This window comes from Sceloporus occidentalis, unplaced genomic scaffold (assembly GCF_023333645.1).
Source record: "Sceloporus occidentalis isolate IW3139 unplaced genomic scaffold, rSceOcc1.0.p SCAF_4, whole genome shotgun sequence".
Classification (NCBI taxonomy): domain Eukaryota; kingdom Metazoa; phylum Chordata; class Lepidosauria; order Squamata; family Phrynosomatidae; genus Sceloporus; species Sceloporus occidentalis.
The window spans coordinates 21,469,621-21,541,709 of record NW_028316984.1 but is presented as its reverse complement, the minus strand read 5'-3'; the positions used below and the strand labels follow the sequence as shown (position 1 = coordinate 21,541,709).

Here is a 72,089-nt window from a genome sequence, read left to right as displayed (position 1 = left end):
ATAGCTGGAGAATATGGGACTTCCAGCCATTCCTGCTTTTCATTTATCTATTATTTTGTGAGAATCCAACAGCCTGGTGTGGCCCACAGTAGATCCTAGGATTGCAAAACTTGACTTTTTGAGCACTCACAGTTGCCTATCCTTTGCTCTAATATCTGAGTTCCCAGTTTTTTCACTCCTCATAGCATGCAGGGGGTCAAGAATGGAATCTCAGCCTTAACTTAATTGTCTTGATTTCAGCTGTAAGTTTAAATCAAACTTTAGCTTCTGCAAGATAATATTATTTGCAGCTGAAACCTATTTGAGATCTAGCAAAGCGTCTCCACAGCATACAACTGGCAGTCCTTGTGCATTTTTTTACTCTGAAGCAACACACAGTTCCACATATGCTTCCAATTATTGTTCCCCATATATATATATATATCTATATATATCTATATATATATATATATATATATATTTTTTTCCCCAGTACCTATTCATAGGAGGCTTTTCTTTTTAGACAAGCAGCGAGGCACACAAAGAATTTTTAAAAAGCACATTTCAGAATGGAACCAACATGACTATACATCACACCACCTGTCTATGTGGAACTGTCTACATGGGATCTGAATAAAAACCTCTGCAGTTTTACAATTAGCATCAGACGCGGCATACTGCCAGGCAAATAAGTCGGTAGGGAAAAGGAGGAGGAGGAGAAGAACATTAAATAGAAGCTATGTAATTAAGGAGAAAGGCTCTCATTCCCATCAGAGTGTCAATACAGGAGGCAAAAGAGGCTTAGAAATGTTGCTTTCTAGTGACCACGAGGGATATAAGCTTGGCTATTCCAGTCACACTATGAAGCCCATTATTGGCAGCTGTAAAAAGAGACTGACAGGGAGACAAGAATAGCATTTTCGTAATGATTTCTTACGGAAGAAGACAAACACGGTGTTCCAGAGGCAGCAGGGACTGGAGTCATGATTCTGTATTTCTCAAACCACTCTTTCAAATTCTCCTGGCTGAATTTAATATTTATTAATACAATGCACCCTTCCCATCCACCAGGGTTCAGTTCCCAGGGCCCTCTGTCGACAGGAAAAAACGTGGGAGCTCAAACCCATATTGATCAATGGTTGGCAAAGTGCAAGCCAGCACTGGCTCAGCTGCATGTATGCACCACCATTGACTAATATGGGGCAGGGCGATCCGCTGGTGCTCCAGTCCATGGATGATTAGCATGCTGATACAGTGGGCCCACTGTAATCTGTTAATATTTCAGAAATGAGCTCCCAAGGATGGCAGACATCAGGGTTGGTCCTGCCATCAGGAAGAGTGAAGGACTGCCTCAGCTAATGGGGAATCAGCACGTGTCCCCCACCCCTCCCTTCTCACTCCCCTTGCTTTTCCCTTGTTGCAGAGGGCACAGTTGTGTTAGACACATGTCCTGTCCCAGGACCCCTGCTCTAGCTTGGTCCCTGGAGGTGTGACGAAGGACATTGTCCCTGCACCAGTGTAAAATTTAGCTGCCCATCCAATTCTTTTTGGTACAAGGGAGGCATAACTTCCAACATTTTACAGATGAAAACTGGGACAGGGGTGGCCAAGCAAGATCAGATGTGATCAATATAGCAAAGGTTATTAATAAGGAAGAACACATAAGCTAGGAGAGGCTGCAGCAGTTTGCTTTGCCCAGAGCCTACTGGGAACGACAAGACTCCATCTATCCTCTCCTCTCCTCCACTGCTTAGTCAGACCCTAAGATTTCATTTTCAGTAGAGAATGAACCTTTCCTTTCTTAAGATTTCTTAATTTCAGGTATCATAACTTAGGAGGCTTTTGTGATCACTGTAACTACTGAATATGCTCACTACCACAACTATTAGGGTGCTTTGGGGTCCTGTTCATAGCGATGTCCCCCCTCTGGTGCCCTACTGGGGGTGGTGGGTACCTCTGCAAATTTTGAGGTTCCCACAGGCCTGCTCCATGTTGTCCTCTTCTCTGAGGATGGAGTTGTTTTGCCTACGAAAAGATCAGAGAATGAGCTCTACAGGAGGAAGAGATGAGGAGAGATTTTGTAAACATTAGCTCAATGAATTCTTTAGACCCTTTGAAAGGCACCTGGAAAAAATACCCTATCAAATAACAGCCCTTTTCCTTTCAGAGCAAAGTTATTTCAACAGACTGTGTATGTCCTTCCTATGACTTTTAATCAAGCGCTGATAAACTGTTTCTTTGGATGCCTGCAAGTTTCAGAACAAGAATCTGTTAGGTGACAGAATAGCCCCACAAGGCTAAAGGCTCAATATCTCTAGGTTTTCATTGTGCCAAAAAATAATACATAAAATTTAGCCATGGCTGCTCAGGACCCCAGCTGTCAGAGAGTGGAAAAGTGGCCATCCCAGCTGGGGGACTCTTGGAGATGTAGTGCATAAAATAAAATAAAAATCCAAGTTCTACTTTCTACCTATCCACTCTAACATTATTATGTTAGTGTTGGTGATACTACTTAGCTGGACTTTTCCATTGTGAAAAGTGTGAACCTCTTTCTCTGTACTGGCCTTAAATAATCCCTTTAGGATGATGAACAGCATTGAAACTATGAGGCTGCCAGAGGGAATTTCCATAACCAAAGTTGGGCTCCCTTAAAGCCCATGTGCAATGATAACATTTAAATCAGTACGATCTAAAATATATTGTTTTGCCTCTGTCCTATTATACCACCACTCAAAAGGAAGGTTACTCCAGGATATTTAAAAAAGAGAAATCCTATACAGTCAGCCCTCTATGTCCATGGCTTGTTAATCCACAGATTCAAGCATCCATGGTTTGAAAATATTCCAAAAAGATACAAATTCCAAAAACCAAATCTTGATTTTGCTATTTTATATAAGGGACACCATTTACTGTGCCACTGTATTTAATGGGACTTGAGCATCCACAAGTTTTGATATTCACAGGGAGTCCTGGAACCAAACCCCAGCAGATACCAAGGCCCACTGTATATACTTACCCATCATCTGTCCTTCATGTGGTTTCTACTTGCCCATTACTGCTCCTGACCATGCTTGCATTTGTCTAATACCTGGTTCTGATTCTCCACATGCTCACCTGGGATCAGGTCTTGATCTTGTTCTTACATCCCAGCATGAGGTCCTGTCCCTACTTGGAACTACCTTGCCTATGGCTCAAATCTCATCTCAAAATGCCTAAACAGATGACTGGATCATGTTACCAAGCAAAAACCAAGAGGACTGACTGCATAACTCCAGGACAATGCAAACCATGCAGAATGTGGGCATCCTCATGGATCCTAGCAAGGCTGATAATGGAGGAAGTGTTACATGATTATGAAGTAACAAGGGGCACATTCTTGATCATTCGAGTCTCCACAGTCTGTCTTAAGAAGCTAATAAAGTTATTGTTGTTGTTACTGTTATTGTTCTTCTTGTTAATATGATACCACTGGTGTTCTACCTTTTGTTTGAGGGATCACAGAGGGGAGAGCAAGTATTACATGCCTCCACACCTCACTCTCCAAGCAGTGAGAGACCGTTTTACACAAACACACACCATGCTCAAATCTCTTGGTAGATTACTTCACAGGCCAGCAGTCACTTTAGTAAATCACAGTGCAGTCACTGCCAATAGCCCCCTTACTGGGTGAAACTGCAACCCACTGAGCAGTTATCATTTTTCTCCTTTTGTCTCCCATGTCCTCCTCATATGCCTTTTGTCAATCGGTGGATCATGTTGGGGGGGTTTGTGAGGAGACAGAGAAACCGACCTTTGCTATCTCTCGGCCTATGAAGTATCACCACTCCCTCTCATGTTTGAATTCAAACAACGAGTAGTGTTTGCTCCTTGCTTAAAGTGCAATAACAGTGTGATCTCAAACATTAGAGCCATGTGTTATATCTTTAAGAGAGGCACACTGATACGCAAGCTTTTACCCTCACACATCTGAAAGGGCCTAGGTGACATCAAGAGAGGTGCACACAAGATTTGCTTTGTACTTTTTGGTGCCACCCTGTATGAAGGACAAATGTTGGCCATGGAAAGATACCAGGGCTGAGGTTTAGCTCAGTGTAAACCAATTACACACAGATTTCAGATAAATCTGGAGAGGAAGGGTTTCGACTTAAGTACCACTATAAGCAGTGATAATCACCAAATATAGCAATGGCCTCCACTGCTCCTTTTGTATAGAAGGGGGCCTGGATTTTTTTTAAAGAAAAGGTTTTTGTTATTTTAAAAGGCACTGATGACTGGAAATCCTAAAAGAGATAAGCTTTTTCTCTTCCTTTCTTTCTTTTTAAATGGAGGGTTCTGAAAAATAACTGCTGATCCATGGTTTTTCCTTTTCTGTGGAGAGAAATTTCACAAAGAACTATCAAAAAATAAATAAAAGTTTTGAGATTTTAAGTACTGAGTAATCATAGTTATTCTGTTAAAGGCCCAATGGGATGTAGTGATTTGAGTGCTGGACTATAACTCGAGACTAGGGTTCAGTCCCCACTCAGCCATAGAAACCTACTGGGGGACCTTGGGCAAGTCACACTCTCTCAGCTTCAGAGGAAGGCAAAGGTAAACCCACTTTGAACACATCTTGCCAAGAAAATCATTATAGGGTCGCTTTATGTCAGAAACAGCAAATCATAGTTAGCATTTTATAATACTACAAGTGAACATTAAGAAAACAAAAATAATGATCATGAAGGATCTACATAAATTCAACCTAGATAATGAAGAAATCAAAATAGTCAAAGAGTTCACATACCTTGGACCAAACATTGATAAGAACAGAGATTGCAGTCAAGAAATAAGAAGATTAGGAATGGGATGGGCAGCCATGAAAGAACTAGACAAGATCCTAAAGTGTAAAGATATAGGACAGAGCACTAAAATCAGAATCGTTCAAGCCATTATATTCTCCATTACTAAGCCAAAGTGCCAGCATTGTCCAAGGACTGCTCTGGTTGTCATGTGGCCAGCATGACACTTAGGCCTGTTACAGACAGCCAAAATAAAGCTGCTTCGAGTCACTTTGGAGGTATGGTGTTTCAATGATGCATGCGTCCTAAGAGTCCAGAAGCCACAACAAAGCCACGCTCCAGTCTGGAGCGTGGCTTTGGTGCGACTTCTGGACTCTTAGGACGCATACATCATTGAAACACCATACCTTCACTGTGACTCGATGCAGCTTTATTTTGGCTGTCTGTAACAGGCCATTGAACGTTATTACCTTCCCACCAAAGTGGTGCCTATTTATCTACTTGCATTTGCGTGCTTTCGAACTGCTAAGCTGGCATACCATACACAAGAGTCAAGTATCATACACAAGAGTCAAGAGAAAAGAATCAGTAGATTTGGGAGATTTGTATTAAAGCCGAGGTTGTTAACTGTGTAGCCTTCTCGGTGTTGCTGAAACGCAGCTCCCACTGCACTATTCAGCAAAGCCAATGTAGAGACAGCCAAAGGGCCACCCAATTCTCACCCCTCTATGAAAGCATCACAGTAAGTTACACTTACTGCATTACTCACAGATTTAGCCACATTTGTTACTGTGCACCTTCAAGTTGTTTCCAGCTCATGGTGACTCTAAGGTAAACCTATTCTCAACAATGTTTGTTCCAAGAAGGTTTGCCATAGTCTTCCTCTAAGAAGCTGAGAGAATGTGACTTGCCCAAGGTCACCCAGTGGGTTTTTGTGGATCAGATCTTTCAGAGTCTCAGTCCAACAATCAAACCATGACACTATGCTCACTTTCTCTTAAGCCACAGGTAAACCTTTATAAAACATTACATTTGCCCTAATCTTTCCCCAGCACTTTAGTTAAAGCTTACTAACTGTTCCCAGCTCTCCAGCAATTTGACCTAAAAACTGAGAAAGAAAAAGAGGTACTTCTTTCAAGGGGAATGTTCCTGAAGACTCAGGTGAAAGTAGAGGAAGATTGATCCACAGGAAAATTCAGAGAGAGGACATATTCTGGGACAATATATATTAACAAATGAATCCATGACTGAAAGAGATTGGAAGGAACACTTAGGAAAACAGAATTTATTCAAAGTGGTTCAGGAGCACACACACACCCAAAAATCCTAGCCCAGGAAAAAGCCATCTCCATGTTAAACTTACATGGCAAAACTCTCATTAAAAAGCAGCAGAACAAAGTAAAAGGAGGAACAAAGATTAATCAGAGCTGAGCAAGAATCTGTGGAAGGCACAGCACTAGAAAGGCAAACCCACTGTAAAATTGTTGGAGGGGGGGGGGGGAAATAAAGGAATCTGAAAACGCAGCTCCCTTCTCTTTTTGTCTCCTCTTCAGGAAAGAAATGAGTTTCAGCACTCAGAAGGCATCAGGGGAAAACTACTTGTATGTGGAAAAGAGAGAGAAAGCTGAAAAGGATGATGGAATCCAGTGAACCCAGCCAAGGAGAACATACAAAGGCAAACTAAGGCCTCAAGGCCCCAGGACAAGTAACAACAGCCACAGCTGCTCATAAAAAAAGAAAAGGGAGTTTTTAAAAATGTAAAACTAAATGAGAAGAGGAGAAAAAGACAGTTCCTCTCTCAGAATACAGTTGCTTTTTTAAAAATACCTCTAATTCATTACACCTAACTTTTTTTGCTGCCTTCTGCTTTCCCTTTCCTATCCCATAATAAACATTTGGAGTAGGTAGATGGCAAGTTAGTGGGGAAATGCTTTACATCCTACATTTCTTTATAGCCCCCAAACAGCATCCCTTTGTCTTGGGTACCAGCTGCCCACTGTCTGAGCAGGAGAGCTGCCCCATCAAGCAGCGGTGGGTTAAGTCCCCCGGCATACCACAAGGCCCCAGTGGTCTTTGGGCACTTAATGTGACCCTAAATGGGTAAAAATCAATTAAAACTATCCACTTTGGCATTTTTCACACTCAGATCCATTTATATAGCTTGGCTATGAGCTCGAACCAGTGTGGTGCAGTTATCTGAGTGTTGGATGTGACTCTGGAGACCAAGGTTTGACTCCCCGCAAAGCCATGTAAACCCACTGGATGAGTTCAGGCATGTCACACTCTCTCATCCTCAGAGAATGGCAATGGCAACCCAGCCTCACAAAGAAATTGCCAAGAAAACCCCACAATAGGGTCGCCTTAGGGTCACCATAACTTGGAAATGACTTGAAGGCACACAGCAATAACAATGGGCTAGTCACTAAGTTGGCACACTCCAGTTCCTCAAATCCAAGCACCTAATTGTATGTTGTGCAAATCAGCAAATTATGCAAGTCAACCACTTTAATCATTGCAATCGTTTTCCAACAGCGTGTTTCAGCTTTGGCACCATTTGAACAGTGATCCCAAATCTGAGAGAGTGATTTTTAGAGTGCTGAATCAGGGACTCAACAGGTGATGTTGAACCAGTCACTACCCCTCAGCAAATCTACCTTGCATATTAATGTAATGGATTAATGGGGAGTGAAAGGAACCATGTTAAAATGACATGCATGTTGCTGATGCAGTAGAAATAACTGATGACAGTAATCATGACAGTTTGCCACGTTTATCAGAGCTTCCAGTGGTATTTTCAAGGGATTGCTGGAAGGTTTTTGTTTTTTGTTTAGTTTGGTTTTCTGTGTTAAGATCAATAAGAATGCCAGAGGAAGCCCCTGAGAGAGACATGACCCTCTGGTTTACAGGGGGAAATGCAGAAGAAAGGAAGGGCAAACAGCAGTAATTGAAGGGCGAGGGTAAAGCCAGGTATGATTTCCTTCAGAAGTACAGACTTTATTGTAACAAGAAAATTGTCTACTTTAATCTTCTTTGTCCTTTTCAAATATTAATTACAATACATACATTAATCCAACCATCTATCATCATCATCATCATCATCTAAGAAGTGTTTGTTAATGAACAATGCTTATAGTTTGTATTTCCATATTCACTCACCCAGTAACAGCTTGTGGCTCTCATGAATTTGCTTTGGGTTTTCATCCGAATTTTAAAGAAGCTATCCAAGTTACTTGGCTATTTGAGGATATCATCCAGTGCCTTGGATAGCTCCTTTAAAGTTCAGGATAAAACCAAGCACATATTCAATGCCCCAGACACCATTTCTCTAATCCAAATTAATCGTGTGTATAATAATGCATAAGCACTAAAACCTCCAGTTTTTTGAGAGGGGGAAAGTATATCCTGGGCCTGAGATAGTTTAGGCAGGCATAAAGATACCAAAGTTGCTCCCCATAACAGAAAGTATGAAGGATCCTTATTCAATAAAATAAATAAACTGGGGGCAGGGGTAATGGTGAGATATAGTGTGAGTCCTGGATGTGGGGGAATATACAGCCCACAGGCCATGCTCCCTGCAAGATGAAAAAAATAGCAATAATTAATGACAAGTAACCCACTTTTAATCAAAATTTTCATACTGTCAGTGGTGTGTTGTTTATTAGAAACCTCCAAAATAGGGTTTATTAGAAACCTCCAAAATGTTCAGTGTAGCTGATCAGTTTAGAATATCCTTAAGTTACCAGGTCTCAAGGTGTTGGCTGAAGTGTTTGCTTCCCTGGGTCTTCAGGCAGGAAGACAAATCTCAGCGTAAGTAGTATTGGAAAAGAAAGATCTTTAATTTTTGGGTGTGAGGAGCTATCAAAACCTGGACACCTACCTCTTTCTCTCACTCCCAGCTGGCACCAGGGCTCACAGGCATGGTGCAAAGGTGTCTGCATGTGTGTTGCACTTGTGCAACATCGATGTACCAAAAAGCCAGGAGCTAGGAGTGAGGACTGAAAAGAGAGATCATAAAATCATAGCGTTCGAAGAGACCATAAGGGCCACCCAGTCCAACCCCGCTGCCATGCAGGAAATCACATTCAAAGTATCCCCGACAGGTGGATATTCAGTCTCTGTTTAGAGACCTCCAGGGAAAGAGATTCCACTACACTCTGAGGGAGTGTGTTTCACTGTCGAACAGCCCTTACTGTCAGGAAGTTCCTCCTAATGTTGAGGTGGAATCTCTTTTCTTGAAGCTTGCATCAGATGGTGGAGCAAAGCAAGAAGTGCTGTGCCAGCATCACAACTCGTGAATTTCTTTCTTATACAAGCTCTGGTAAACGCAGTCTAATACTTGCAGTGAAAGTCTTCGAGAGCTTGCAGTGAGACTTCCAGAAGCTGCAGAAGCAGCACAGGGCCTAAAAATCTCTCCATACATCATATGCACTGCAGGACTTCAATAACAAATGTCACCACAATTATCACATTTCTGAAACTACAGTAAACCCACAGGGAAAGTGTAGTCTTCTCATTGCAATTATACAAGAAGTCATAGATTGGCAGGAGTTACAGGGTACAGGAAGATTACCGCCACCCTTCCCTACAAATGAAGGATTCTCCATGGTCAAGAATGTCAATCATAATTATTAAAAAGAATGGTCAAGAGTATTAGTCATGACTAATAAATGCACCAAGATGGAATATGAGAAAATGGAAAATATATCATTGATTTAAATTGTAGGTCATAGACAGCCTAAGATAGTTCAAACTGGGTGAGAAACATGTCATCTCGCGAATTGACTGGAAGGAAAGCTAGAAGGTGAAAATGTTCCAGAATCCTTAGCCCTTATTTTCCAACCAGTACCTAACATGGTGGCCATTTGTATTCCCAGGAATTCAGATTAGTTATATTTTCCACGCAGAAGTTCTGCACAGTCTCTCTCTTTCTCTCTCTCTCTCTGTGAAAGAGAGAGAAAAAGAAAAGAGAGAGAGAGAGAGTCACCTTTGTGGTGGAGGGTTGTTCTTCCTTCTAGCAGTGGGCTACTTAATGATATACTTTCCAGCTTCTCACACCCATTAATCCAGCTATGCAATTTCTTATTTTATTCTACCAGCAGTTTCAATTTCTTTCCATGGGTTTAGCATTTTCTATCTCTGTAATAAGGAATGTCAGTACGCCCCACTTGCCTTTGGGGCATGTTTATAGAAAACAAATCCCTGGATTCCTTTGGGTTGGTTCAGACAGAATGGTTTGTCCGACCCTTATGTGGTAAGATGGAACTATGCATACATTTCTTGTACTGCCAAAGCTTTTGTTTCTTAAAAGCTGGACGACGTGTGCAATATTGAATAGAAGTGTGGATGAAGATAGTCATGATATGTGATTATGTAAAAATCATGTAGACCTGTACTTGGAATGTCACTTGGGAAATGTTCAGAGAGTACCAATCACCTAATAAAAATTCAAATGGAGAATCAATAGATCAAAAACATGACAGAAAGGTCATTAAAGGGCTGGTAGAATTCAAAGACATAACTGTGTTAATCTGGAAAATCAGTATGCAAAAGAGTCTTGCAGCACCTTTGAGACTAACTGAAAGACAGAAGTTGGTAGTGTGAGTTTTCATAGACTTGAGCCTACTTCCTCAGATGCATTTGAGGAGGCAGGCACTTCTGTCTTTCATTTAGTCTCAAAAGTGCTGCAAGATCCCTTTGCATATTAAAGAGGTGATGGCTAAGGACTGCAGCTTCCATCACCCCCTCACCATTGGCTGCACTGACAAGGGCGGATGGAAGCTGCAGTCCAATTACAGTTAGCCCTTGGCATCTGCTGGCGTTTGGTTCCAGGACACCCAGTAGATACTCAAATCTATGGATGCTCAAAGGCATAGTGAAATGGCATCCCTTATATAAAATGACAAAATCAAGATTTTCTATTTAGAATTTAAATTACTTGGAATATTTTCAAACTGTGGATGCTTGAATCCATGCATAAAAATTCCATGGATAAGGAGGGCCAATTGTACATCCATAGGTTCTCCACCCCTGTTCTACTCAAACCATCCATTTTCTCATATTAAGTTTCCAAATATCTTTACAAGTTATGGTGAAACTCATTTTTTTAAAGTTAAACTGTTGAACTCCTGAGAAAACAGGGCTATGTTAAGACAACACCTTTTTTATAACACTAAGGGGAGGGGGGATCTATGGCACCTTGAACATGAATACTTTATTATAGAACAATGTTGTCCTTTTTTTCTTCCACACACAAATATGGCAGCTACCCCTTTCTAAGTCATAAAACAAATATTTGACTATGTTAAGAAAAATGTAAGAGTAAAATTTTTGTTTAAAATCCACACAAGTAATTAAGCATGAGTGACAGACATTCTGGGTTAATACCCAATAATGCAAATACAGTAGAAGCAAATACTCTTGGGATACCATGAGGTTAAAACACATTCGTCCCAGCTGAAAATTTCACTATGGGTATCCCACTGTGACAAAATTTACCATCTTCACATGACTAAACTCTATGGCTGATAAGTAAAATTATGCTGTTGTTTCTAAAACACAGTCTCGGAGTTTTGCAATTACAAATAGCAGACAAGACTAATTTTTCTCCAAAATCAAGCCAGAAGCAAGTCAAATCCTGCCGCATTAAGGAAGGCGGGGGGGGGGGAGGAAAGAAAGAAACATATATTGCAACACATCGATCGGGTGCATGGGAAAAAATAGAACTGTGTGGGTGGGAGACTGCACTACTCTGTGGAACACTTTGCTATGCTTTTGGCCAAAATGTTGTTGGATAACTGCTGTCTCTCACCCTAAGCTCTATCATCATCATCATCATCATCATCATCATCCAGAGTTTATTGTATTTATTAGTTTAAAAGCTAATTTATTCTATTTACTTCATGCTGCCTTTCACAAAGTGTTCTCAAAAGGCATTGAAGTTATTGATGCAACAGAGCTTAAAAGATTTATGGATGCAAGTCATCATTTTCAGATTAAAGCAGTTACTGTACTTATTTATCACTACTTAACATGTGCTTGTTTCACACCTTTCTTGTAGAGAGCTCAAAGAAGCATAAATGGCTCTCTTCCCCTATTTCGTTGTTGTTGTTGTGTGCCTTTAAATCATTTCCAATCTTTGAACGGGTAGAAAGAACCTCTCATGGGATTTTCTGGGATTGAGAGTGTGTGATTCACTCTCCCAAGGCCACCCAAATGGTTTCCATGATTGGTCTCCAGAGTTGTAGGCTGCATCTGCACTGCAGAAATAATCCAGTTTGAGACCACTTTAACTGCCCTGGCTCAGTGCTCTGGAATTCTGGGCTTTATAGTTTTGTGAGACATTTAGCCTTCTCTGTGAGAGAGCTCTGGTGCCACAATAAACTACAATTCCCCAGGATTCCCTAGCACTGAGCCAAAGCAGTTAAAGTGGTCTCAAACTGGATTATTTCTGCAGTGTGTTTTGGACCACTGTCATCTATGTAAACGTGGATTTCATTCCCTGGAGGCCTTCAACCTTGCTGACATTGGAAAAGTCTGTTGAAGCTTCCAGGAAATGTCATTTCACCACCACCACCACCACCTTCTTTTTTCTCCTTCTTCTGGACAGTTGGCCTGGGGACCTAGGAGGGGTCAAGCGCTGGAAAAACAGGTTCATCCCTGCTCTACAGGTTGCTGGACTCAAACTCCCCCATCAGTGCCATGACTAGGGATCAGAGATGATGGGAGCAGACATCCAGCAGTATCTGGGAGCCCAAACATGCATTTGGAGGAAGGAAGCTCAAATCTGCTCATGATTCCAACTTCTGAGTCTCAAAGGTGCTGCAAGATCCCTTTGCAGACTGATTTTCCAGACTAACAGGGCTAGGTCTTTGAACATCTGGGAGAGTTATAGGTTCGCCTCATCACCCCTGTTGCATTGGGCCAAAGAGGAACATCTCTGCTCTCTCCATAAGGACTTTTCCTCCAACCTAGAAAAGTGAATGGAGTATGTATATGCCTTCATGTTGCCTGTTGACTTATGGCAACCCCATGGATTTCATAGGGTTTTCTTAAAGAAAAATCAGAGGTGGTTTTGCCAGTTCCTTCCTCTGCAATACAGAGCCTGTAGTACCTGGGACTCCTTGGTCTCCCATCCAAGGACTATCCAGGGCTAGTCCTGCTTAGCTTCCAAGATCAAACAGGATTTGGTGCCTTTATTTATGCTTTGCTATAAAAGGACCTTTCTAGAAGCTAGGATGCCTAAGGAGGTTAAGCATTTTTGTGTGAGCAATCCAGTTTTCTTTTTCTTTTTTTAAAGGAGCTGCTCAAGGTTAACATTTATTTATCTATTTGACATTGAAAGCACAGCTCTGCGCTATGGATCAATGCGTTCTTCAAGGAATAATTGTTCTTCCAGTCAAAATCCAATACATAATTAAAAAAAACTGTTTTAAGCCTCACCCCATTCACTCTTCAGCGTGCTTTTTTCTTATTTGTTGTTGTTGTTGTTGTTGTGTGCCTTCAAGTAGTTTCTGACTTAAGTTGACCCGAAGGCGAACTTATCATGGGGCCTATTAATTCTTAATATTTTCCTTGCCCTTCTTCTTTCTACCTGTTCAAAGTGCAGATGATGCCCTCCCTGCAAAAGGAGGGACCAGGCCCCTGAAATGTAGGACAGTTAAAGAAAAATGGAGGACGTGACCGCATAAAACACTCCTAGAAATATATCATCATGCTTCTTGGTCATGCTAAAAAACGGAGGACATTGTGGAATTCCTCCTGGGAGACAAAGAGGAAATGGAGGACAGGTCCGGAAAGAGGAGGACGCCCCTAGTCCCCTTGCTTTGGTATTCCCTTGAGTGTAGATCCAGATCTGCTGTTGCTGTGCCAAGTCCTTTCCCTCTCATTGCCCCTCTTCAGGGGCACTGAGACCAGACCCATCCTCCTTTCCCAGGACATGTCCTCCATTCCAGCCTTGTGTCTGGGAGGAGTTCCAAAAAGGTCCTCCATTTGGAGCAGGACTAAGAGAGGCATGAGTTGATATTAGTGTTTGTTTGTTTGCTTAGCTTGCATTTGGCCATGTCCTCCATTTTGCTCTGAGCATCCTCCATTTTGGTCCTCTATGGGCGATGAAGACATCTGGCCACAATATCCAGAGGAGGTTGGCCCTTGCCTTCTCGCTGTGACTTTCCTGTGTGCGGTGGTTTGAGCATTGGGACTGAGACCAGGGTTCGAATCCCCGTTGGGCTCTAAAATTGTGGAACGATCCGCCGGAAGAGATCCGCCTCGTTACCAACTCAGATGCCTTTAAGAAAGCAGTCAAGATGGATCTCTTCCTCCCTTGATCCGCGGGGAGAGACAGGAAATATATTATTATTATTATTATTATTATTATTATTATTATTATTATTATTAACCCACTGGGTGACCTTGGGCAAGAAGTCACACTCTCTCAGGCAAAAATCTGAACATATCTTGCCAAGAAAACCCCATGATAGGAGTGGCCATAAGTCAGAAACAGCTTGAAGGCACACAACAACAACAACAACAACAACAACAACAACAACAACAACAACAACGTGTGTGTTTGTGTGTCTCCCTCCTTGCCTTCACCAAAGTTTTCTTTCAACTTTTCCAGCCTAGGAGTCCCACCTCCCCAAGCCCCGCCCACACTCCTCCCTCTCCCCTCCTTTCATCTCCGCAGCCAATCCCGAGCGGAGCTGCGGAGACAACAGAGCTCGCCATTGGCTGGGGCCCCGCGTTCTACGCCACGCCCCCTGTTTGTTTTGTGAATGGGGCAGGGGCGAAGTGGGCGGGGCTTGTGGAACGCTCAGCCATAAAGGCGCCTTCCGCTGCACCCTGGCCTCTCTTTCTCAATGGGGGGCACGTAATGCATGCGCCTTTTTTGCTGCAGACCCAGCGAAACCGGCTCCGCCGCTGCTGCTGCTGCTGCTGCTTCCTCCTCCGCCGGCGCTTTTCTTGCCTTCCTATTTAATTGGGAGCCTCCTCGTCCAGCGGGAAAAGGACTAATTCTTTGGAGTTTGATTTTAAAGCCATTTCCCTGCCACCTTTGGAAAGAGGCTGAGAGAGACGGAGCCGGGGGAGTTTGCTCCAGAGGAGGCGGAGGAGGAAGAGGAGGATTTCCGCCTGGCTGTGGGTTTCCTGCACACCCTGGAAACTTTTTTTGGAGGGGTGAGTTAAACTGCCCTCCTCTGCCAGGGTCAGAAGAGGAGGAAGGTGGGCCGTGGGCGCGTGGAAGGGAGGAGAGAGACACCAACCTACCCTCCCTCCCTCCCTCCCTCTGTGTGTCTGCCTGGGATCGCCCTTGGGCTGCTTCCCACCAGCCTCCCTCGGGCAGCCACCAAGCAGAGCTGCAGAAGAGCCAGCCAGCCAGCCAGCCACCGGGGGATTCAGCAGCCCTTGAGCCGGCCCTTTTCCGCGGCCTCCGCCCGAGAGGAACCAGCCAAGCAGCCGGGGAGCCTGGCCTGGCCTGGCCTCGCTGCCGGACCCTCGGCGAAGAAGAGAGCCCTCCCTCGCCTCCAGCATCGGCTGGGAAGGGGCTAAGAAGCCGCCGCTGATCGCCTGCCTTGGCCTCCCTCCTCCTCTTTCAATTCCTCTCCTCTCTCTTTCCTTCCTTCCTTACTCCTCCTCCCGTCTTCTTGTTCCTCCACTTTCTTCCTCCTCCTTCTCCTTTCTTTTTCTTCCTACTCTTCTTCCTCCACCTTCTTCCCCCTCTTCTTTTTCTTCTATTGCCTCCTCCTCTTTCCTCTCCCTTCTCTCTCTCCTTCCTCCCTCTCTCTTCTTCTTCCTCTTCTCCTACTGCCTCCTCTTCCTCCTCCTCCTTTTCTCTATTCTTCCCCTCCCTCTTCTTCTTCCTCCCTCTTCTTCCCTCTCTTTTTCCTCCTCTTCTTCCTCCTTTCTTCTTCATCCTACCCCTCCTCCTCCTCCTCTTCTTCCATTGCCTCTTTCTCCTTCCTTCCTCCTCCTCCTCTTCTTTTTCTCCCTCTTCTTCCATTGCCTCCTCTTCCTCCTTCCTTCCTCCTCCTCTTCTTCTTTTCCTATCTCTTCTATTGCCTCCTCCTCCTCCTCTCTCTCTCTCCTTCCTCCCCTCCTTCTTCTCTTTCCTTCTTCCAGGATGGGGCTGGGCCAGGCAGGCCCCCTGGCGGTGGTGTTTCTGTCCTGCCTGCTGGTATCTGGGCCTGGGGGCCGTGGGGCAGCAGTGGCAGGGCAGGCGTACCCTGCTGGAGGGGAGCCAGGCCTCTCTGTGCCAGAGCATGGCTTCTGCCAGCCCATCTCCATCCCTCTCTGCACAGACCTGGCCTACAACCAGACCATCCTGCCCAACCTCTTGGGCCACACCAACCAGGAGGACGCAGGGCTGGAGGTGCACCAGTTCTACCCGTTGGTGAAGGTGCAGTGTTCGGCAGAGCTGCGCTTCTTCCTCTGCTCCATGTATGCCCCGGTGTGCACCGTCCTGGAGCAGGCCATCCCTCCCTGCCGCTCCCTCTGCGCCAGGGCCAGGCAAGGCTGCGAGGCCCTCATGAACAAGTTTGGCTTCCAGTGGCCTGAGAGGCTCCGATGCGAGAACTTCCCCATCCATGGGGCCGGTGAGATCTGCGTGGGCCAGAACACCTCAGACAGCTCCAGTGGGGCAGGAGGGGGGCCAGGCGTCGGGGGTCCTGTGGCGGCCGCACCCACCGCCTCCCCGACGGCCCACCCTTGGCACCCTCTGCCCCCCACTGGCTACACCTTCACCTGCCCCCGCCAGCTCCAGGTGCCCCCTTACCTGGGCTACCGCTTCCTGGGCCAGCGCGACTGTGGGGCCCCCTGCCAGCCAGAGCTGCCCCAGGGGCTGATGTACTTCAAGGCGGCTGAGGTGCGCTTTGCCCGCCTTTTGGTGGGCATCTGGTCCATGCTGTGCTGTGCCTCCACCCTCTTCACCGTCCTGACCTACTTGGTGGACATGCGGCGCTTCAGCTACCCGGAGCGGCCCATCATCTTCCTCTCAGGCTGCTACTTCATGGTGGCCCTGGCCTATGTGGCCGGCTTCCTCCTGGAGGATCGAGTGGCCTGCGGGGAGCGCTTCTCCGACGAGGGCTACCGGACAGTGGTCCAGGGCACCAAGAAGGAAGGCTGTACCATTCTCTTCATGGTCCTCTACTTCTTCGGCATGGCCAGCTCCATCTGGTGGGTCATCCTCTCGCTCACCTGGTTCCTGGCTGCAGGCATGAAGTGGGGCCATGAGGCCATCGAGGCCAACTCCCAGTACTTCCACTTGGCCGCCTGGGCTGTGCCAGCCGTCAAGACCATCACCGTCCTGGCCATGGGGCAGGTGGACGGGGATGTCCTCAGCGGGGTCTGCTATGTGGGTCTTTACAGCGTGGATGCCCTGCGGGGCTTCGTCCTGGCCCCGCTCTTCCTCTACCTCTTCCTGGGCACCTCCTTCCTCCTGGCTGGCTTTGTTTCCCTCTTCCGCATCAGGACCATCATGAAGCATGATGGCACCAAGACCGAAAAGCTGGAGAAGCTGATGGTGCGGATCGGGGTCTTCAGCGTTCTCTACACTGTGCCGGCCACCATCGTCTTGGCCTGCTACTTCTACGAGCAGGCCTTCCGGGACACCTGGGAGAAGACCTGGCTCCTGCAGAGCTGCAAGAGCTACGCTGTGGCCTGCCCCACTGCCAACTTTGCTCCCATGAGCCCCGACTTCACTGTCTTCCTCATCAAGTACCTCATGACCATGATTGTGGGCATCACCACCGGCTTCTGGATCTGGACTGGCAAGACCCTCCAGTCTTGGCGGCGCTTCTACCACAGACTCAGCACTGGGAGCAAAGGGGAGACAGCAGTATGAGGTTTAGGCCTGTCCACCTGACCCTGTCTGGGCCCTGTCCCACACTGCTGCTCTTCCTGCTCCTTGTGGAGAAGACATTACCTGAGGGAGGAGGGTGTCTGGGCAGTGGGTCTGTGGGCTTGCATGGAAGCGAAGGGGTTGCTTCTTCCTTCAAACTCTTGCCTCTTCTTCTTTCCAAGGGATGGTGATTTTGTACATGCAGCAAGCATTCCAGCTTGGTTTCTCTCTCCCAACCATGCTCTCTCTAATTTTTTTTCTTTTTTACCTTGATAGCCAAGTTGAAGAGGGTTGAAGAAAGTGTCCTTAAGGCCTGTTACAGACAGGCCAAAATAAAGCTGCTTCGAGTCACTTTGGAGGTATGCTATTTCAATGATGCATGCATCCTAAGAGTCCAAAAGCCGCACCAAAGGCACACTCCAGTTCTAAGGACTGGAGCGCAGATTTGGTGCGGCTTTTGGACTCTTAGGACACATGCATCATTGAAATACCATTCCTCCAAAGTGACTCGAAGCAGCTTTATTTTGGCCTGTCTGTAACAGGCCTAAGACTTGTTCTTCAGAATGGTCAGTTTCTGATCCTGAGAGAAGTTCTTTACTTCTCTTTGCCTGTTCCCCACTGTACCCTAACTCCTTTTAGGAAGGAAAGAAGATAGAGAACTGTGGGATCTGTTCAAAGAGAAATGCTGGAATTGGGCCCAGGATGCAAAATGCAGGTGTGGGGATTGAAGTAGAGAATTATTATTTGTAAAATCCCTAAAACTGAAAGTCGGTCACATTTGTGTGCTTTGAGGTGGCAAGTTGAAACTTCAATAGGTCATTCCCTCTTCCTCCCAAAAATAAGTTCCAATTCACTATCTTTGTAGTCACATCCAAGATGCGCTGAGTCTCTCCCTCAACCCCTAGTACAGGCCAGAGTTGAGATGGCAAAATAGAACAGCAGTTCCCAGATTTTCCCAGTCAGCATGACCAGCACTATGATGGTTGGGATTGTGGATGTTACAGTGGGGACAGAGTGTGGAGTCATTTTTGGACTACAGCTCCCCGAATCCCATGATGGTTGGGGGTCTCTGGGAGCTATAGTTAGAATAATTAGCTTTTTGGATGGCAGTTTCCAGGATCCCCCAAACAAGTGGACATGGGATTCTGGGAATTCTCATCCAATAAACCACTATTCCAAGCTCTGGGACAATCAAGGGATAGCCAAGAGGCAGACAGAGAAACAGCTGAAAGTCACTTGCAGGATTACAGGGAGCAGCAAGAGTGGCCAGTATCTCCAGAGAGCAAAAATGAGAGATCCTGAGTAGATGTGAAACAGTGTTCCAGCAACCAAGAGGGAAGGCTTTTAGGAGGAGCTGCCAGAGTCCCATACAAGGGCCAGCCATGGTGCATTAGAGGCTTCTGGAATGAAATCCTCCTGGGGAAAAGATCTGCTTAAAGCTGAGGGATCCTTTCCTCCTAAGGAGAGGAGATGCATCTTCTGCTTGCAGCCATACATTGTGGGCTTGATAGTTCTGGGCCACTATTTTAGGTGCCATACATTGCTGCCTGGGGTGCTTAGGATAGCTTTGCACATCTGTGTCTGTTACGAGAGCTCCAGCTTCCCTGAGGAAGGTGGACCCCTAGCCATCAGTCTTGAGGGCTCAGGCAATTTCTGTGATAGTCACTGTTGTGTGCCTTCAAGGCATTTTGATTTCCGGGGAACCTAAGGTGAATTTATCACAGGGTTTTCTGGGCTGAGAATATGTGACTCACCTATAGTCACTCCATGGGTTTCCGTGGCTGAGTCGGGAATTGAATCCTGGTCTTTAAGGCCCGATGCCCAAACCACTATACCATGCAGGTTCCTACAGTAGTCATTAGTTGCTGCCAGTTTGAGACTTTGACTCCTCCAGCAGACACAAAGTGATACACGGAGTGTTTCTCCTTTTTTTAGAAGATGGCATCATTGATAAAAATCTTATTTGAGCCTCCTGTAAAGTTTGCCACAACAATTTTGCAAATATACAGATAGATAGACCTAGTTCCCTTTTCATCAAGTTCAGACTGCCATACATAAATGTGGGCAGTCTCTTGAGGTGCACAGCACTCTTGGTGCAAACAAGCCAACATGGCTACTGCTGCAAACATCCCATCTCCACATCTATGTTGGACCCATCGATTTTAATGGGATTTAGTCCCAAGTCGGTGCATAGGACTGCAGGCTAAGCACTCTTGCCTTGAAGGGAGTAAAGACATGCAGTATTTGTTGAACTCAGTGTGGCTTAAACTTCCAAGTCAACATGCCTAGGCTCAGGCTGCTGTGGCGGGGGAGTTTCCTCCATTCATTTTAGGGTTTCTTTTCTGTTTGAATCCTCCTTTGGCAAAAGGGTCTTGCTGGGGCTTTGGGGAGGGGAAGGGTGCAGGGCTAAGTAAGGAGCACTCTGAAAAAGAAGTGACATGTTGATTTTCGGGAGAATGCGTTTTACTCTCCTCTCTTTTGTTAGAGGGGACAAAAGAGAAACAAAAGTGTGTTTCTTTGTGGCAAGGCAGAAGCATGGGATCAGTTTTTATGGGGGGGAAGGTAACAAAGCATTTGTTGAGGTCCAACTACATGGCTGCTATATGAAAATGGAGGGAAAGGAAAGGAAGTTTTGCTAAGGTCTCTTGTTTAACTCTGAGGAAATCTGAGAAACTACCCTCCTCCTCCTCTCTCTTTATTTGTAATGGAGTTTTAATTCAGAACACCTGACAAAACAGCCAGCACTGAAATATGTAAAACAGGCAAATATAATCTCTCCTTTCTTTCCCCCAAAGTTGTGATTTCCCCTGAGGAAAAAGACATCTATGTCTGTGTTCACCTTCGGAGGCTGTGTAAAGGGAAAGCTGTAGGAACTGACCAGTTTTCCCCTCCACATCTGTAGCATTCCCAGTTCGATGGTGTTCACAGCAAGATTTTAAAATGTCTTGGGAAAGGAAGAGGTTGCTCAAGTGCTTCTAAGGCTCTCCTGGGTTGGGGCCATTCTTCTTTTTCAAACAAGAAGATAGTTCTGGCCATGTTTGCTCAGAGGAAGTGCATGGCATTTCTCGATCTTTTTAGGAAAGGTGTGTAAGATTGCAAGCTCTAGTTTTGTGAGCTTGACACATTCGGTTGCAAAGTTGTCTCAATTAAATCTGCAAAAGTGGTATACCTGGAATATGTTCTGCTCAGGGATACTTTGGAATTAACATGCATAGGATCAGCTCTTGTATTCTATGGGGAATCGGTGGGATGATACAGGCACTCATTTAACATTTAATTGGTGGAGCATGGCCACACAACTCACATTTTCTGCATTCTGCCCATATGTTGTGCAGTGGAGGTGTGTGTGTTTTCTCCGAAGTAGGATTTACTTCCCAGTTGTGTGTAAGGTTGCAGTCTAAGAAGTGGAGAACTAATGTTACCTAGTATGCCTCGTTCCTAAAATGTGCACTTCTTTTTTAAAAAAAAAAAATCCACCAATATCCAGCAATGTTCTCCATCTTTTCTTGTACGGTTTTATTAAACATGCCTCTGAAATGAAACCAAACAAAATGTTCTGCATCACCGTAGATAAAAATCTTCCTCAGCGAGGGGCCCCTGATTCAATGAAATGCCTTTTCACTTCCAAGGGGTTTCATATTTCTTCCCAAGATTCCATTTCCCTTTCTCTTGGAATTGTTTTAAACTACTTTTAAATGATGTGAACCTAAGGGGTTTGGCTTGCTTTGGCCTGAAAGATTATTTGGAGAACTGTGGGTTTTAATGAGTCCTTTTTTGTTTTATTCCTTCCTTCTTTCCTAGACAATAATCATCCCCCCTCCCTTTTTTTAAATGAATGGAGATGAAGTTCTTTAAAAACAAAACTCCCATCTCTTCACAGAGGAGCATTGGTAAGGGAGAAAGAAAAGCCATCAAAGGGGAATGGTGTGGGTGTATGCAGAGAGAAGCACCCCACTCATTCTGCAGTGTATTTGATCTCCTTAGTGCTGAGGTCCTTAGTTTTAAAGTGTGCACCAAACAAGCTGAAAGTGCAGTGTGTGTATATTTTGTAAATCTGACATTTTTGTAAGAAATATATATGTATTTATGTTTTTACTTACTTTTTTTGGTTTTGCTTTTGGAAGGTCTGTGTAAGACTCCATCTCTTTATGTACAGAACACAACAAATAAATGGATTTTTAATACAACGGGTTTTTCAAAAGAGCTATTTTAACAGTGCGATATTCTTTTCCCCTATACTATTTTGTTGAATCACTGAGTTTCTTAAACATTTGTTAATTCTAGGTGGCCTCAAGCTAACTGTTCCCTTTGAAGATTTGCAACTATTCAACTGAATGGAACCTCTGAATAAATATGCATAGGATTATTATTTTGTGGAATAAGACATGTACTGCCTGATCCTAAGTGTCTACCCAAAAGGAAGTCCAAATGAATTCCAAGAGGGCATGCTTCTAAGATAGTATTGTTAGAACTGCCTTGCTTACTGAGAATGATGGGACTTGTAGAGACCAATGCATCTGGAGGTCACCAGGTTGAAGAAGAGTGGCTAAGTGCATAATAGTCATATGTTGCTTATACAAAGTAGGTCTTGCTGAAACCATCCTTCCTTTACGTAGGATTTCATGGTAGTCTTTCTGTTGGTGTCTGTATTTATTTACTGCATTTGAATCCTGTCTTTGGTCCATAACAGTGTTTTCCAAACATTGGTGCTCCAGATGTTTTGGACTCCAACTCACACAATTCCCGTCTGTTGGCCAAACTGCTGAGGCTTCTGATGAGTTAAACACCTGAAGGACCAAATTTTGGGAGTCACAGGTCTGTAAGAATACTGTATATGTAGAAGTTTGCCGCATCAAACTAAAGGACTTTATAGTGCAGTATTTTATTCATGCAGTGGATAAGCAGGGGCTCTTTCATACTGCACAATTCTAGCACTATCATCCCACTTTAACTGCCATGGCAACATCTTATAGCATCTTGCAATTTTGTTAGATGCATCAAAGGAAGATATTCCAGCTGGTTATCCCAAAGGCCCCTCCCCTGTCAACCCCAGGATTATAATAGATGGAACCATGGCAGTTAAAGTGGAATCATAGTGCTATAATTGCGCTGTGTGAAAGGGCCCTAGAAGACTACAAGTGAACCCCTTGTAGTCCTGTTTCTGAGTAGCTGGTACTGAGAGGAAGCATAGAGTTATGACAAGGAGCCATAGGCAGCCTTCTCTCTGAATTTGTCTTATCCTCACCCAAGGAGTTCAAAATGGAGTGTGTGGCCCTTCCGTCTTTATTCTCAAACCAACCCTCTGAGGCAGATTGGGCTGAGAGGGAATGGGTCTGGTTTGTCTCTGAACCACAGCCTGGAGAAGGTGCTTTTTGGACTATGGCTCCCAAAATGCCCCAGATAACACTGCCATTGGGGATTTTGGGAACTGTGGTCTAAAGGAGAACCTTTTCTAGCCTGTCCTCTAACTTGGAAGTGCAGCCTTGCCCCACAACCACAGTTTGGAGCTTGAGGAGCACATGGCCTTTCAGATACAGTTGTCTCACATTAATGGGCATCCATATAAAAGGAAAGCAGATTTTCCAGAAACATTTGTTAAAATATGGCTATCTTGTTTTTCAACACTTTGTTCCATGCTTTGCTTTTCTGACTTTTAAGGAAGTTGCTCAATGCAGGGGTTTTTACTCGTCTCTCCAAGAGGGGAAGGTGGTGGTCATGTTATTACATCCTGACTCTTGTCTGCTAGTAATATTGTTAGCACATAGGATTAAGTGTGGGACTTAACTTTCGTATGGACGTAGAAGATTGTACTCTTAATCTCACTGAACGAGGATGAGTTTTTGAGTAAACAGGCCTTAATTTGGGCTGCACCCACTTATTAAAGTTGACATTTCAAATACTTGTTATTCTTAGTAACAGTAGGCTTGTGACACTGGTTCTTAATTTCTTTTTAAACATTATAAACAGAACAATTAGCTTCAAGCAAAACATTGTTTTACTGGGACTTGACAATTTTAACAGAGGAGTGTTAACATTATGAATCTTGCTCAGCAACAAACGTTAGAAGTCCAGTCCCAAAATGGACTATGACCGAGTAACATTTTGCAAATAGATGATTCTGTTGCTCTTATTTGAATGTCCTTCAGAACAGAACTTCTTAAAGCAGGATAACAATAATCTTTAAACCAGAAGTGAGCAGCCCATGGCCTCCCAAGTGTTATGGGACTGCAACTCCCTTAATTCCTCTCCTTGGCATCCACCTATAATGAGAGTTGGGAGTCAATATCTGGAGGGCCACATCCCCATCCTTGCTTCACATATTGGCGTACGGGGGTTGTGGCCCTGTAGAGGTTGCTAGACTCCAACATCCATCTACCCCCTTTAATTACTGTTAGTTTGGGCGGAAGGGAATTGCAGTCCCACAATCTGATCTAGATACATGAATACAGCTTTTGTCAAATAATTCAACATAGACGTTTTCTCTCCTCAAATATCTCTGGTTCTTTGCATTCATGTTTCTCTTAAGGTACTGTAGGAGGGAGATTATACAGCATATTAGATTTTAACCCCACTTTTTGAGTGCATTATCAGGATGTTTTGTCTGCCTTCAATTAGTTTCCAACTTAAGGCGATTCCAACTTACAGTGATCCTGAGGCAAACCTATCTTGGGGTTTTCTTGGCAAGAATTGTTCAGATGGGGGGTGCTTTTGCCTTCCTTTGAGGCTGGGAGAGTGTGACTTGACCAGGATCATCCAGTGTGTTTCCATGGCCAAGCAGGGATTCAGACCCTGGTTTCTAGAGTCCTAGTACAGTACAAAACTCAAACTACTACACCATACTGGCTGGCTGTCAGGGTGTCATACAAAAAATGTTTAAGCAGCTATGAAAAGCAACTATGAAAAGCTGTGGAGATAAAAAGGCTGCAGGCCTGCATGATGAATTTGCTTCTGTTCATTGGGATGGATCCAAAATTTGTAATGCTTGGACTACAGAAGAGACAGAAGTAAGTCATGAATTCTGTTACATCCAGTTGATTTCTATAGGTTTACTCTAACAATAGGTAAGTCTGTATCCATCTTATCCCCAGGAATATCTAAATATGGTGGCATAGTGTTAAAATGCTGAACAGGAACTTGGGAAGCATACACAGTGGTTTGAGCTATGACTCTGGAGACCTGGGTTCGATTCTTGATGGTCATGAAACCCACTGGGTGACCTTGGGCAAGTCACATGCTCTCAACCTCAAAGGAAGGCAAGAGAAAACCTCTGAACAAATCTTGCAAAAAAAAAAAAATGACAGCTCACCCTAAGTTGGAAACACAACTTTTCCCACAAAACACACACACACACACAGTCCCTACCCAGCCACAAAACTTGATGGGTAAATCTTGGACCACTTATTCTCTCTTTGTGCCTGACATGCTTCACAGGGCTGTTGTGAAGTTAAACTTGGGAGAAAAACCATCTGTGCTACTTTCAGCTCAGGCTAAAAATATAACAAATACTGAAAACTGTAGGTTTGGACTACACTACTACAGTGTTAACAGGTTTGGACTACACTACTACAATGTTAACAGGAATAAGAAAATGTCCTACTGACCTCATTGGGACTGCTGGATGAATAATATATGCTTAGGATTGGGCTGCACATTTTATCAAATGCAGCTTTTTTAATGCTGAGTATAGTGGTCTGGATAATGGGCACAGAAGGAATCTCTGCCAAAGGACTATCTCTGTCAGCAAAGTACCAAGCTAGTCTTCTGGATGGCAACACCCACAGTCCCATACTTGTTCCCTTTCTTATTTCATCTTGAAGAAGGCAATTTTATGGCAGAAATCCAGCTTGTTTCCCTTCCTCTGGTGTAAATCATACCAGAGAACTGATTGTATTCATTTAATTATAGAAAGAAATCTGAGGTAGCTAGGGCTAGAGCCTGGCTTTTGAGGAGCGTTGGCCAACCTGTTTTGGTATTAGGAAACTCTGACTTGCAACAACTTGTCCATGCAGGGTGCCAAAGCCATGTCACAACTTGGGTTGATTAGAAGTAAGCTTTTTATTTGGTATAGGCATGGCTTTAACATCCCACTTGTTGTAGAGTGGGAAAGTATAGCTTGCAAAATAAATCTTAGTTTAGCATATTTATGTAGAGACAATAGTGTCCCACCTCATTCTATGGACTGGTTGTAACCCGTTGTTCTTCCACAGATCCAAAACCACATGCTTACAAATAAGCAAAGGCATCTTTTTGTGTTGAGCCACTTACTGCTGGTATAAAAGTGGGCAACCTTCTGAGTGGCACAGAGGTCTTTATCAGGCAGAAATTGGTAGTTAAGTTTTCCCCATATTAAAGGTAGGCATATATATAAAACAGAATATATATTCAATATCATGGCACCATTGCATTTTTTACATTACAATTGTAATGACAGGGTTGTTATTAAACCCATTGAGCATCTAATAGTGAAACATTTCCTGTGTAAGCTGTGTTGAACTGAATGTGCATAGAGCTCTACCAGGTTCATTATTACTTTTCATAAAGCTTGAACAGGGAAAATTCACAGAAGACATAGTCCCATGTCATTCAATGGTGATAAGAGGAATCACATCAGTATCCCCTACAGAATGAAAAAAATGTGCACTCCATGCTGGACTGCACCTCCTAGCTTCCCTCAGCATTCATTTTTCTAGCTAGGTCTGATGGGACTTGTAATTTAACAATTAATACATCTATCATACTTTGCTGCCTGAGGCAAAGAGCTGCGCTCCAGTCCTTAGGAGTATATCATGGCTGTGGCACGGCTTCCGGACTCTTAGGAAACATGCACCATTTAAACAGCATACCTCCAAAGTGACCTGAAGCAGCTTTATTTTGGGCTGTCTGTATGGGGCCTTTGTTAGTCTCTTCTTTGTGCATGTGTGTGTGTTGTGTGCCTTCAAGTCATTTCTGAATTATGGCGACCCTAAGGGGAACCTATCACAGGGTTTTCTTGGCAAGTTTCTTCAGGTGGAGTTTGCCATTGGTATCACCTGAGGCTGAGAGAGTGCCCAAAGTTACCAAGTGGGTTTTCATGGCCGATTGGGGATCTAAACCCTGCTCTCCAGAGTCCTAGTCCAATGTTCAAACCACTACACCACTCTGGCTCTTTAGTCTGTTCTTTAGCAAATTCAAACAAGGAGTCCTGCACTGCCTTAAAGACTAATAAGTGTATTATGACATTGGCTCACATCAGGTGAAGTGGAGTCTAGTTCATGAAGACATCATAATACTTTAAAATCCTCATGCAGTGGTAGAAAAGTATGAGACATGAAGGAACTTGAAAAATTCACCCACTATCACAAAGATCTGGATTGAGTTAGTAGCAGGCAGCCTCACAGGGTTGAATCCCATATATTCAGTGCAGTTATGCTCCATCCACGGTAATTTAGTAAAGAGCCACACCTAGTGATACGTCATGATGTGGACTCCTGTGCCTAGGGTTGCCATACTTCTCTGCTAAAAACCAGGAGAAAATGTAGGATAAAATTTAGACCAAAATGTAGGACATTTAAGAAAAATGGAAGACCTTACATGTCCTACATTTTGGGCTAAATTTTATCCTACAATTGTCCTATATTTTGGTCTAAATTTTGTCCTACATTTTGTCCCGGTTTTTAGTAGAGAATTATGGCAACCCTACCTGTGCCATGATTTATGGCTCCTCTTGAAAGCTATGCAGATGATTAAATAATATATACAAATGTGTTGTGGGCAGGGTGGCTCATGGCCAGTGTTGTCAATCACCCTCGAAGAGAATCCTCGGATTGGTTCCCCAGAATGGTGCCAAATTACCCAGAAGGGGGGCAGCAGGACTTCCGGTTTGGAGGTGCAAGGCACTATGGGAAGGTCTAAAGGGGATGGGACTGGTAGTTTTTCATCCGGACTTGCTGATCACTTTCTATTGGCCACTGTTTGGGTGGGAAGGTTGAAATTCCCTGGAAACGCCCCAGAAATTTTGCAACCAAGGAAAGAAATTAAATCCCCCTGTTTCTGGGGAATTCCCCGGAAATTGGCAACCCTGCTCATGGCCACAAATTGCCATACAGCTAAAGAGCAAATTGTATCATCCACACAAAATGATTGCCCATTTACTGGGTAATTAGATAATATTTTGTTGTTGTTGTGAACTTTCAAGTCCTTACTGACTTATGCCCACCCTAAGGGAAACCTATCATGGGGGTTTCTTGGCAAGTTTCTTCTGAGGGGGTTTGTTATTGCAATGCCCTGAGGCTGAGAAAGTGTGACTTGCCCTAGGTCACCCAATGGGTTTCCATGGCCAAGCCAGGATTCAAACCCTGGTCTCCAGAGCCATAGTTAAACCACTACACCATGCTCACTTCCTAAACCATGAAATCCAACATCTCGCAACTGTATTTATGACTAAGTCATGGGATTTCAACCTTGTTTCTTCCTCCCTGGAGCAGAATCTAAGGGGTGGTAGAAGTCTTAATGGGGCTTGGGACTAAGCCATCTGGACACAAGCCCATATATTCAGGATCAATTCTTAAGAGACCTAATCTGTTCTCCAAGTGAACCATTGAAATATGGAATGTGATTGACTGAAAAGAGGAAGAAGACTAGCACTTGACAAATATGCAGCTTTGGGATGAAAACTTCCAGAAGGCCTCAGCCAATATAGCCTGGGGCTGCTGCTGCTGTTGTTGTTGTTGTTGTTGTTGTTGTGTGCCTGCAAGTCATTTCTGATTTATGGCAACCCTAAGGCGAACCTATCATGGGGGTTTCTTGGCAAGATGTGATCAGAGGAGGTTTGCCATTGCCTTCCCCTGGGGCGGAGAGAGTGTGACTTGCCCAAGGCCACCCCAGCGGGTTTCATGGCTAAGCTAGGAGCCAAACCCTAGTCTCTAGAATCATAATTCAAAACTCAAACCCACTACACCACACTGGCTCTTAGGCAGGGGCCATGTAGGCTGGGAATTCTGGGAAATGTAGTCCAGAAAAGTAACTTCTCCCAAGCTCTGGACATGCTCTGTGCACATGGTGACACTCTCTCATGAGGAAAAGCTTGCCTCACATAACACCAGCATGGCATTAAATTTCTTCCTCGTAGAACTGAAAAAGACATTTTAAAAAAGTTTCTTAACTACCAGAATTTTTTAAAAAATGACTTTTTTAGTTCATGAGGGGAAGACTGAGTATTAACGCCATGCTGGTCATAGGCGAGGCAAGCTTTTCCTCATGAGAGAGTGTCACCAACTCTTTTTTTTTCCTTTGCACATCCACCAGATTTCTCCATATATATATATATATATATAAAATACACTGTCTTACCCATTTTGACAGAGGTCAGAATGTCATAAAAGGCAGTTGTGGCTCCAAAACACACTGCATAAATAATCCAGTTTGAGACTGCTTTAACTGCCCTGGCTCAATGCTAGGCAATTCTGGGAACTGTAGTTTTGTGAGACATTTAGCCTTCCCTGTCAAAGAGCTCGGGGGGGGGGGGCACAATAAACTACAACTCCCAGGATTCCCTAGCACTGAGCCAGGGCAGTTAAAGCAGTCTCAAAACTGGATTATTTCAACAGTGTATTCTGGACCAGGGTGATGGGCACAATCTGATAGATAGCAGACTGTCTTCTTAAGGGCCTGCCTTATCTTGTCAACTAGGCTGACAAAAAAAATGCATTTCAAGCCAAAGCAACCAAATTTGAGCCAATGTTCCATCACATCCAGCACTTTGCGTTGGATGGATACAGACTTATTGCATGCTTAGAGTAGACACATTAGTCATAACTGCATTCAGTTCTATTTACTTTAGTAGATCGTCTCTCTCACCATGACATACTGTAAGTCTGAATACAATCCTTTCTCTCCAGCAGTAATAATTACAAATTCTAAGTCAGCTCAAAATATTTGAACCCAAGCTTGAAATCATGGCGCTTTGGACTACAGCTTTCAGAATCCCTCAGACAGCATGGCTAATAGTTAGGGGATTCTGGGGATTATAACCCCTAAAAGTAAAATTTCAACGTTCTGATTGGAACTCTCTGTGCTTTTAAAGCATGTTACAAACTCACACCACCTTGTGAAGTTGAAGGCTTTCATGGCCGGCATCCATAGCTTTTTGTGGGTTTTTTGGGCTATGTGGCCATGTTCTAGAAGAGTTCCTTCCTGACGTTTCGCCGGCATCTGTGGCTGGCATCAAGATGCCAGTCACAGATGCTGGCAAAAAGTCAGGAAGAAACTCTTCTAGAACATGGCCACATAGCCCAAAAAACCCACAAAAAACTACTCACACCACCTTGGTTCCATTATTATTATTATTCTACCTTGCAATGGACAAAAGTGTGTACTGCTAGCCATGTTAGCAGTCCGCCTGTTGTCTCTGCTGTGGTTCAGAGTTTTCTTTTTCACTCAGGGATCCAGCCATGGAAGCGCTGTCTTAACACATTCTTTTACTCTGAGGTTATCCTGTGTGTGTATCTGAATCTGTTAGGATGAGCCTGATGAACACGAAGCTTGCGACATATAATAATAAAACAAATATGACTAAGCTGTCCAACGTAAAAATGTGCACATTCTTTTTGAAGCTTATACCACCCACACTTCGCTAGACTTCTGTCAATAGTTCCCCCTCGCCTTTTTTTCTCTTTTTCCATACACATCAAAGCATGTTCCTGGCCCAAAATCATCATCTTGTTTTTAATAGAGTCTGTACTGGAGACAGTCAAATTGAACAGCTTCCCAAATGTTTATCTAAACTATGAACCAGATCGAGTGTCTTCCATGGCCTCTTTCCAAGAATGTCTTGCACACCCTGTTTCCCCACCCACCCACCTACAAACATGGCTGTGCTTGGGAACAGGTTTTTAAAGAAAATCAAGAACGCATAGCAAAGGCATGGATTTAAAATGCCCCTTCCACAGTGTAGCTGGCCACTAATTAAACACTGGCGCTAATTGCCATCAGTTATTTGCATCTCGCTGTTTTGAGCCCACTTTTGAGTGCCTGGCTTTCCTCAGAACCTTTTCATGTTCTCTCTCCAAATGAAAAGAAAAGAAAAGAAACTGTCTCTGAAAGAAATAAAAGACAATGTGTGTGTGTGTGTGTGTGTGTGTGCGCAGTTATTTTTTAAAAGGAAAAAAGTGTTTGCATGCATGCACACACACACACATTCAAAGACAGCTTTGATTATCTCAAGAAAAAGACAGACTTCAGAAAACAAACCCTCCTAAATTCAAAGACATATTTTTTTAAAAAAAAATCGTATCCATTATGAAAACGCATTTTTCAAGTTTTAATTTTTAAAAGGTTTGGTAATGCTGTACTTTAAATAATGATTCTTTCTTTCTTTCTTTCTTTCTTTCTTTCTTTCGGCAACAACCCATAGAAATTTCAACCAGCGTTTCCTGTTCTTCTTTTATGAGCTGTGCATAGCAGTATTCCATTGGGAATGGCAGTCAGTAAAATCAATGCCATTTGACACCCTTCCACATGAACACATAACAGTCTGGAACTGAACAGCGTTATGTGGGTGGATGGAAAAACCACTTTAGAACTCATTTTTCTTTGTGCTTCCTCTCATTTCAGTGTACACCTGGAATTCTCCCTAAGGTTAAACAATAAACTATGTCCCTCCGTGTTCATAACTTGGACATACTCAGAAGCAGAGAACACAAACACAGGCCAGCACTCAGCAACGGTATAGCTGCTGCAAGGAGACCAATCTAGACCCAACTGTTGCTTTTTCCATCCTTTCATCCTAACTCCCAGATGCATTTCAGGAACACTGGGATAAAGGATTGACTGCACCAAACCTTGCTGCATTTGAAGGGCCATCCACCGGCCCTACAAAAGTATAGAATGTATAGATTTTACAGTCGTGTGTGTCTTGGCAGAAAGGTCATTATCACACAAGCCCCATTCTCACTGCAATCGCATCAGTTTAAAAAAAATCGGAAACATATAGGATTCAGAGCAGCCACTGCTGCATGTCTTCACAGTTTCGCCACTGGGGCTGCTGCTGCCATTGTACACTCTTTCTGACTCCTCCTTAACCCCATCTTCCTACTTAACCAGCATGCCTTTCATTTATTTTATTTTTATTTATTATTATTTTAACTTTTTCAAGCAATACCAGAGCTCTGCTATTGCAATGTATATTAAAAAGAAAGAAAGGAAAGAAATAGAAAAAAAAAATTAAAGGCAATCAAGCTGCTTGGGAATAGCGAGGAGGTGGAGGGACAGGAGGAGAGGACACTATGATACCATGTGCCTGGCATTATTGCAACTGCCCCAACAGTGGCATTTTGCACCTGGGGACTAGCATGATTGGGAGGTCATTAATGGGTTTCCCCCATCAATTAAAAGGGATGCCCTAACCCCACTTCAGGGACACACCAGCTATGGGCTGGAGGTGGTGTTGTGAAGGAGGATTTTCTGGTTGAGGATCATAAAGGTCCCACCCCCCTCAAGTGCCAATCTCAGGATTTCATAGGATGTTGCCATGGCAATTACAGAGGAATCATAGTGGTATAATTGTCTAGTGTGGGTATTCACACTAGACAATTATACCACTATGATTCCTCTGTAATTGCCATGGCAACATCCTATGAAATCCTGAGATTTGAATACACTGTAGTTTTGAATACCCTGTAAGTGTATTAAAAAATTATTGTAAATTTAAGGAAGGAGAGCAAATAGGATTCTGACATTGAAGTATATTGTTAAGATTTACTTTGTTATTGCTCTGCTAAGATAGATAAGTGATTGATATATCAGAACCTGGTGTTGACAATACATAAAACTGTTTTTCAGATTTAAATACATAACTAAATCAATCTACAGAGGTGAAAATCCAATACTACCCCATATTTGGTAAAACTATACCCTTTCCTATTGAATTGCATGAAGAGTGATTAATTTCATAGTGAACGAAAGTATAGTTGGCTCTTGACCCTTACCCTCTCCCCTACCTCCTTTTTGGTTTAGAGATAAAAGGCATCTCACCTGAGTTGTATTGGGTAAAAGATAGTAGTTTGATAAATTGTGTGCCTTCCCAAAAAGCCTGATAATCTAGAGGGAAACATCTGAATACTTGGTGACTGTATCTGTAAGCTAAAGACTGAGCATCAGAGATATAATCTTGTTACCTCCAACTACTGAACAGCTATTTCCCTAATAGCTTACCCTCTTTCTTCCTTAACCAAAGATGATGAATACAAGGAAAAATGCAGCACTGAATGCAGCCCAACCTGGAAATGCAAGGAGAACATCGGCTGAATCATTACCGAAGTTTTCAGAACATAATGATGCATTAATCGAAGAAATGAGGAGACTGCAGCAGGAAACGAGCAAAGAGATTCAAGCTTCAAAAAATAAAGTCAAATCCGAATTAAAGGCGGAAATTAGGCAACTTAATGAGAGATTGGATCAAATAGAAAATGAATTCAATTCAATTAATGGAAAGATTAAAAACCTAAAAATTGAAGTGCAATCAGTAGAAGAAAAAATTGACCGAGTAGAAAGATCAAGAGAAGAAGATCAGGACTTGATTTTGAAAATCCTGGTCAAACAAAGGGAAAACTGCCTGAAACTGAGAGGACTCAAAGAAAATACGAACGAGAACTTATACACCCTGTTGTGTCCAATATTAGCAAAATTTGTAAACGAGTCAGAAGAGCAGTTTCCCTTGGAAATTGACCGGGCATATAGGATAAGCTGTAGAGTAGCCAAATTAAAGAATTTGCCAAGGGATGTAATCGTGTATTTTGTAAGGAAGCAGACAAACCAAAGCTACAAAAAGAAACTAATGGTGGATGACCAAGAATTAATTATTTTGAAAGATATACCAAGTCAAATATTGAAGAGGCGCAGAGACTACAAATGCCTGACTGATATTCTCAACCAACACAAAATCCCTTTCAGATGGGAGGAAGTTGAAGGTCTTGTAGTTACATGGAAACAGAGGAAAACAAGGCTGAATTCTGTTGAAAAAGCAAAACTCTTTTTAAAAGGCCTGAAGAGAGATTTAGAGGAGAGAGAGAGAAGAGGAGGAGGAGGAGAGGACGACGGGGGAGGGAGTGAGGACTAGCAGCTAGAGCTGAGAAGTTAGGAAATAGCTATTTTTCTTTTTAAAAAAGGGGGGGGGAATTACTCCTTTGTTGATTTTATTTTCCTTTCACCAGCGAATAAAGTGAATTAAATTGAATAAATCGGATACAGGTTTGTATCATTGCTGTGAGATTTAATAAACTTGAACATAATCTTGTTAACCCATATTAGTAAAAGCTGTGGTGGTTCTTTATACTTTATCAGCTTAGGTGATAAACTACCTTAGAAATGAAAATTCTATCATTGAACGTAAAAGGTTTAAACTCTCCCCAGAAGAGAAAAAAGGTGTTTCTTTTTTTGGAAAGAAATAAAGCCGATGTTATTTGTTTGCAAGAAACCCGCATTAAACTGAAAGATGTAAGATTACTAAAGAATCCAAAAATTGGTAAAGAATACTCCTCAGTTTTTGGGAAAAGTAAAAGAGGAGTTACCCTGTACATAAATAACAACACAGAATTTAAACTTTTATTTGCAGAGCCAAATGGTCACTATGTGGGGGTGGAATCCACCTGGCAGGATAAAAAAATACTGATTGTGGGTATATATGGTCCCCAAGAAAGAAAGGGATCTTTCTATGCGAAACTTCACAGGAAACTATTAAACTATAACTATGAAAACATTATTATGATAGGAGACTTTAATGGTGTAATTAATCCCATAGTTGATAGGAAATCTGGAAAAAAAATAAAACAAGATCAGGGTAGACTCCCCCCCAAATTTTTTGAACTAATAGAAGATCTCTCTTTAATTGATCTATGGCGACATCTGTATAACGAGGAAAAAATTTTTACGTTTTATTCAGACAGGCATGAATCGTTAGCAAGGATTGATTTATGTTTGGTATCAAACACCTTAATTCAAGATGTTGTAAGCATGGAGACCCTTAATAGAACAATCTCAGATCATAACCCCCTTATGATTGAGTTTAGAGAAACAAAGAAAATTAAAAATTGGCTGTTAAACGAAGACTTGCTTAAGGATAGAGAAATTGTAGAAAAAGGTAAGGAATGGCTAAAGTTCTTCTTCAAGGTAAATCTAAACGGTGAGGTCAAAACTAGTACAGTGTGGGATGCTTGCAAAGCATCTATGAGAGGCTTCTTTACCCAACAGAATATAATTTGGTGGAAACGTAAAAAAGATATGAGAAACAAGTTAAATAATTCATTGAAAGAAAAAGAAAAAGAACTAAAGAAATACCCAAGAAACAAATCTATTCAAAAGGAAATCAAAATTTTTCAGAAACAATTAGATGTTGAAATGACCTTAGAATTGGAAAAAAGATTAAAACTAGTGAAACAGAGGAACTTTGAACAAGCCAACAAAGTTGGGAAATGGCTTTCCTTTAAGCTAAGAAGAATTAGAGAAAAACAAGTAATCACTAAAATCAAGAAAGGAAAGTCAATACTTACCCAGCAAGAAGACATCAAAAAAGAATTCCAAAGTTTCTTTGCAAACCTGTATAAAGAAAAAACAGTCAAATTAGATGAAATAGAAAAATATTTGGATATTGTAAAACCTCAAAATATTCAAGAAAAGTGGAAGCAGGAGCTAAACAGATTAATCACGACGAAAGAGGTTCGGGAAGCAGTTGTAAATATGAAAAATGGTAAGGCACCAGGTAATGATGGTCTCCCGACTTCTTTTTACAAGATATTCATTGATGAAGTTGCTTCTCCTCTTCAACAAGTAATGAATGAAGCTTTAGAAGAAAACTTACCCAATTCATGGAAGGAAGCAGATATCTCTATCATACCAAAAGAAGGTAAAGATCTTGAATGCCCAAACAACTACAGACTGATATCACTCTTAAATAATGATTATAAGCTGCTCGCTTCTATCCTATCTAAAAGATTAAAAAACTGCTTGGCGGAAACAAGTGGGGAGGAGCAAAGAGGTTTTTTACCAACTAGACAAATCAGAGATAACACAAGATTAATAATTGACATTATAGAATATTATGAAAAACATAACGAAAAGAAGATGGGGCTACTTTTCATAGATTTTGAAAAAGCTTTTGATTCGATTAATTGGAATTTTTTGTTGACATTACTAAAAAGAATAGATATAGGTTCTAACTTCTTAAACTGGATAACAAAAATTTATAATAAACAATTTGCGCAAATTAGGATTAATAGAGAAAAAACAAAAAAGATTCAAATTCAAAGAGGAACACGGCAAGGTTGCCCCCTTTCTCCCCTGTTGTTTCTGCTGACAATAGAACTATTAATTAAAAGAATTAGAGAAAAAACAGATATTCAGGGAGTTAAATTAAGAAACTCAAAAATTAAAATCAGAGCATTTGCAGACGATGTTGTTATCGTTATTGAAGATCCAGTAAATAATGCGGCAAAAGTGATAGAAATTATTGATGAATTTGGCAGAATATCAGGATGTGTAATAAACAAAGATAAATCAAATATTTTGACAAAAAATATTAGCAAAGAAGAGGAATCTATACTAGGAAACTTAACGAAAATTAAAGTGGTAAATAAAGTTAAATACCTAGGAATAAACATTACTAAGAAATCTAATGAACTGTTTGAAAATAACTATACAAAAGTCTGGAAAGAGATTAAAAAAAGATCTGATAAGATGGAACAAACTAAATATCTCTCTGTTGGGTAGGATAGCAGCGATTAAAATGAATATCTTGCCAAGAATGCTCTATTTGTTTCAAACGCTCCCTATTATTATGACAAGAAAATTTTTCAAAAACTGGAACAAAGATATCTCAGATTTTATTTGGAGAGGGAAGCGACCAAGAATCAAATTCAAAAACCTGCAAGACAATAGGGAAAAAGGAGGCTTGGGGTTACCCTCCCTACAATTGTACTATGAAGCCTGCAGTTTAGTTTGGGTAAGAGAGTGGATGATGCTAACAAACAAAACACTGCTAGAGGTAGAAGGGGAAGATCTCAATGTAGGATGGCACAGCTACTTGGTCTATGGAAATAGCTCACTTAACAAATCCTTTATGAACCATGCACTCAGAAAACCTCTTTTCGAAACGTGGAACAAATATAAGAGACACATCTTACCTAAGATCTGCGGTTGGGTCTCTCCACACGAGGCCATTGGTAGGAAACAATCGAGCGCCGGGACTAATTGGTTAAAATACGAGGATCTATGGGTAAAAACGAGAGAAGGGGTAAGAATAAAAACAAGAGAAGAACTAATCAAGGAAGGGGAGGGAACAAATATAGGTTGGTTTACCTATAGACAAATCTATGAGAGATTTAAAATGGATGAAAAGACAATTGGATTTGAACTGGACTCTAAAAGAATCGAATTGAATAAAATTTTATATTTAGATAATGTTAAATTAATTGGGAAAACCTATGGAGTACTGTTATCCTTAGAAATGGAGGAAGAGACAGTAAAAAGTCAAATGATAAAATGGTCCACATGTGTAGGACACCCAATCATGTTAGATCAATGGGAAAAGGTATGGAAAGACCAAAAAAAATTAACCACATCACAAAATATCAGAGAAAACTTTTTTAAAATGATGTATTTTTGGTATCTTTCGCCCTATAAGCTGGCTAAAATTTATAAAACCAAAAAGGACAAATGTTGGAAATGCAAAAAGAAAAAGGGGACCTTTTTTCATGCATGGTGGGAATGCAGTAAAGCAAAACAATTCTGGAAAATGGTTAACAACTTAATTAATCAGATAATGGGAATAGATTTGGGGTTGAAGCCAGAGCGGTACCTATTGGGAATGGTAGACGAAGGAGTCAGTAAAGAGGACGAGAGAGCAGTTTTTTATATGGTCTCTCTCGCAAGAATTTGCTACGCGCAAAGGTGGAAATGCGAAAAAAACCCAACACGTGACGAGTGGTTACTAAAAGTATATGAAGGCATAGGGATGGATATTATGATTCAAAATTCAAATAATATGTATAGAGATAAACAACTAGAGCATTGGAAGAAGGTGATAATATTCTTTGAAAACGAGTGGGGTAAGGAAACAACTATAGGTCTAATTTGAAAATATTGTAATTTGAAAATAAGTAATTTTCTGTCATCTTTTTCCTGGTAGTGGTAAAGAAGGAAAGTAATGTTCTCTTTCTTCTGCATTCTTTCTTTTTTAATTTGGTTGGAAAGCAATATTTAAAGTAGAACATAGAGTAATTGATAGGCAAATATGATCAAAACGAAGCTATCTGGTAGTTAGGAAGTCAATCTGTTTGTTAGATGTGGTGTTGTCTGTAAATAGGTGTGTAAAGGTGGGTTGGTGAAGTGAGAGGGAAAAGAGATGACAGGGAACTGTAAGGTATGTGATTAGGTTTACAGTAGTGGTAAGGATGTTTATATGTTTTATGTATTTTCTGTACTATATGTTTTGGTATCTGTACGTATTTGTATGTATTTTAATCTAATAAAAAATAATTAATAAAAAAAATAATTGTCTAGTGTGAAAGGGCCCTTGGAATCAACAGTCAAACAACATCTCGGAGTCCACACACACCTCATCTACTAAACACTATTTTTAACCTCAATTAGACTCACCCAGAAAAAAACAGTGAGTAGTTATCTCTAAAGATGAAGTATGCGTGGACTCCAAGATGTTATTCAACAGCAGATTCCAAGGGCCCTATCACATTATCACACTAGACAATTGCAGCACTATGATTCCTCTGTAACTGCCATGGCAAGCAACATCCTATGAAATCCTGGGATTGGCAGTTGAGCGGAGGGACCTTTATGATCCTCAGCCATAAAATTCTCCTCTGGTGTCTTCAGGAGGATTGCATTGGATATTTCCATTATAGTTAACGGATGATGACAATGATGAACTGTAATGGAAATACAGTTTATGTCTTGAAATGGCAGCAAAATGTTCCTTATTGCATGAGGTCACTGAGGTACCCTTGGCTTAGAAACCTAAATTCAGTTCCTAGTCCTCAGCTATTGGAGACTCAGTGAATCAATGATTGAGTTGCAAGTCAACATTATGTAATACTCTAGTTGCACTAGCAACAAACAAAAATACCAGGAGCGTGTTGTAGTGATTTGAGCGTGACTGTGGCTCCAAACACCAGGATACGAATCCCTATCTTTATGTCGGCTGCATGGAAGACTTTGGTCCAAAACACACTGCAGAAATAATTCAATTTGAGACTACTTTAACTGCCCAGGTTCAATGCTAGGGAATTCTGGGATCTGTAGTTTTGTCAGACATTTAGCCTTCTTTGTCAGAGAATTTTGGTACCACAATAAATTACAATTCCCAGGATCCCCTAGCACTGAGCCAGAGCAGTTAAAGCAGTCTTGAACTGTTTGCTTGTTTGCTCCAAATGGCCAATTACACTGTCTAGGCGTGCAAATGGCCATTTCTCTCACTCCTCCTGATCTATTTTAAGACCATCCAGTTATTTAACAAATGTCTGACTTCTTCTGAGTACAATTCAGAGGTATTTCACTGTGTTTTCCCTGAGTAATCTGAGAAAATAGGCTCACATCTATGAGAGCTCATGCTGCCAACTTCTTTCTTTTAGTTAGTCTCAAAAGGTGCTAAAAGTATGTTTTGCATACTGATTTTCCTGATTAACATGGCTATAGTTTTGAATAACCAAGTCAAGTTAAAGGCCCACTGGGAGGAAAAATGTCTCTGGACATTGGGATTCCAGATTATCACTCCAAAATGCTGTAACCTGGCACCAGGACCCTTTCATCCAACCCATTTATAACACTGTGATTCCACTTTAAATACTGTGGCAACATCCAATAGAGTTCTGGAGACTGGCAGTTTGCTCAGAGGCACCAGTATGGCATAATGTTTTGAGTGCTGGACTATGACTCTGGCAACCAGGGTTCAATTCACAGCTCAGCCATGAAATCCACTGGATGATCTAGGGCAAGTCACAGGCTCTCAGCCTCAGGGGAAGGCAATGGCAAACCTCTGAACAACTCTTAACCAAGAAAATTTCATGATAGGTTCACCACAAATCAGAAATGACTTAAAGGCACACAACAACAACAAACCAGGGAAGCTCCCTCAGTGGGCCCTTTCTTCCGCTGCTAATCCCAAGATCCCATAAAATGTTGCCTTGGAGGTTGAAGTGGAATCATTGTGCTTCACTTTTGTGTTGTGAAAGGACCCTTAATTGTTGCAAAAGGTGATGCATTCAGAATGTGAGGAGTGGTGAAACGTCTTCACACTTGCACATATGGCCAGGAAAGGCCCTGCTCCCACTGCTCCAGAGAGCCTCAGAGGTTGCTCTTGAGTCTTGAGCTATTTCTCCTTGCTTTGTAAAGCAAAGGTGACCCTGGGTAGCACTTCCCTTTCTCCACATGCAGACATACGTGACCATCAACAGGGCAGACAGGAGCAGTGTGGGCGGCTGGGGATGGGGAAGGACAGTTTGGTTGCAGACAGAAATCTGTGGGGAAACAGTGGAAAAGACTGAGTGGGATGGGGTGAGGGTTTGAGCAAGAGAGCAGATGGAAGAACAAGAGGGCAGACAAGACAGGCTTTTAAAACTAGGTGAGGTGTGAGAGGTAGCCGATATCTCAGGATTGCTAATGCCTGAGGTGAGAAGAGGAAATTACTGAGGAGGATATTGGCTCTGCCATTTTCCAACACTTTCCCAGAGCTGCAGCTGGATCCTGGCAGGCAAGGGGGGACTCGCTCAACCCTTCCACATTCCCTGGATTGCCCTTTCTCTGGCCAAAAATGTGGAAGAGTAAATTAGCACTTTTAGGAGCATTCAGGAAAGTTACCTTTTAAATGGGTTGCAGGACCCCATTGCGCTTTGTAACATTTAAAAAAGAATACAAGTTTTTCAGTACCAAAATGGACTGAACCACTTTTTGATTTTGGTTTGGGGGCCTGCTTTGGGTGCTCTATGCATTCCAGGGACAGAAAACCAGACCATGGACCTGCTGCAGTTGCCCACTGGTTTTAGGCTTGGGATTTAATGGCCTGATGGGGCCCAGATAGTCAAGTTCAGTATATTACCTTGGTTGTGAACACTGTTTAGGGCAGTGATGGCGAACCTATGGTACGTGTGCCAGAGGTGGCACTCAGAGCCCTCTCTGTGGGCACATGTGCCATCGGCCCAGCACAGAGTTTGCCAGAGTTTGTTACTGGAAAGCCAGAGGGACACGGCACTTTGCAATAAATAAGTGGGTTTGGGGTTGCAATTTGGGCACTCGGCCTCTAAAAGGTTCACCATCACTGGTTTAGGGGGTTCCTCTGCCTTTAATGATGGAGAATTAAGTAAGTAAATAAATACTGGTGGTCATGCAACCAGGTAACAAGCAACATCTGTTGAAATTCCCTCCTTTATACCACAATAAAAAGGGCAGAAGCCCTCTCCAGTTTAGAGTCTGCCAGTCCTACATCAAAGAAAAAGACATCTCCTTAGACTACAGTTCCCACAAACCCTCAGCCTGTATGATGGCCACTGGTCATGTTGTCTGGAGAGCTATGAATGCCATAATCCAAAAAGAAGAAGAAGACCTTTTCCAAGCCCTGTTTGTGAAGCAAATGACTAACATTTCTCCTTCACCCCATCCTACTCTCATTCCATGCTTCACAATTTCTTCTCCATTCCCAGTCTTCTTCTAGTCCAAAGACATGACTACCAACACTGTGTGTGTGTATGTGCCATCAAGTTGCCTATCAACTTATAGAGACCCAATTGATTTTTCACAGGATTTTCTCAGACAAGGAATACTCAGAGGTGGTTCTGCCAGTTCCTTCCTCTGAAGTAAAGCTTATAGCACCTGGCATTCGTTGGCAGTCTCCCATCCAAATACTAACCAGGGCTGACCCTCTAATGAAAAGAAAAAGAAATATTCTAAGCAGTTTTCAGCACATTTAGATAGTTGCTCAGACACACACAACTACAGGAATAAAATGGAGTCTGCATGTGCTGCCCTGAACCTCAAAATATTTATTTTGGAATAAGCACAATGCTGCTATAGAAAAGCATAACCTGTTTTTGTAAAAATGATAAAAATGAAATTAGAAGCCATAGCTAATAAGATGAGATTATATATATATATATATATATATATATATATATATATAATCTTACATAGATTGTGTAATTTTGCATTGGTATTTATTGGCAGTTTGTTTTTGTTCCAGCATAAAGCCAAGGAAAACATATTTACTTACTACCTAGCATATATGAGCATTTTTCTATGACTAGCAAGAACTTTGAAATAGTCAGAGTTCCCATACCTAGGATCAAGTACTGATCAGAAAAGTGACAGCAGTCAACAAAGCAGAAGACTAGGGTTGGAAAGGGCAGCTATGAAAGAACTGGACAGGATCCTAAAGTGTAAAGATATAACTCTGAACACCAAAGTGAAGATTATCCAAGCCACTGCATTCCGCGTCATCATGAACGGATGTGAGAGCTGGACAGTAAAGAAAGGCGAAGGAAGGAAAATCAACTCATCTGAGATGTGGTGCTGGAGAAGAGTGAGAATATCATGGACAGCCAAAACCACAAGCAAATAGGTCCTAGAACCTATCAAGCCTAAGCTCTCCTTGGAAGTCAAGATGACGAAACTGAGGCTGTTGTACTTTGGCCACATCATGAGAAGGCTTGACTCATTGGAAAATACAGTGATGCTATGAAAGGTAGAAGGCAGTAAAAAGAGAGGAAGACAACACTCCAGATGGCTAGACTAAGTCAGGAAATCCACAGATCTGAACCTGCAGGACCTGAGCAGGGAAGTAGAGTTCAGGGGATCTTGGAGATGTCTCATCCACAGGGTTGTCACGAGTCAAGATCACTTGAGGGCAGTTAACAACAATAAAGCAGTACTGAGCAGATCTACAAGGTTCTACTACTACCTGAAATGTGGATTTCCAGTACAATGAGACCCATTCTTTAAGCACAAAAGAGTTTTCAGACAGACTCCTTATGGGCGATGGCTTCACCATGTACCACATTCACTACTGTAGGCCAGCATATATAGAATCATTATCACACGGGGACAATTGGAAGTGTAAACTGGGTTTATCTCATAAAAATTGTACATTTCCAATTAAGATTTTCACACAATATTGTGATTAAAGTACCATTACCCACATAATATCCTTTGAAAATTGCACAATTGTGCCCATTCACAATAAAACTTTTCACACAACATCACAATCAAAAGCGATTAAATTACCATTCACCTGGGAATAACTAGGCAACAAATCATTTACGGGAAAATCCTGTGAATGGTTTGTTGCTGTTAATTGCCTGGTTATTGCCTATTCCAAGATAATAACGGCTGTGTGTGAAAATCTTAATCACGCTTTAATAGTAATTGTGCAATTTTCACGGGATAAACCCTGTTTAAACTTCCAATTTCCCCCCATGTGATAAACTTCGAAAGATTCCCAGTAGTCATGCCAATAAATTGAACACCAAAGTGAGAATAATCCAAATCACTGTATTCCCCATCATTATGTACAGATGTAAGATTTGGACAGCGAGGAAAGCTGACAGAATATCCTCCTTGGATTGTCCAGTTTGGTTGTGAAGAAAACAGAGCAAGCTTTGTACAGGAGGTGCTGAGTAGCCTTTAAATTTGAAACATGCTCAGCAAATATCATGCGAGTCCACACAGCTATTTCCCCCAAGAAAAGTCCAAAAATTCAGGTTCCTGTATTGTTCCCTATCAATACCCAAGTTTTAGTGGTTTTCATCTTGACCAGGGGTCAATCTTTAACTGCCTATTCTAGGTCAAGCCACCCTCAGATACTTGGCACAGCAACAGGGATAGCCCATGGAAGCTTGTGGCTTCCATGTCAGTGGAGCAGTGAATTTACTTCAGAATTTTAGCCCGTGCTTTAGAAAAGCTATTCAAGGTGCTGAAATTCTTTTCAGGCTAGGTTTAAGTACTCCAATAGCCACTTTAAAAGTTATACCAAAACCCAGAGAGGCTTGTCTCTCCTATTCAAATAGCTGGATACCACTTTAAGTGCGGTTGCTGCTGGAATCCTGGAATTTGCAGTTTCACATGGTCTTTAGCCTGCTCTGCCAAAGAGTGCTGCATCTCACAAAACTACAAATCCCAAGATTAGGAAGGAACCATGGAAATTAAAGTGTAGATGCACCCTGCGTATACTACCATGTTTTCTTATCTCTCTACACATTACAACCTCTTGGAAAGGAGCTTCTGAAGATTACAAGACCCTGTGGAGTTTTGGGTGATAAAGCATAGACTGCAGTTGTTGTTGTTGTGTGCCTTCAAGCAATCAACAGGCACCCAGTGTCTTCCTTCCACTCATGCAAGTGACGCTTTGGAACCAAATCACTATTAGCTGGACTATGCATGTGCCAGATTTCAGTATGGTGACCTGGGAAGATCTCAGCCTTTGGGGGTGTATTAACTAAAACATTGGCCCGTTACAAACGGGCACCCTAGCACGGACTCAGTCTGTACTAGGGTTAGAAAGGGGCATCTCTTCCAGACGCCCCTAACCATAGTATGGACTGAGTCCGTACGAAATAGCAGCGGCCGTTCCACACGGTCGCCGCCATCTTGATGTAGCGGATGTGCTGCGTCCGCACATCGCGCCCCAGAAATGATGCCGCAAGTGCGTGCTTCAGCACTTGCGGCGTCTCTTCTGGCACACAGGAAGGAGCGCGATTTTTGCGCTCCTTCTTTGCAGCGTCTGGGAACCACGCAGTTTGGCTACTGCGGTTCCCAGACACTGCAACCGGTGGCGGCAGACTATTTTGCTCCCCTGCCAAACAGTAACAACAACCAAATGCATTCTCCGAAGATGCCAGCCACAGATGCTGGCGAAACGTCAGGAAGAAACTCTTCTAGAACATGGCCACATAGCCCAAAAAACCCACAAAAAACTATGGATGCCAGCCATGAAAGCCTTCAACTTCATAAAGCAAATGCTACTTTACTACTCAGGACTTTTGTTTTGCAAGTTCAGTCTGCAGAATTTTATGCTGACCATTGTTATTACACTTATATATACATGAAATCTACGCTGCTTATTTAGCCAACAACCCCTTCCAGTCAGTAATGAATGAGAGCAGGGTTAGTCTAGTGCTTGGGGGTGCTCTCTTCCCTATTTGCTATGATAGTTGAGGCTGATGGGAATTAGAGTCCAACAATAGCTGGAAGGCCCCAGATTTCCCAACTTTGTTCTAAAGACCAACAAAATTCTTAGCAGACTTGGGGGTGGTTGAAAGAGAGAGGGAGAGATTGAAAGATTTTGAAAATAAATAAATAAGTTGGCATCTACTAAAAGTAGCTATGATTTCAGGAGAGAATTAATTAAGTCTGATAAAAAAATCTTAATAGGATTTACACTATCAGATCACTTAATTAGTTCTGGCTTTTAGTTACTAGTAATGAGCCTCTGGGAGTGGAGGCAAAGAAATTATTGTTTATTCAAATGGTAATAATTTGGGTTTCTTTAATTGACTCCCAGAGAGAGAAAGAAATGAGTCCTGCTGTTTTTTTTCTCAAAAGCAGGATGGAAAAGTTCCAGAGCGACTATTCAGATAACAGGACAGGTCCATCTCTCACTGCCGCTTGCCTCTAGGGCGGGAAGTAGATGTCAGATCTGTGCCCCCTTTCAAGGTTTATCAGTGTTTATCAGTGTGTGTGTGTGAATATGAGCGCACCAAAGGAGGAGTGCGTGTCGATGTGCCACAATGCTGGCACAAGGTCTCTGTTATTTTGATTTTAGTGCCAGAGGCTTTCTGAAATATTCCAGTACAGAACTGATGGTTTTCTCATAAATTATGCGGGTTAGATTTTGAAATATATTTTATGTTATTCCACAGTACAGGGAGACTGAACAAATTGGAGGTATTTTTAAACAAGAAAGGCAACTGAATTTTCTCTGGAGAGGAGGGAATCTTGCAGTGCTCAAAACCTTTGGGGGAGAGGGAAAAAGCCAAGCTTTACATATCAGAAATTATTATTATTATTTGCTCTGGGAAAGGTATGGAAATTAATTTTCTTCCTTCACAGGGGCCATGCCGAAATGGAGAGAAGGCGTATTCGCACTCCGACTGATTGCTAATTGGTGCGATACTTGAAGCCCTACCAAACTGATTCAGCAAAAACATGATGCAACATCTAGTAAGTGGAAAATAATGAGCACTGGAGGGAACAACGGGGAATCTTATTTCTGAATTTTGTTTCTCATGAAAACAAGACACACGCCTCGTTCAAATCAGAGCACCGCCAGCGTTTCTGTAACATGCAGGTCAAAGAACACGTGTGAAAATGTATAAACCGAACCACCCTGGGTCTGCTTAACAGTTTTGTGGCTATAATTGGCATGGCGTCACAAAGTTCTACAGAGGAACAGCTTGTTTTCTCTCTAAGGAAAGTCCTCTTTTCCGAGTACAAAAGTCCATGGTTTAATCAGAGGAGACTTTGGGGCAGAGGTTTAGAGCATGGTGCAGCAGAAGGGGAGCCCCAAATAAAAATTTCAGACTTATCACATCTTGAAGAAAGACATTTTATATATACATAAAAGAAAAGAAAAGGCAATACAAGTCAGAAACCTGTAACATAACTGAAACATTTGATTAATTTATTACCAAACAATCTTTGACATCAGTTCGCACTACAGGTATTTGTAAAAGTAGCGATGTACGGTGGGCCTTTGCTATCCGCTGGGGTTTGGCTCCAGGGCTCTTCATGGATACCAAAATCCGTGGATGCTCAAGTCATTAAATATAATGGCAGAGTAAAATGGAGTTTCTTATATAAAAGGGCAAAATCAAAGTTTGCCTATGGGAATTTGCATATTTTAAAGTATTTTCAAGCCGGGGATGCTTGAATCTGTGGATAAAAAAATCCATGGATAAGGAGGGCTGCCTGTATTGCCTCCATCTGTGGCTTTTATATGGAAAGGGAAGAGGCCAACTGGTGCAAAGGAAGCCAATATACAATGAACAGTAAATGGCAGTTTATTTAACTCTGCCAGTTCTGTCCACTCATTCATGCACCCATCCACTCATCCATCCTGCCTCTCTGGACGGTGCCCTACACAGCACTAGTCACAAAGGGGCAACCACCTCATTTGCTCTCATTTATTCAGCTGAATATGTTTATTCACTTATTCAGGTCTCTGGGCAACACAGGGATAGGGCTTCCACCTGCCCAGTGAACAAATTCATCTCTGTTGAGAGGGTGAGTTGCCTACCTCCATGCCTACCTTCCTACACTCACACTTCACCCTCCCTCCTTTCATTTTGCCCATTCTTGTGGCCCTTTCACACTACATAGTTATAGTGCTATGGCTCCATCCTGAAGGATTCTTCTGGGATTGGCAGTTTAGGGAGGGACATTCAGATTAAAATCCTCTGACCAAATTACAGCCATCTCTCCATATTCACGGATTCATTATCCATGGATTCAACCATCCATGGCTTGAAAATATTTTGTAAAATATATAAATCACCACAAGCAAACCTCGATTTTGCCATTTTATATAAGGGACATCATTTAACCATGCTATTGTATTTAACGAGACTTTGTTATCCATGGGAGGTCCTGGAACCAAACCCCAACAGATACCAAAGCCTACTGTCTAAAATTCCTCAGGATGCAGCCATGGAAGTGAAAATGGAAGAACAGTGTTATATTTGTGTAGTGTGAATGGGCTTTTGGTGTATAGCCCGCAGAACCTGAAAAAGTGATTGTTCTGCTCTACAGCTCCCATAATTCCCCAGCCAGCACAATCACTGGTCATGCCACAAATTCATGTGAAAGGGACAAGCAAAAACTGATGTGAGGGCTCAGCCTTCAACTAGCAACTGGTTTTAGGGCATAATCTCATGCTGAAGGATGCCATAAAAAGACAATAACAAGGGCCTCATCTCCTCCTTGGGAGATATAGCTTTCCTTTTATTAATTGTAAGCTTCTCTTACAGGTCATTGATATCGCAATATAATACCCATATTTTGTTTTTGATAAAGTGCAATTTTAATGAAGCACAGTGAAATCGTAAGCACATTTATTCAGAACTAATTCCTATTATGTTTAAAAGGAGGCTTAAATACCTTGAAGGTACCAGATCATGTCTGACCTTGGAAGCTAAGCAGGGTGAGCCCTAGTTAGTACTTGGATGGGACAGCACCAAGGAATACCAGGTGTTGTAGGCTTTATTTCAGAGGAAGGTGCTGGCAAAATCACCTCTCAGTATTCATTACCTAAGAAAACCCTAGGAAATTAATGGGGTTGCCATTGATAGGAAGCATGAAGGCACATGCACACACAAAACACACAAACCCTGCACACTCCTAGTCTAGAGAGAAGGTGTTATGAATATTGAATGGAAAAGAGGGGACTTTTAAAAAAAACTGGACATTAATGGGGCTGCTCTAAATCTACAGGAGATTTGAAGTCACATATACACACTTGTTCAAAAGAGACCTAGTTAAACTGAGTCCCACTTATGGCAACCTTAACATAGGGTTTTCTTGGGAAGGAGGGCTTTTTCCAAATAGATGTGCCTAGTGCTGCATCCCCACAGCATAATCTCATGTATGGAGTTTAACACACGAAGATCGGGAGTTTAACCCATGATTTGACACAACATTGCACAAAACCTGCCATTAAAGTGATCACAAAGAAGCATTAATGTCCATCTTTTTACTTTCGGGATTTCAGTGACAATGCATCTCCGATGTCACATTATTTGCAGAATTGCGTGTAATAATCATTCATGCAATTACTCCCCATTTTTGCTTCATTTACAAGATGCTTTAAATGTGCTTTAATCTCTCTTTAATGTCAAAATCAGCCCCAGTTTGATAAACTCCTATGTTTCTCTCAGCAAAAATTTTTATGAGGATAAAAGTGGTTTTCTCCTAGGTAAGTGTGCATCGGATGGCACCTTGAATGCCTTTCAAGTAGAGTGAAATTTTGTCACCTTTTCAGTCACCGGTGATGACAATTAGGGATACTGGAAAGAAGTGTACAGACAGACGGCAAGGGAAGTTTCTATGGGTTTAATCACGAGTCTCTCTGTTGCACAAACACAGCCTCCTGAATACTTGGAAGAGCCAAATGCTACTTTTCACAACTTTGGTGGAAAGTTTTGGGTTTCCCCTCCCCATGGAGCCTTGTTGTGAAAGACGGCAAGGCGCCTTGTTGCTCAAATGTGATCAAATTAGAGGAGTCACATCCTGTGGAGTTTCTTCACTGAAATTTCAGTGGGGGGGGGGGGGCTCAGACAGACATCCCCCCTCTCCCCACAGAAGGCCCCTGCCAAGCTCTTTCTCCCCATTGCCTCACTCGCCTGGAATGTGTACCCTTTTACAAGTGTCACGTAGGATGAGGAGGCCCATCTTGTCCTCATCTCCTTCCCCTACCTTGACCCAGGGCTTGGGGAAGTTACTTTTATTAAAGACATCAAGTCCCACCAGAATCTCCCCTAGCCAGTACTTCTTCTTGTGGTTACTAATTCATACAATAATTGATTCTTGATTTGTCACATAACTGAGCAGGAAAAATTATTCTACTATATAAACATAGTTCAATGATTTGGAAGGAAGATCTGTTATGTTAAATGTTAGTATGTGCATGTCTTGAAGTGATTATCATTGTATGTCTAAATACAGTATTGTAATGTATGTTTTTATATGTTTTTAGTCAATAAAATGTTAATTTTTTTAAATGAAGAATCTCCTAGCCAGTAATAATAATAATTTATTTATTTATTTATTTATACTCTGCTCTTCAGCTATCAGAGTGGCTTACAAATTGTTAACTAGACATAGTAGGCCTGCCTGAGGGGATACTGGGAGTTGTCATCCAAGAGAGTCACTTTCCCCCATCTGTCCGTCCTACATGGCACCAGGAATGATCACGGTGAATACCAGGACAGGTGATTTCCATCTTCCAGAGGCAGCCCAGACAAACCTCCTCTGAACAAATCTTGCCAAGAAAACCCCATGATAGGATCGCCACAAGTCCTACATGTGCCTTCAAGCCACCTCTCAACTTATGGTGAGCCCATGAACTGCATAGTTTTCTTATGCAGGGTGACCAGCCATCCACCTTTCCCAGGACACATCCTCTATTTCAGCCTTCTGTCCAGACCAGGAGGCCTTCCAAAATGTCCTCCATTTTGAGCATGAATTTACATTTATATGAAGTCTTCTTGGCTCTTACTGGGTCATGTCCTCCATTTCTCTTGAATGCCCTCCATTTTGCAGTGCCTTGTCCTCCTTTGCGATTAGGTCATCTGGTCAGCTTGTTCTTATACCACGCTTTCTTTCTTTCTTTCTTTCTTTCTTTCTTTCTTTCTTTCTTCTCCTTGGCTTTTCTGTCCCCAGCCCTCTGCACCCCAGGATGAGCAAATGTCCTAACTACAGAGGACAAGGCACTACAAAATGGAGGACATTAAAAAATGTAGGCTATTCCCGAATAAGAGCTAAAAACACTCATGTGGATATAAATCCATGCTTTTTATTCATGCTCAAAATGAAAGACATTTTGGAATTCTTTCTGGACAGAAGGTTGTAATGGAGGACATGTCCTTGAAGAGGAGGACATCTAGTCATGCTGCTGCACTCCCATAAGCCCAAAGGTTGTGGTTCTCCCAACTACAGAAGTGGGTCTGGGCCTGAGGACAGCCTGGGGGCAATTGGTGAAGAAACAGGGTGACCAGTTGTCCTCTTTTTTCAGGCCATGTCCTACATTTAAACCTTCTGTCCAAAAGGAATTTCAAAAGGTCCTTCATTTTGAGCATGACTAAGAAGCATGGGTTTCCATTCCTAAGAGTGTTTTGAGCTTTTATTTGGTCATGTTCTCCATTTTTCTTGAATGTCCTCCTTTTCAAGCATGACTAGGAAGCATGAATTTCCATTCCTATGAGTGTTTTGAGCTTTTATTTGGTCATGTCCTCCATTTTTCTTCAGTGCCCTCCATTTTGACCAGGACTAAGAAGCATACTTTTCCATTTTGGGCATGACAGAGAAGCACGAATTTACATCTCTGAGTCTTTTAAGCTTTTATTTGGGAATGTTCACTATTTTTCTTCAATGTCCTCCATTTTGAGCATGACTGAGAAGCATGAATTTCTATTCCTGTGTTTTGAGCTTTTAGGTGGCCGTGCCCTCCATTTTTCTTGAAGGCCCTCCATTCTGCTGTGCTTTGCTGTCCTCCTTTAGGACATCTGGTCACCCTTGTTCCCTAAGGCGAACCTCTAATGCAGTTTTTGTGGTAGGCCTCTTGAGAGGTGGCTTGCCATTGCCATCCTCCGTTTTGCGGTGCCTGGTCCTCCTTGGCTGTTATGAGGACATCTAGTCACCCTGATGAAGAAGAGGAGAAGGAGAAGGGGCAGGGAGAAGGCTGGGTCTGGCTTTGCTGGCCTTATTCCACTTCCCTCCATTCTTCCCCCTCCTTCCCTGACCAGCTGCATCTTAAACACTGGCTTCAGATGGTGATTAGTGGTGGTGGTGGGGAGCCCCAGCAGGGGCCTTGTGAAGAAGAAAAGGCTTTGAATGGGGCCATGAAAGCAGTTGCCAGGGAAGCAGATGCTGCTATGAACATGCTAAGAATACACACCACCACCAAGGAGGGCCTGAGGCACTCCTCCGCCTGCCCAAAGGGGAAGAAAAGGCGGGAAGGAAGGGGGAGGCCAGCTTTGGAAACTTTTAACTCGTTCCCCTCCTGGGACAAGGTGACCAGATGTCCTCCTCCTTGCCACCACAAAGGAGGACCAGGCACCCCAAACTGGAGGACATTCAAGACGAATGGAGGGCACGACCAAAACAAAACGATAAAAACCACTCATAGAAATAGAAGTTCACGCTTCTCGGTCATGCTCAAAATGGAGGATGTTTTGGAATTCCTCCTGGACAGAAGGAGGTTGGAACAGAGGCCATGCCCTTGGAAAGCAAATGTAGGAAATGACCAAAATAAAAGCTATATAAAAAAACACCCACACTGATATAAATTCATGCTTCTTAGCTCAAAATGGAAGATGTTTTGGAATTCCTCCTGGACAGAAGGAGGTTGGAATGCATGGCAGGTCCTGGGAAAGACAAATGTAGGGAATGACCAAAATAAAAGATTTTAAACAAAAAACAACAACACTATTATAAATATAAATTCATGCTTCTCAGTCATGCTCAAAATGGAGGATGTTTTGGAATTCCTCCTGGAGAGAAGATTGGAATGGAGGACAGGTCCTGGAAAAGGAGGATCTCTGGTCATCTTGTATAAGAAAATCATATGCAAAACTCATGGGGTCACCATAAGTAAACAAGCGGCTTGAAGACACGCATAAGAGTAGTAGCAGTAGTAGTAGGAATTGCTGGATGCCTTCAAGCAGAGTGACCAGATATCATAACTGCAAAGGAAGACCAGGCACTGCAAAATGGATGACATTCAAGACAAATGGCATGCATGGCCCAAATGGAGTGCATGACACTTAATATAAATATAAATTCATGCTTCTTAGTCGTGCTTAAAATGGAGGACATTTTGGAATTCCCACTGGACAGAAGACTGAAATGTAGGATATGTTCTGGAAAAGGAGGATGCCTGATCACCCTGGTTCAAGTTGTTTCTGATTTATGACAACCCTATCACTGTGGGGTTCTTGGACTGAGAAGGTGTGACTTGCCCGAGGTCACCCATATTTTCCTAATCCTACGCTCAGACCACTATACCATGCTGGGGCTCTGAGGTGAGGGTTCAAATCCCAGTCCCACCATAGAGAAGGAGGACTGTCCCAGGAGGATGTAGAGCCACCCACACATTTTGTTCTCAGGAACAAAAAAATGATAGACTAATTTAAGAAGAAATTAACCGGAGAAGCTAAGGCTACACATTTTTATTTAAAATCCACAAAACAGGGATATCTTTTATGGGGCCAAGAAAAAAGCCACAAAATATATTTTGCAAACATTTGAAGGTCTGCTGACATCTTTATCATACAAAGGGGTTAAAAATCACTTGTTGTGTGCCTTCAAGTCATTTCCAACTTATGGTGGTCCCAAGGCAAACCTATCATGGAGTTTTCTTGGCACATTTTTTCAGAAGGGGTTTGCTATCATCATCCTCTGAGACCGGAGAGTGTGACTTACCCAATACACTTTAGATTCCCTCCCTTTGCACAGGGCTGGACTCAATGATCTTTCAGGTCCCTTCCAATTCTATTAGAGAGGAGCTGAAAAGCCAGTCAGATTTGATGCATTAAAAAAAATTCTACCAAACAAAACATCTTTGCTATGAATATTATTGATGTCCCTGAAGTGGGTAGTCAGTCTCATTTTTAGTGCAATCCTATGCATGTTTACTGGTAATTCTCACTGAATACAATGGGATTTATTTGCTGGTCAATGTGTTTAAGATGGCAATTGCCCTTTGCTTCAGTTTTTGAGTTCCATTGATTATGCAAGCATCTCTAATACCATTGAGGCTCCAGCATGAGCCTTCATGTTGAACCTGTTGCCCCCATTTACTTTGCTCTACAAAGATAAAATAAAATCTGCAACTTAGGCTGCATCCGCATTGCTGAAATAATCCAGTTTGACAGTGCTTTAACTGTCATGGCTCAACACTGGGATACTAGAAATTGTAGTTTTGTCTTGTCAGATATTTAGCCTTCTCTGTCAGACTCCAACGTCACGACAAACTACAATTCCCAGAATTCCACAGCATTGTGCCACAGCAGTCAAAGTGGTGTCAAACTGAACTGTATGATGTATCATAGTCATACACACTGCATCACGGATGAAAACATGTTCCTCACCCCTGCAGTACATTAATGACAATTACTTTCACAAAAGCCTCATACAACTTCTCAGATGAATTAATGGATAGTGCACGTCCACTATTCCTCATGTACACACACACATATATGAATATGTTGTAAATTGAGTCTCAACCACATATCCATTCCCTCATTCCTATTTTAGATTTGTACACATTATACCAATTTAGTATTCAGCATGCTTTGTAAGCTTCTCACACTCATAACTGATTTAATTAATTCTCAAACCTCTCTGGAAATAATTTTACTTAAAGTATATTTAATAAAGTACTGTATCTTCTGCAGTGTAGCATGTAAGGTCACGAATGATAAATATGCTTACTCCTAAATAATTACCAATGCAGACAAAAGGTGTAGGCAGCCACACAACAGAAGTAAAGCAATTTGGCACCACTTTAATGGCCATGATTCTATCCTATAGAATCCTGGGATTTACAGTTTGGTGAAGCATCAGAGCTGTCTGACAGACCAAACAAATACCTCACCAAACCAGAAATCCCACGATTCTGTAGGGATACATCATGGCAGTTCAAGTGGTGTCAAACTGTTTTAATTCTGCTGTGTGACTACACCCAAAGACTTTGTGTTAGGCTATGCAGCTGACAATTGTAACATTTTGTCTGCCAAATGAGAATGGTATCATTTGTTATCCATATAGCAGCAGTATACTGTTCAAAATGCATTGATTAGTTGTTCTGAATGCAAAATTCAGCTGTCTTCTCTGGCAAAAGCTAAGAACAAGGTCTTGGAAAGCTATACTTACGACTTCAGGCTTTTCAAATTAGTTAAACCCAACCAATATTAACCTACTGTAATATTACGTAAATTAATATGGTTTAACTCCCAAAGAAATGTTACCAGCATTTAGTTACTAGGGCGATTTAGTTTAGCGGCAGCACATGTGCTTTACCTGCTAAATATCCTGAGCTCATTCCTCAAATCTCCAGACAGAGCAAAGGAAAGGTAACTTTTGGAAAGCAGCTGCCAACCAGTATTGATAATATTGTGCTAGATGAATCCGTTTAATCCCTGCCTTTCCTCTAAAACCTCTAACAATAAGGAGGCTAATAGTAATGAAATAACATTAGAATGAATTCATAATTAAATCTTAATCTAAAAATATTTGCATTAAAAACACAGTTAAAAATGCCAAAATAATAAGACCTCTGGTTATTCTGCTTACAGCTACAGGGTAGCTTGTTGTTGTTGTTGTTGTTGTTGTTGTTGTGTGCCTTCAAGCCATTTCTGATTTATTTCACAGGGTTTTCTTCACAAGATATGTTCAGAGGAGGTTCACCACTGCCTCCCCCTGTGGCTGAGAGCATGTGATTTGCCCAAGGTCACCCAATGGACTTCATGACCAAGAGGGGAATCAAACCCTGGTCTCCAGAGTCGTAGTCCGACACTCAAACAACTACACCACAGTGGCTCTCACAAGGTATTTTACATGCATCCCAAAGGCTTGCCTGAGTTTTATCTGCTGGCAGAAAGACAGCAGAGGAAAAACAAGTCTAGCTTCTGTATGTAAGAAGTTCCAAACTCTGGAAGTGACCCTTGGGGGCTCTAGTTGTGACTGATGGTGACAAAATTAAATTCCTTGAAGATTTAAAAACATGAGCACCTGATTTTGGAGCATACAGGCATATATTCCACAGTCATTAGTATTTGGTTTTGTTCTAAAATATAGACACTTTGTGAGAAGTAGAGTGGGATGGGTTGCACAAATATGTGCAGTTATCATAGTCAATGCCTGCTTAACCTTGTAAGCAGCAATAGCGTTTCAGATCCCATGTGTCCATAGTGCTGAAAATAATCCCCCAAGCCCCAATCCTGCTATCTCTGGTGCTAATTGGCTTCCATGTTGACAGCTTCAGAAGAAGTACTTTGACACAAGCAGAGCAATTCATCTACTCTACCTTCTTCCCTCACCCCCTTGACAAATGTGGCTCAGACAGGTTGACTGGAAACGCTGCACTGTGACTGTGTTTTGCTAAACCTAATTTGTGTACAGAGCTGGAGCCATCGCCTCCAAGGATATCAACTCAGCAACTTTCACAAGAACTAATATTCACTTGAAAGGTGGGGGGAAACTGTTACAAGAGAAGCAATTTACACTTGTGGTGTGTTAAGGTGCCAAGTAGACATGTTCAGGGATAGGGTGGGAAAGCGCAGGTGTATATGTACTTTGTGGCTGCACTGGATTTTTTACCTTTATTTTTTACCTATCTCTACATAAGTAGAGATAGACAATCACTGTTGTGTGCTGTGACCATTGCCAAGGCAAATGCAGTCACGGTTGGCTGTTTTGTATAAATGTGACTTCAAGTTATCTGTTGACTTGCGGCAACCCCATGAAATTCATAGAGTTTTCTCAAGCAAGGAAAAACCAGATGTGGTTTGCCAGTTCCCTCTTCTGAAATATAGCCTACAACAACTGGCAATCGTTGGCAGTCTCCCAACCAGGTATTAACCAGGGCTGATCCTGCTTAGTTTACATGATGCAAAGGCAAATTAAAAAAAAATATTAGGCTAGATTCCCCTCCCCAAAGAAATTACAAGAGAAGCATTAACACCCATTATGAGACAATGCAAGTCTTGTTTTCCATCTTGGCCCTCCATGATTTGGAGGTAGGTGATTTAAACTGAAAGAAATGAAAACCATAGTAATGGAGGACTAACTGGCCACTGCCTGATCATTTCATTTACTGTATATACTCATGTATAAGTCTTGAAATTGTGGTCAAAAAATTAACCCAAAAAACCTGGGTCAACTTATCCATAGGTTGAACTTTAACTCTTATATATCTAAAAAAGGAACCACCTCCTTTCTCTGAACAGAGTGGTAAAAGATAATAGCTTAGTCCATCCTGTAAACACCAAAATGAAGCATGGATCCCCTCTACTCTCTTATGTATCCACAGCCTTTAGGGTGACTACAAACAATTATGCCTGCCAGAATTTTGTAAGTTATTTGGCATCATTTTCCTTTGTGTCATCCTTTGCATGCTTTGTTACAAGAACCTAAGTTTTACCCTCAACTAATCCATAAGTCTTATCAAAATCCATAATTTTGGTCCCAAAACCTGCCTTCGACTTATACATGAGGTCGATTTATAGTCGAGTATATACGGTATTTCAACCCATTAACATTTAAACATATTTTAAATGTTTATAATTATTTTATTTTTAATTTATATGTTATTGTGTATATGAGTGTTATGTGCATTCAAGTCCTATCCCCAACTTATGGTGATCCTATCATAGGGTTTTCTTGGCAAGATTTGTTCAGAGGTGGCTTGTCATTGCCTTCCCCTGAGGCTGAGATCATATGACTCCCAGTGGGGTTCCATGGCTGAGTTGGGAAGCGAACCCTGGTCACCAGAGTCACAGTTCAACACTCAAACCACTATGTCACACTGGCTTTCCTTATATGTGATTAGCTTACCTTTTTTGATGGACTTTAAACATTAGATGATTTCCCCTATTATTAAATCTAATTGATTTATTGTTGATGCTTGCTGCCTTTTTTAGTTGACATGTTGTTGTTGAATTTTATTATTTGTATGTTATTGTTTTGCAATAAGTAATTATATGTAATTACTTTTTTTTTTTTTTTTGCTCGATCAAATGTAGTTTTAGATCTAAAGAGATTTAATAAAGAGTGCTGCATGAACAGGTTGTTATAGATCAAAAGTTCCTGGTCCTGCAACTTGTGAGAGGAGGCAAAGCAAGGATTTTCCTTTAGACATTCAGTCTTAGGCCAGCTGTGCAGAGTCACAAGCTTTAGCATTTTATAACATTAATTTCAAAATCTCACTTGCTAATGCTAATTATAAAATTAATTTGTTATGATAATTGTTAATAACACGCCACTGCAATGTTTCACTCCAATTAAAGAAATAATTAAAGTTACCAAAAGGTGACCAGCCCCACAAAATTACCATGACAAGCTGTTAAATAAAATAATGTGATGTACTGTTACTTAGCCCATTAACACCATTGTCAATTAATTATTAAAATAACAACTTTTAAGATTTAAAATAGGAATACAAGCCACCTTACCACAGTGAGGCGGCTTTGTAAAAGTTAGTCTGCTTTCTTGCTTTTTCTACTGGTTTCCAGGCGCTCCAGATGTGGACGGACAACTTCAAGGCTCCTGTTGATCTCCTTTTTATGGGCTTCGTTGTCTCCAAACTGGACTTGCACTGGACAGCCGTTCAAGCACAGGGGATTCCTCTGTACGGTAGAACACATGAACATACAACATATGTGTGATTTTAAGGAGCTAATGTGTTCAGAGGTTACACATGCCATAGAATTGCTCCTAGGCAATGATCAGTAATGGTCATCTTTCAGTCTCTACATATAGGAAACCAGTGCGGCTCCCTATCCAAATGTTCTCCCCCTTCAAGAATATAAAGCAACAGATGTCTACGTCTCTTCTAATGCCCAGTGTAAGAAGCTGTTTCTATCTGCTTGTGAAACTCTTATCTTGTACTTGAAGGTGTATTTGTTTTGGTACATTTTTTGTTGACGTTTGTATTTTGTAAAGCACTTTGAGGACATGTTGTGTGAAAGGCAGTCTACAAAATCCAACTGAAGGTAGCCTGCTGTATAACTTTGTACATGACGGCAGGGGGGCACTTTTAGAAGACTGATGCTCAAGTGCACTTGACAGACTGTACCAGCTTCTGCAGTGAATACAAGGCTGCCGTCACAGTATCAACGGAATGCTTTCCCCTCTAAAGCCAGATTAATGCTCCCTCTCCCTGCCAGTTCAATTGAATTCTCAAGACAAATTAGCTTTTGCTGTAAAAGTAAGTTTGGGAGGAAAGGATTCTCTCTGATCCTGCCCTAAAATGAGGATTTTGCCTCTACGAAGTGGGGGGAGGGGAGAAACAATAAAATTGCAGCAATACAAAATGAAAATAACACCTCTGTTTTTTTCAAAATCTACAAATTACAGTGCAGATTATAGTTCCAAGCTGAATGGCATTCTAGGGTCCCAATGATTTTCATATCTTTTGACACACTCTTGACTGCTTGCATGCTTGTGGGCCCTTTAAAGGTACAATGGGGAGACCCCATCCTATGATCCAGCTAAAAAGATGATCCCCCTTTCTCAGCACCTATCACTGCATGCTATTTAATATTCTATGCTCAGCCAGAAGTAAGAACATCCTAGCAAAGAATATGTAAAGGAATTAAAAGAATATTAAACTTTCTTTTCAACAATAAAAACTGAGATATGGACCAGCTTTGTATCCTGCCATGTAGCCTTTTCCTTTCTCAGCATACAGGAGCCTGTAATTAACTATAATTTCCTACCACATTCAAACCATGGTTTGAAATTGGTGGAAGATCCTGGCTTATTCTAAATTTAGTAACTATATGTGAAGTCGAAGGCTTTCATGGCCGGCTTCCATAGTTTTTTGTGGGTTTTGGGGGCTATGTGGCCATGTTCTAGAAAAGGTTTTTTTTCCCTGACGTTTCGCCAGCATCTCTGGCTGGCATCTTCAGAGAATGCTTGCCTGGAAAGGAGTTAGGTATACTGAAGATGCCAGCCACAGATGCTGGTGAAACGTCAAGAAAAAAGCTCTTCTAGAACATGGCCACATAGCCCGAAAAACCCACAAAAAACTTAGTAACTATAGTTTCCAGGTTCACATGTTCCAGGAAGTATTGGTCACCTGAAAATGCCTTGTCTTGTTGTACAGTACCTTGGAAACTTTTCAGTTGGAGCACTGCCAGGCTGAAAGGGTCACTTTTGGGGTGGAGGTCATGTTCAGTCATTAAGAATTGTAAACCTGACTCCCAACAGTTACAAGGTTGTAAATCTAGCTTGTGATCTCATAACTAGTATACAGGGCTCCAGCCAGTGTCTAATAGAGGAAAAAGATGGAAGAGGGAAATGGCTGCAGGTGAGAGTGATGTAGGAAAAGAGGGTGTGGAAAAGATAAAAGTCTGTTGTATAAGAGGAAAGCCCCAGAAGGTGTCAGTGCTCGCAGGCATCATGGGAGAAAAAGAAGAAAAGGCTTTCACATTGAGACTGAAATCTGTAGGAGCTGCTAAGAACCTGTATTTCCTCTTTGGAGGTCTCAGGTTTTGTTTCTTTAAAGTCATATGTTGTTTGGTGGTAGTAGAAGATCTCTACATGTAGTATTTTTCAAATTTGCAACAGGAAAAACCTTGTCAAAATATCTTTGGTGGTTTACAGACCACCCCTTTGGGGTGGCCTGTACCCACCCCTTTCCCTGCCGGATTGGGGCCTCAGCTGCCACAGCGGCAGCCTCTGAGGCCTCGATCCACCGCTTTCCAGGCCGTGGGGAAGCGGCAAAAGGCTACTTCCCTGCGGCCTGGAAAGGGGTGTCCTTGGGGCTTCATGCCCCAAGGACACCTGACGGCGGTGGGGACAAAAAGAAAGGGGCTTCTTGGTCCCTTTCTGCTTTGCGTCGCTGGTGCAGCTGTCTAAAGGCTGCACCCAGCAACGCAAAGCTGGAAGGAGCTCCGTTTCAGAGCTCTTTCCGGTGCTGTGGAAAGGGCACCCCAGGCGCCCTCACACGGCGCCAGCACGTCACTTCCGCGCCGGTCCATTTGGAGGCGGCGCGGTCGTGACATCCCAATGGTGGCGCCCATGTAGAATGGGCACCGCCATTTTGTACGTGCTTGGCACATACTAGGGTTAGGGCGTCCAGAACCCTAGTACGTGCCGAGCACGTACTTTTTGGCGGTCTAGAAACCCCCATAGTAAGTAAATTAAGTGGTTCACCTCCAAATATAGAGCAGGAAATGCCAGATTAGCTGGATTCAGGAAAGGAGGAGGAATTAGGGATCATATTGCAAATATACATTGGATAATGAACATCTGGGATAGCCGTGTTGGCCATATAGCAAATCCAGTAACAGCCAAACAATGATACCTTTATGGGTCCAACCAAAATGCACAATTACATGTTGCAAGCTTTCAAAGTAACACTGGCTTCTTCATCAGGCAAGCAGGAGAAAGAAATTGAAGATGTTAGTCATCGTCATTGTTTTAATATTATTTGATTTGTTAATTTTTTTTTGATTTCAAGATACTTAATTTTAATTGTCACAGGGGAATCCTATGGAAAGAGCCAGTGCACTGGGACCTTACCATCTAAGGCTTCTGCCTCCAACAAAGGTAAAAGCATTTCCCCCCTAATATTGGGACTGATTGGCATGCTTTGCCTCTGCACCACGTAAACTTTTCCTGCTGCAAAACATGAAGACTTCTTGAGAAATTCAGTGTTCTCTGCCTACATAGGAGCCTGTGCCTTCACAATGGAAAAGGAGACATGCTGGATTCCAAGGAAACATCTTCTTTGAATTGCAAATGGACATTACATTTCCTTGACTTTGAAAATCTACCAGTGACCACATGGCTAAAGGGGGAGGTGCCAGCCTGCAGATAGCCCTCCCGAGTCCCTACCATCTGAACTAAGACCAGAAACAGAAAATGCAGGCCTGTGACTAATATCTTCAATTGCTTTCTCCTGTTTGCCTGATGAAGAACCCAGTGTGACTTCCAAAGCTTGCAACATGTAACTGTGCATTTTGGTTGATCCAATAAAGGTATTATAGGATGGAAGTTATTGAATAATGAAGCATGTCAAAGAATTTCAGAAGAAAATCGATCTGTGCTTTATAGACCATAGTAAAGTGTTTGATTGTGCTAATCATGAAAACTATGGATCATTCTTAATAAAATGGGTATACAACAACGTTTCATTATCCTAATGTATAACTTTTACTCAGGACAAGAGGCCAAGAATACAGAGATATTAAATGGTTTCCAATTGGCAAGAGGGTCAGGAAAGGCTCCAATTTATCACCCCATCTGTTTAACTTGTACACTGAATATACCATACGTAAAGCAGCATTGGAGGAAGGAGACATGAAAATTGGAGGAAAGAACAACAACAATTTACAATATGCAGATGGAATTCATTGGCAGTCTTCTATCCAAGTGTTAACCAAGGCTGACCCTGCTTACCTTCCAAGATCAGATGGGATCTGGTGCCTTTAGGGTATTTAGATCTTTACCATAAACATGTACCATCTGCAAAGATGGATTAGACTCCAAGGAAGGAGGTGGGGAAAATTAGAGGAAGGAACATCTGCAACTTAAGATACCCATATGGCACCTTACTCCTAGCAACAAACAAACACTGGAATGCCTCTTAAAGAAAGTCAAGGAAGAAAATGCAAAGGCAAGTTTACAACTGAATATTAAGGGGAAAAAATAGTCACAGATGATTTACATAACTTTAAAGTACAGTGAAAACATTGAAATAGTTCAAGATTTTCTATTCCTTGACTGTTATTAATCAGAGTGGAGAATACAGTCAAGAAATCAGAAGACTAGGACTTGGGAGTGCAGCTATGAAGGAACTAGACAAGATCCTCAAGTGTAAAGGTACATAATTGAATACCAAAGCCAGGATGGTCCATACCATTGTATTTCCAATTTTTATGTAAGCTTGTGAAAGCTGAAGGAGGCTGAAGAAAATCAACTCATTTGAAATGTGGTGTTCAAGAGTTCTACAGATACTGTGGATGGCTAAAAAGACAATAATGGGTCCTTGAGCAAATCAAGCCTGAACTCTCTCCCTAGAAGCCAAGATGGCTAAACTTTGGACACATTATAAGAAGATCTGACAAACTAGAAAAGACAATAATGCTTGGGATGGTAGAAGGCAGTAGGAAAAGAGGAAGACCACATTCCAGATGGATAGACCCAATCAAGGAAGCCACAACCCCAAATCTGCAAGACCTGAATAGGACAATGGAGGACAGGGTGATGGAGGTCTTTCATTCATAGGGTCGCCATAACTCGAAGTGGATATGATGGCAGTTAATAAGGTTATTAAGGAACTGAGTACAAGAGGCCTCTCTCTCGGAGACATTCCCTTCCCCTGGGCTGAGCTGCCTGAGCGCTACTCCAGATGGGGCAAATGTGTCAGGAGGTTGTGATGTTTGTTGCTCTAGTTCCTGGGAGGCTTGTTTGTTTGGCTTTTGAAACTACGTTCAGTTGTCCTGGATTATTTTCTAATAGTTTCTAGCACCAACTATAACATTTTATTATTATTATTTAGAACTATAGTGGTATAGTCCTATGGGGCGTAGTGGTTTGACTGTTGAACTATGACTCTGGAGAGCAGGGTTTGATTCCCTACTTGGTCATGAAACCCTTTGAGTGACCTTTGACAAGTCTCATGCTCTCAGCCTCAGGGAAAAGCAATGGTGAACCTCCTCTGAACAAATCGTGCTAAGAAAACTCCATGATAGGTTCACCTTAGGGTTGATATAAGTCGGAAATGACTTGACAACAACAAAGTCAATCAGAGCATGAGTTAAATGACCCTGTTACACTTCATGCAGAATTTTATAAAAACTCCAGAGAAGAAGATTTCCACTTGAAACCATGAAGCCATCTCAGGAAACCATGTCCTGGTTTGTTTGTTTTTTAAAACCTCAGGATCTGGGTAAGGCAGTGGAGGATAAGGATTTTTGGAGATGTCTCAACCACAGGGTTGCCATGAGCCGGAACCGATTTGAGAGCAGCTAACAACAACAAGAGCCCTAGTGGAGATCCAAGATATTGCTACAGGCAAAAGAATGGCATGAGTGGACATCTGTTGGAGAGCTCTGGTGCCCCAACAAACTACAAATCCCAGGATTACAATAGCATGGAGCCATGACTGTTAAAGCAGTGTCAGTATGCATTAATTCTGCAGGTTGGCAGCAGCTATGGTGGCAGTAACAACTGGCAAAACTCAAGGAGTTATACCAGGAGAAGGCACACTTCTTTACATCAGTTCGGAAGAGCCCACAACTAGGGGATGTACCTTCAGGTATAGTCGTGCTTACACAGATGAGGGGAGAATAAGGGGGTGCCTAGCTCTTCAAATCTTCATCAGAAGTGTTGCCCTGCAATTTTACAATGCTACAATTTTTTACTCAAAAAATGGAAGTGAGTCTTTGTAGAAAGATAGAGATGGTCTTGGCAAATGCTAGCAAGTAAAAAATTGAAATGACTCGAAAAATGAAGGAGTACAGTAATGGCAGGATAGAGATCAGGAGGAAGATTAGTGAAATATTTTGGACTGATCACAAAAGACCACTAGCTCTTTCCTGAAGCATAATATTTGGCATCTTCATCATCCCCCTAAACACACACAGACACACCAAAAAGTGGAGAGCAAGTAATTATGCAGCCTATGACAAAAACTTCACACATGCACTGGCTGCAATTCATATAAAATCCAGATCTGTGCCCCTTTTTATTGGGAAAAAAATAGAATTTGCATGAAGGCTGCATGAAGGATAATGTTGCTTTTCCAGTTTGGGGGGAAGGGGAGGCTTTTTCAGCACAATCCATTCCTGAAATCTGATGCCTTCCCAAATCTGCTTTCTTTCTCTTTCTTCCTGACCTGCCCTCTTGCTGGTTTAAACAACTTAATTTCCTTTTGCTGCCATAGCAACACAGAAACAACCTCAGAGCACAGTAAGCATGGTGGTGGCAGATTTCACAGATTTCTTGGGCCAACCAGAATTGAAGAAACAAGGTAGATGCTAAAAAACATAATAACCAGCAGAGGAAATAACAGAGGACCAAACTTCTATACAGTCGTTTTGATGCTTCTGTTCATACTTTTAATCCAAAACAAAATTATAGACTGATGTCTGGTTTAAAGAGCCACTCTTAACAGCATTATCTAGCTTTATGGTCAGAACTCAGAAAGGGATATCATAAAATGGAGTAAACTTTTTGGAAGCACATGGAAAGCCCACTGAATCGGTGCATGTACTAGTTGGACAATGTCCAGTCTGTCTTTGTTAAGTCGTGGTACTGGGCAGGTGATCAGAAAGAAACAAGAGAAGCTGGAGGTACATTTTGATCCTGAGGTGAGTTATAATTTTAAAAGTTATCATGTGGCAGCTTAATTACGAATGTAGAGATCACAGCAAAATTATTTTTCTATCTATACACCCTTTTGAATATGAAAGTAGTTTGCAACTTTAACCAGTACCTTAACCCCATTGTCTTACAGAGTCCTTTGAGAATCTGATGAAAGCTATGGACCCTTTCGCAGAAAAATTATTGTTGTGTGTCTTCAACCCATTTCTGACTCCTGTTAACCTATCATGGGGGTTTCTGAGGCTGAGAGTGTGTGCCTTGCCCAGGGTCACCCAGTCAGTTTCTATGACTGAGCGGGGAATCAAACCCTGGTCTCCAGGATCATAGGAGATTTTCAGGTGGCAAAAAGAACTGGGTATAAAAGGCAAAATCCTTGCATCATTGCGCGATCATGCTGAAGATTTTCAGACAATGCCACTGCATTTCGGTGGAGGCAATCTGTTCTCATTGCAAGAATCAGTTTTGCAGTGGATTTCTGTCGTCTTTTGAGATATTTGTTTACACTGGATTAAAAGAATGTGATGAAGTAATACATTTTATTGTATTGTATTGTATTCTGTGTGGGATGGAAACATGTTTTGCAGACAAGTGCTATAGCACCGAAACGTCGCAATGCCCAAAGCAATCAATTCCAATGTACTAATTATTCATTCTTGGATGTGTGCAGAGTGCAATCTCTATTATTTGGCATTTATGTCGCAATTATCATGCAATTGCACAACTACATATCAAGTGCTACAGCACTACTGTTGCATTAGCTTTCACTACTGCGATTATTGCTGAATTGGCCCTGATGTGATAATCTCCATAGTCTCAATGGCTCAAGCCATTACACAATGCTGGCTCTCCAGAGAAAAATACCCACAAACATAGGGCCCGAACATACAGGCCAAGATAAATCTGCTTCAGGTCACTTTGGAGGTATGCTGTCTAAATGACACACACATCTTTTTTTTTTTTTTTTTTTTTTATATATTTTTGAAAGTATAACAGCTTTTTCTTTTTCTTTTACATTGATTGTACATTTTCCATTTCCTCCCCACAATACATACAGATGAACATACAATCATGTTCTTATTCCCACTTATCGTTTATACATTCTTCTTTTTCTTAATAAAACTTCCATCCTCTGGAAACTTACTTTCATATTGACATTTGAATCTGTTAATCTTAAAATTATAAATCGATGTTCAACCAGTTCCTTCACCTTTTCTAGTTTATATTAATATCTGCTGATTTCTTCCAAATTAAACATGAATTTTTCCATATTTGCCTATTGTTTGGTTCTTTAACTCAAAACTCTTTTGTATTTCTGGCCATACATCATTTTTTCAACCTGGAGTATTCCTTTCTTATGTTTCTGTTATAATTCGTCGTTACCTAGCTCTATTTTTGCAGTTTTATCCTGTGTTTTCTACATTCGATCAGTATTATCTTTGACTATTTACAAGAATATTCTTCTTCCTTTACATGCTAATATTTTTCATATTAAGGCCTATTTATCTTATTAGAGATTTCTTGTTTACATACCCAGCAGTATATTGCTATACATTAGTATTACAGGCTTTTCATAATATACATTTCCATTTAATTTTTAGAAAATTATAAAAAATTTTCCAGCATGATTGTACTTCTTCTTCTGTTTTGTCTTTCATCCATGCAGTTAATCTGTCCATTTCAGCTGTCTCGTAGAGCTTGATAATCCATTTTTCTAAAGATGGTATTTTTGTGCTCTTCCAGAATTTCGCATATGTTATTCTTGCACAGGCTAATGCATAAAATATGAGTCTACCATTTAATTTCATCAATTCATTATCTACCATTCCCAACAAAAACACTTCTGGAGTAAATGGGATTTCAAGTTTTAAATCTATTCTCAGACATTTATATATACCAATCCAATATTGTCTTGCTAACTTACACGTCCACCACATATGAAAATAAGATCCAGTTTCTTTTCTACATTTCCAACAAATAGAATTTACATTCTTGTACATATAAGATAGTTTTCTGGGGGTGAGGTGCCATCTATATACCATTTTATAAATATTCTCTTTTATTTGTTGTGAAGTTGTGTATTTCAAATCTTTCAACCAAACTTTAACCCAGTTTTCGTATTTTAGGTTATGGCCTACATTCTGAGCCCATTTTACCATAGTGTGTCTGACTACTTCCTCTTCTGTATCCCATTCTTGCAACATTTTATAATAACTGGAGATCAGTTTTGTTTTTCCTTTTAGCATGATTTCTTCCCATTGCGTCTTTTGAGTTTCTATCCCCTTTGACTTTTTATCAATTTTCCATCTTTCGTATAATTGTCTATGTAGGTACCAATGGCATATTATACCTGTTTCTCTTAGTTCTGCCTGAGATTTTATTGCTGCTTCTCCTTCTGAATTAATTGTTAATAAATCTGAATAATATAGCCAATTGGGTTTCCCTATCCCTTCTTTACCAAAAAAAGCTTCGTGAGGGGAACAACATTGTGGAATGTTTTTACAAAGTCTTATTTTTAACTTTTCCCATACTGACAATAGAGCTCTTTTCACAATATGATTTCTGAATTCCTTGTGTATCTTGTCTTTATCGTAAAAGATATAACCATGCCAGCCATATCTCATGTCCCCTCCTTCTAATGCTAAGGTTTTTTCTTCATTCAACAGTATCCAAATAGATAACCAGTTTAAAACAGATGCAAAATAATACAGTTTCAAGTTCGGTAAGCTCAGGCCTCCTCTACTTTTACTATCACACATGATCTTCTGATTAATTCTGGCTCTCTTCCCTCCCCAGATGAACTTTGAGATATCTGCCTGCCAATTTTTTAGTGGTTTAAATGAATGCAATATCGGAATAGTCTGAAATAGAAACATAATTTTGGGTAGTACATTCATTTGTATTACCGCTATCTTTCCAAGGAAGGATAGCTGAAGATTTTCCCATTTCTTTAGGTCTGCTTTAATTTCCTTCCATGTTTTGTCGTAGTTGTTATGGTAGAGATTGGTATTTTTGTTTGTCAGTTTGATTCCCAAATATTTTACTTCCTTTTCTAAACCAAAACCACTTTCCCTCAGCAGTTTCTGTTCCTCTTTACTATCAATATTTTTTGTCATCATTACAGTTTTACTCTTGTTAACCTTTAAACCAGATATCTCCTCAAAATCTTTCAATACATTCACCAAGGGTTTAATTCCTTTCTCGGGGTCTTCTAATATAAACACAATGTCATCAGCAAATGATCTTAATTTAAATTCAAACTTTTTAATTTTTACACCTTGAATTTCTTTCTTGCCTCTTACTGTGTTACATAGAGCTTCTAAAACAAAAATGAAGAGAAGAGGGGACAGGGGACATCCCTGTCTCGTACCTTTAGTTATGCAAAATTCTTCAGTTTTTTCTTGGTTAATGATCAATCTGGCTTTTTGATTATTATAGATTTCTCGAATCCATCTTAAAAACACTGGACCTGCACACTGGACACACACATCTTAAGAGTCCTTAGGACTGGAGTGTGGCTTTGGCGTGGCTTCCGGCCTCTTAGGATGCATGCATCATTTAAACAGCATACCTCCAAAGTGACCCAAAGCAGCTTTATTTTGGCCTGTCTGTTGGGGCCCATATACACACAAAATGTTTCATATAGTTTATTTTATTGCATTAGAAATTGATTCACTTCACATAGACTAGGCTGGAATGAAAGAAATGATAATGAGCACTTGAAAAAGCTAAATGTTTACCTTAAAATTTACCATGACACAAAAAATGAAAAGTAACTAAATAAAAGGGGAGGAACTTTTTGCATCCAGTTCACAGACTGCAAGAAACCTATCTGTGGACCCCTAGGGTCTATGGACCTCCCCTATGGGTTGAATTTATTACAGCTCTTAGGTAGTTTTGCACAAAATTCTCTATGATTCCTGTTCTAAGATAGAAAGAGAAAATCCTAAGCACCAAAATGTAAGAAGGGTTCTTTTTCTGATGGCTTTTATTCACCAGTTTTAACCCTAAGCCAATGAAGGTAGTAGCTCAAGTATATCCTCTTATCTTGGAATTTCTTTTTCATATTTCTTGAGAACCCATTCCATTATTTTCCTTAAAACCAGCCTTATTTTAGATCCAGATTAGTGCATTTCAGGAAAAATGTGGTTGTTGTCTTTTCTAAAAGATTATCAGAGGCTAACTTTATAGACATAGGGAAAGTTTTACTCAAGGTTTGTTTGTAATGTTTTCAGTACTGGGAAATAAATGTTTTAGGATGTAATTTCTGTATTAGCAAAACAACGATGGCGAGGGAAAATATGCTACTGTGTCAAACCTCTGAAGAGCCTAGTTTTGTTCTGTATGAGAAAGGTATGGTCAGAGTCAGTCTGAGGGCCAAGCAAGAAAATCAGAACCTGGAACTGAGTAGAATCACTAAGCAGGAGTGTGGATGAGAGTTGTTGGTCCAAGAGACAAACCAGAAGTCAGGATTAGAGAGCCAGAGCTGGTTTGCACACCAGAAACAACAGAGGAGAATCAGCATGGATCCATCAGTGTTCCCAAATGTTTGTGGGCCTCTTTAGTGGCTTCCTGAAAGAGCTGGCCAATGTGACAAAACTCTAGAGCAGTGGTTCTCAACCTTCCTAAGGCTGCAACCCTTTAATACAGTTTTTCATGTTGTGGTGACCCCCAACCATACAATTATTTTCAATGCTGCATGCAAATATATGTTTTCTGGTAGTCTTAGGGGACCTCTGTGAAGGTCCATGTGTTGGGGGTGAGGGCAGCTGACTAGGCAGGATAATACAAAACCATTTGTGTGAACTGAGATAGTTGTGCAACATCAAAAGGGGTCCCGACCCACAGGTTAGGAAGTACTGCTCTAGAGGCAGGACTTACTTCGGGAGCAGATCTGCAAAATTCTGTGTTTCTTTCTCAGGGCTATGCACTGTTCAGTGGTGCAGATCTGGCTCAGGTTCTGCTGCAACTAGCTGAGGCAAAACCAGTACATTTTGTGTTGGGGATCACATTCTACACAACCATAGCAATCGCAGCGTACATACTAGGGAAAGAAAAGGTCCTATTTGACCCAAAAATATTGCATCTTATGAGTGCTTAGAGAAGAAAACAGTTAAAACAGAAGGAAACTGATGGAAAATAACTGGAATCCTATCTGTAACAAGGGCATATTCATAACATTCATATACATTTTTTGGAAAGGTCTTCTTTAACCATTGCCTTCTGTGGCAATTTGTCACATGGTTGTGCCTTAAGACTTGCTTTACCGCCCACATATGTTTGCACTGAAGGACTACTGTGGTCCTCTGTGGAGGCTAAAATCCAAATAATATTTTTGAGGTCCTGGTCTTGTGACTGATTCATCATGTGCAAGTCATAGGGAAAGGCTTTTGCTGACTCCCAGCTGCTCCCAGGTTATGCTGAGACAACCACGTTCATCCCTTTCCACTCTCTCATGACCTTACAGTGGATTGCCAAAAGATCAAAACAAGTGGCTGCAACCATTATAGTGTACTCTGGAAGGTGTTGGAAGTGAGCAGAGTTGGGAAGTGTGACTTACTTGCAGCTAATTCCAGCCAGCATGACCATGAGAGATTCCACAAGTTTTGAACAAAAGAAAAAAAAGTAACTTCCAAGCTCCAAGTATAGTTTGTCTTTTCAGCCATGTGGTTTATCAGTTATGAAATTAGAGCCTTTAGGTATATGTGACCTTCATAACAAAACTGTAGCTTGTGAATAATATGCTGTTTGAATTCCTAAATACCATTCTAAAAATAAGTAATTTATTCTGTCTCCAGTTTCCATCTTCACATTGGGTCTAAGAGAACATCTGGCCAGATTTTTGGACTTTCCCTGTCCCTCTTCCAGTTCCTTGGTTTATGTAACACCTTGTCTTGGGAAGAGCTGTGTGAACCCCAAAGCCTGCACACTCTTTTTGTGAAATGTTGGTTGGTTTTAATATAGACACTCCCTGGGGTCCACCTCGTTTAGATAATGTGTATGGTGGACCATCTCATTTTAAAGCTAGGAAAGAGGGCATGCAGGGAAAACTCTCCTCATATATGTCTTCTTTTCTACCACTGTTGGGCCTTTGGGAGCCCGATCCTGCTGTGAAAGTAAACACATGGACACTATTATTTGTGTTGGTGATGGTTCCTGTGACTGGGTTAAATTAACCTATGCCAGAGTGTGGAATCCATGGCATGGCAGATGTTGTTGGACTACATTTCCCAACATGTCTGACCATTGACCATACTGGGAAGTGAAGTCCAATAATATATGGAGGGTCACAGCTTCCCTTCTCTGCCCAGACAATGTGGGAAGGATGGCAATAGCCATGGGGGCATTTTTTAAAAACATCCCTTCCCTTGACTTTGTTGTTGTTGCTGCTGCTGCATACTACTGCCTCTTCTCAGATCTTGTCCTTTCCTCATACCTACCTGAGCATATACATTCACTTCTGATTCTGAAAGCTAAGCATGGATGGGATTAGTTAGTATTTGGATGGAGGACCCTAAAGAAATTTCAGGGGTCTCTAGATAGGGCTAGGAAGGAATCCTACCAATGATCTGGCTGAGTGTAAGGCAGCCGCCCATGTTCTTACCCTGTCCTAATCAGTATGTGTCAGTCTGCATTGCACAGGTATATCAGTTTGATGTCACTTTAACTTTCATGGCTCTGTACTGTGACTCCTGGGCTTTATAGTTTGGTGAGGTACTTAGAATCCCCTTTTAAAGGCCTCTAATGCCTATGGAAAATGTTAAGTACCTAGCCAAACTAAAAAATCCCAGGGTCCTATAGGATGAAGCCATGACAATTAAAAGTGGTACGAAACTGATGTAGCTGTGTAGTGAAGATATACCTTGAGCTATTGTTAGACCTGTAACTCTGGACACAGTGGGATGATAATGAATTATCTGGATTCATTTCAACTATGCTTTCAGCTAGGGTTATGTCTGTGGACCAGATAGGGAAAGCAAAGCATAGCCTTAGCAGGGGGGTCAGAAACCTGGGGTCTGTAGGGAAACCTCAGATGGACTTAAGAGGTTGCATGGAATGGGTTAAAAAAGTATTTTTCTGAGTGGAAGGTCCAGTAGCATTCATTAGAGTCTCAAAGGGGTCCATAACCCAAAAGGGTTCAGAATCACAGCCCTACCTATTCTCCTGGACTTCTTGGTGCTTTCAGTATCACCAACCAAAGTATTTTTCTGTTTGCAAAATCTGATGGATCTCAAGAATGGGAGTGCTCTGTACATAGGGATGCCATAACCCGGCAGCCCCCGTGACAAACCCGCTTTTGGGGGCCCCCTCCCGGTCCTGGTCCAGTTTGACCCCCGGGCCCCACACGGCACCAACCCACCTTCCCCTGCCTCCCCACGCGTCCGTGCCACCCACCTCCTCCTCCTCCTCCTCTGTTCCAGGCTGTGCAGCCATGTGGAGGAAGCGAAGGAGGAGGCAAAGGAGGAGGTGGTGCGCGGGGGGAGGCGGGGGAGGGTGGCGCAGGCGTGCACAGGAGGCGCACCTCCTCCTCCGTTGCAGGCCGCGCCAAGTGGAGGAGGAAGCAGAGGTGCCTGCCTGGCTTGGTGTTCCCTGTGCACGCGCGCGCACCAAAGCAGCAGGCACTGGCAGGCAGCCACCCACCGCCTCCTCCGCCTGGCGCGCCTCCGCGCTGGGCACTTCCTTGGGCCTGGGAGGCGGAGGCAGAGGAG

At 41.9% G+C, this 72,089-nt stretch overlaps 2 protein-coding genes and 1 long non-coding RNA gene across 4 annotated transcripts in view; 2 read left to right on the top strand and 1 right to left on the bottom strand.

Moving 5' to 3' along the window:
• The first annotated feature begins 15,646 nt into the window (after nt 1-15,646).
• LOC149313593 (frizzled-7-like) lies at nt 15,647-17,888 on the top strand. Its single transcript, XM_089523236.1, has one exon. It carries the CDS (start codon nt 15,871-15,873, stop codon nt 17,587-17,589), a length of 1,719 nt encoding a protein of 572 aa, XP_089379362.1. The 5' UTR covers nt 15,647-15,870; the 3' UTR covers nt 17,590-17,888.
• Nucleotides 17,889-21,050: 3,162 nt separating this feature from the next.
• Nucleotides 21,051-57,667, bottom strand: LOC149313592 (uncharacterized). Its single transcript, XR_016280843.1, has 4 exons — nt 57,501-57,667; nt 36,738-36,823; nt 35,109-35,154; nt 21,051-22,373 (listed from the first exon to the last, which is right to left on the bottom strand). It is a non-coding gene; the product is annotated as an uncharacterized LOC149313592 (long non-coding RNA).
• Nucleotides 57,668-64,017: 6,350 nt separating this feature from the next.
• KIAA2012 (KIAA2012 ortholog) overlaps nt 64,018-72,089 on the top strand; it is an 85,029-nt gene continuing 76,957 nt past the window's right edge. For both annotated transcript variants that reach the window (XM_089519386.1, XM_089519385.1), the window contains exon 1: nt 64,018-64,370. In XM_089519386.1, coding sequence (XP_089375512.1) covers nt 64,284-64,370 — 87 coding nt within the window. In that variant the 5' untranslated portion in view covers nt 64,018-64,283. The remainder of the gene's footprint in view (nt 64,371-72,089) is intronic.

Bases quoted from the DNA above. Each gene is read 5' to 3' on its own strand.
- LOC149313593 (XM_089523236.1), top strand. From the start codon at position 15,871: ATGGGGCTGGGCCAGGCAGGCCCCCTGGCGGTGGTGTTTCTGTCCTGC.